Below are 72,089 nucleotides of genomic sequence, written 5' to 3' on the forward strand. Positions count from 1 at the left end.
GAAATCTTTTGTAAAACTAGATTATTTTTCTCTTGTTCTCTTCTTCATGAAAGTTACATAGAACAATAGGGAAACACAACTCCCAATACAACTAATTAGAAGAAGTAAAATCCTAAAATATTAGACAAGAATGAACTATATACAAAATAATTCTCTATAATGTTGTAAATACAAGACATGTTCTTCAATGATTAGGATTGTATTTGCAACCTTTATTTAAACAATGATCACAAAAGATTTTTTTCACCATTGAGGGAAGCCCATCCACTTTTGCATATGTGTTAGGCATAAATTTTGTAACATATTCCATATGCATTATTTCCATTTCCTCAACATAGTCAATTGACAATGTTGTATTCTCCACAAATTTAGTTATAGTTGTGCATGAATTTTTAATTATTTATATGCAATTGTCAAACTCAGTCTCAAAGAAATCATATAATATTTGATTATTTCTTACAGACATCCATAGGTCAAATAGTAACCTGCAAACTTATAAACAAACATCAATATATAGAAATAATCATCATAGAAAAGTATTAGTAATTAACATTTTTTTAAAGAATAATGCTCAAAATAAGATAATAGAAATCAAAACTATTTTAAATGGAATATTTTGGTTGTAATGTTTGAAATATGGTGGCATTGCCTTCTATTTTTCAAACAATACAAATGTAATATTATATATATATATATATATATATATATATATATATATATATATATATAAAGCACATACCTAGTCTAATTAAATAATGATAAAATCTAAACTAAATATATGGTTAGTTTTTTTTTTTTTTTTAAATCATTAACTATAATAAAATACAAATTTCATTAACATGGTAGGATTTCCATCTACATTAATGATAAAACTTAATTATCAAACATGCAAATATAAATCTTTTCAAACATGAAAATGTAAAACTATCACAAAAAAAGAAATCTAGAACATGCAAAGCAAAACTAATTGAAAATATTGAAATCTATAACTAAGATGAATCATGTAAATCTAAAACTAATTTGAAATGTGCACATTAAATATATGGAAATAAAAACTATTACCAAATATATAAATCAAATGGGTTTTGAATGCAATTCTAAATCTAATCGAAACTTGCAAGACTAAACTATTACATGCAAATCTAAATTTTTTTGAATATAACTCTAAATCTAAATGAAACTAATTGAAAAAGAAATCTAAATGAAAGTAGAATATTCCAACTAAATTTGAAACTAAATGTAGTGCCTACCCCTAGTTTACATTTTGCTATCATTGCCAAACTTTTTTAGGCCATTTTTATGTTTGATGATTAGTAGTATTGTTTTGAGATTATCAAATATTGTTTTAGATTTATTTTATTATATGATGAGATTACTTGGTACTCTATATTTCATGTATGCATAATGATTATTCAATGATTTCAGTTATTGATGATGATTAGTTAGATGGTTTATTGTCATATGAGTTTTCCTATGGATACTTACCCCATACTGCATGTGTATGGTGTGCATGTTTGTTTTCTTTATGATGTGGTTAAGGAAGGGAGTTGTAGTCACCTGCTAGTTAGGATCTACACGATGCACCACTTCCTGCCATTTCCTATTTAGCTTAGAATATTGTGTCTATAGATGCGTGGATTTTATGCAGGTTGCAGGTACTGGGTATCAACTTCCTTGAATTGCTAGGATGAGCATACCCTATCACATTATCTCAATGGTAAGAGAAGGGAGATAAATTCTTAAGTCCAAATCCTAAACCTTTAAGCCATTTGTCCTAGAAAATTAGGACAAGTATCTAAGTTGACTACCTTTTGAATGCATCAAATTATGTTAATTCGTGATTATAACCCTTTAGTTTGATTTTGTATGTGTTTTTCTTTGATCGGTTTTCGTATGTTGTTTTATGAGTCTTTGGTGAATTTTCTATTAATTAAGTCTAATTAAAAGATTAAATTAATGATTTAATTTAATGGAAAATTAATTAAATAAAAAGAATCAAATTTGAAGATAAAAGTTATAAGGATAATTTTGGAATGTGATAATATTTATTTAATTTAATAATAGTATATTTAGAATTCATTTTTAAATAAATACTAAATATTATTATTATTTAAGTTAATAAATAATTTATCAATTAAACGTTCGAAAATAAATTTAAAAATTGAAAAGAATTTTTTTATTAAAAGTTGTTAGATTGCATGATGTATGTATGAGATGAAAATATAGGAAATTAATTAAAAAGATAAAACAAGTGAATTTAATAAAGATATTTTAATTGCATAAAGTGCGTATGAGATTAAAATTTATTAAATCAATTAAAATAGAAGTCAAGTAAAAATTAAATAAAGTAATTTAATAATTCATTTGAAGTGCATAGAAAAGATAAAGAAAGATTAAGGAAAGTTAATTTAGAGTTGAAGTCTGGTGAGCAAGGAGTTCTCTAGGGTGAACGCGCAACTAGTGCCCCAATTTTTGGGAGAGAACTCTATATCACAACTTGGGGGTTCATTTTCAAATCACCACAAATTTTGGAGAAGGAAGGAATTTTTAGAAAGGAGAAGGTTCTGAGAGGAGGAATTTTCTCTATAGTTTTTTGGAGTGTAGCAGTGTCCAGGTAGATGCTTGTGATTTTTGTATATTTTAATATGCTTTTTTCTTTCCTATCTTCATTGTGTCTATTAAATGTATATCTAAAGAATTCTTGTGATGAAAGTTTAGTAGCATGTGTTTCTTGTATGTATGAAATCTTCTGTATATGGGAAAATCAAGGGATTGGTATAACCCTCTTGCCATAGATTTTAAGAAAAGAAAATAAGTTGGGAAGGATTGAACATTTAAAGAGAAAATATTCTTTAAAATTTGGTGGGTTCACTGTATTTGCTCCATTAGATTAATGCTGGGTTCGATTTTTTATAATTAAAACAATAAAAAAAATATATATATATATATATAAAATTTGAAAAGGGGGAATTTTTTTAAAAGTTTTTTATTTAAAATAAATAATAATATTAAAAAAATAATAATTAGTATTGGGGAGGGGGTTTTACCCTACCCTCCCACTTACTTTAGACCATCGGACCTGCTACAACAGGGCTAGGCTGCACAACCTTTATTTAAGCTGACAACTTTTTGAAGTTATGTTAAGCTTTTTTTTTATAATTTTTAAAATTATTATTTTAATTAATAATATTTGTTAATAAGTTTTTATATTAATTATTATTTTAATTAATAATATCTATTAATAAGTATAATATTATTGTTAATAATTATTTTAATTAATAATATTTATTAATAATATTTTAGTATTACTTATTATTATTTATTAATAAGTTTAATTATTATTTATTAATTTAAATATTAATGCATTTAAATATAGTAAATTTTTAATTAATGAAATTATTGTTAATTTTATTAATTATTAATGACTGATAATTATTGAGATATTAATATAGTTATTTATGTAATTATAAATTAATTTAATTAATTATAAATTAATTAAGTTTAATTGATAGTTAGGTCATTCAATGGAGTTTTAATTTATTTAATTATCAATGATACCGATTTTAATAAAATTGTAAATTATTTTATTTGAAAATCAATATGTATTATTTAATTATTTAAATAAATAATTACCTTTGATTATATTTAAAAATGATTTAAAATCAAATAGGGGTAATTATGTAATCATTTAAATATAAGAATGGGTTAATTGTAAGGGTTACCTGTGAAACTTATTTACTCGAAACATATATTAATCTAGAAACTTAAACCTTACTTTTAACTCAACTATGTGTTTCAAACTCAAACCAAACTATAAGACTGCTCTATTTTTTGTGTACTGTCTATGTTTTTGGGTTCTGGGATTGACCTAGGGTTGACCAATTTTAGGATGTTACCAGAGGCTTGGGAGTTATGTGATTGTGATGTTATGATGTTTGATCTCGATTCTTTAAACCCAACCATGGTAATGTGCTTGATATGCTCTATGATGTGTGCTAATCTATTGATTGTTGTTGCTTTCCAGTATTCTTATGTGACACTAAGGTGGATATATGACCTTCTTGACTTAACCATTTTTGAGTCCTCGATTAGTTATAATTGAATTTCTTTCTAGTCGCTTTGATAGGATTGAGGTGTTTATTTGCTTTGCTCTTGGTGATGTCATGTGATGACATGTTTGACTTAACCATTATGAGTCTTTGATCAGTATTTTTGAGGATGCTTTCCAGTTGCTCATAGAGAACTGATGTGATTATTGTGGATTATCTTTTGATGCTTTCCACTCACTTGTTAAGGATTGAGGTGATATATTATGGTTCTTTGATTTGTTATTTTATGAGCCTAGGGTAGGTAATCTATATGTAGTGTAGGGAAGTGGCTTGCAATGGGGGCCGGGGCTCTAAGTGGTTCCTAGGGTAACCCATTGTATGTTGTTTAATAAGTGAAAACATTACACTAAATGGGAATAAAATGAACCTAATAAGAGTTTTTATATGTTCTCACCCATGCTTCAAGTGCTAGTATAGACTAGGATGGGAGTAGAGAGAATGCTTGGTTGCAACCTTGCATCCGTAGTATGCCTTGTTAGTATGAGAGGATACTAGTGGCCGCATGGATCACTAGGGGCCTAGGGAGGTGAGTGACTACCAAGGTAACTCTAGCATGATTTGTGCGATGAAACTTGCCCGCTTACATAGTAGGTTTCCTACGTGTCTTGTGTGCCTCTGGGAATTAGATGTCGATCTATCTTAGAACTTTTGAGTTAGTATACTTTTATGATTTCCTGGACTTAGAGAGTACTTTTGATATTTGGTTTGATATCCTATTTGAGACTTGAGACTATCTCCTCAGTGTGGTGGGAGTGGGCCATTTAGGTTCCATGTGGTCAGGTGGTAGTGCTTTTTCACTCTTACCATTGAGATCTGTTCATAGTCACCATGGCTGGAGCTTCCTTGTCTCCATTTCTTTTCATTCTATGTATGCATCTTTATGATGGATGGTTGTATTTCATGATGGATGTTTATATCTTTTATGATGGATGGATGTATCATGTATGGTGGACGGTTTCATTTATTTTATTGTACTTGTATCATGGATCCAAAGATGATGATGTATTTCTATTTCTACATATGTATATTCCTTTAGCCTTTCATACCCTGTGACATGTATAGTGGATGATTGAGCATTCCAAATTTCATTTGCCAAGAGGCATTTGGAACAAATGTATATTATTTCAATGGACATTGGACTTTTAATTATTCTTTCATGTGGATGTGGTATTTTTTAAACTTAGTATTAATTAAATTTAAATGTGACTCAACATCTTGGGATCCTTAAGGAATGTAACATGTTATGTATGCTTTTAGTTGATTGTATGTTATTGCTTCCGCTACTATGTGTTTTATGTGTATGTTATTCTTCTTGTTCTAAAAAATAAAAATGTTTGGAAAACTTAGTAAAACTTTAGGTTAATTCTTTTGGATCCCTTGGCGAGGCATTACACTAAGTCAATGTCTAAATCAAAATAAAAAACTAAATCAAAATTAAAATAAATAACTAAATCAAAATTAAAATAATCAATTAATTCTACATCAAATAAACAACTAAATCTAAATGCAAAACTAAATTAGAAATCTCACTTGCAAATAACTTGCTCAAAAACTTCAATCTACTCCTCTAAAACTCTCCACCACTTCCTCCATGCAAAACCATGAAATGAAAATAAATTGAGGGGCCTATGTTTTATAATTTGGGAGAGGCTACTCATATCCTTAAGTGAATTTCTCTTGAGATTCCACAAATTCTTTTCAAATTCCCCAACTCCCAAAAAAAAATTTAAAAATGCAATAATATATTCAATTCCAAAAAAGATTTCTTATTTTATATTATGCATGTTATAATTAATTTAAATAAAAAACATTGCATCTTTAACAATGTTTTCATTAAAAAAAAATTAACAAAAATAAACCTTTTAAATGGGGGCACACACCATCAACCCCCATCTCACATGTGTTATCGTAGGAACCATGGGCAAAGCCCACATGGGTTGCACCTATGTCAGGCATAATGCCTATAGGGGTTAAACCTGCATGGGCTGCCCCTATGCACGATTCCCCCACACAAGACCCATTTTGAATGTTGTTTTAAATTTAAAAAATAAATTTAAAAAAATCAAAATTTTAATTTTTAAATTAAAAAAATCATTTTTTTATTATTTCCATTTTTTTCCAACTTTTTTTTACTTAATCATATAAAGTTTATGTTATATTATATTTAAATATTATTATATATATTATTATAAATTATTATATATAATCATATTTATATATTTTATGGTGTGTGTGTGATTGATAAAAGGCAGATGCCCATTTTTATTAAATTTATTAAAATTTTACATAAATATTTTTTGTCCATGTTCAAGTGCATGCATTGGGGGAAAATAATGGGAAAAAAGAATGGGGAAGAAAACCCTTGGTCTAGCTAAGGATGCATTTGTCATGCTTACAAAATATATTTGCCCCTATATACTTGTGGGACTTTGAGAAGGCATTTACAACTTTCTCCTCTTGAAGGATAAAAATTTATATTTATATATAGTTTATATTTTAAAAAACTTTGGCTTCGTATCTCATCATTTCTAGGGTGTATAATAGAAAGTATTGTTCCTTGTGTAATGTCCCCATTTTAGCATTTGACCAAGTGTGTGTGCGTTAGCCTTGTTCTACATGGTCCCGAGGGCTAACGAAGGGTTTAATGGGATCTTGGAGTGTTTTGGCCTAGTCATTTCTAGTTTGGGCCAAAACAAAGTTGATTTACTCAGTTTCAGGCATACTTACTATTTTTAGTAAGTCGACATGACACAATGCAGGTCAATTTTGGTGATTAGATTCGATACTCCTCAGTGAGAGCTTTCCGATGAGCTATCACTCGCATTATTCGGAGTCCGATTGCTAATACATTTTAATGCCTGAAGTTTTATTAAAGTAACGTATAATTTAATTGTAAAATATTAAAGTGTTACTTTAATATTTATTTTATGGTGATGTGTACCCAAGGGAGACATAAGGGGTATTTTAATATATGTTTTATATTACACATCTTTATCCCACATTGCCCATATGAGTTGAGCGGACCCATGGGAATAGAATAAAAGGAAGCATTTGTAGCTTCATTAGACAGGTTGAATATGAGAAGAAATTGGTGTGTGAGTTGCAGCTTTGTTCTTGGCATTTGAGGACGTCTATCCTCTCTTGTAACATTCTAGACGTCATTCCCTTAGGGTTTGGCCTTTGGAATTCTTTCTTATTGGCTTCATTATCAGGCAATTTAGTTGCATTTCCGGCTACAGGCAAATTTGATATTTTGCTCATATCTTCTTCACTACTTGTCCGATGCTTATGCCGCTTGGAGGGAATGGTATTATGAAGGTAGTGGATTGATTGGAGGACAAAATATTGTAGCAGCAAGTTCGTAAGCATGGGCTGGAGTATTATGACAATATTGCTGAAGTAATTAGTGAGTTGATAAATTTGCCATGTATTTGGTTTTATGAATTCTGAAAATAACATTTTATTAGCAGCAGTTCATTTCCACTTTGCATATTATTGTAGTTTCTTTCTTGTTTATGTTGTATGATACCAATTCCATGCACGAAACACAACAAACAAATAAACGTTTGATTTCCAGAGTTATAAGGGGTTTTAAGAAGTTGAATGCAAACTGTTTGACATAATTCCTTTCAGCAATTTGGTTTAGTTTTTTGGGACATCCAAGGGTGTCCATTACAGTGGTATCAGAGCTATAAGTCCTGCCATCCTGTGGAGGTCTTATAGGGAATTTGGAATAGCTGGATAGAGGGAAAAAATAAGTAAAAAACACAGGCTAAGCATTTATGTTTGAGCATGCGACAGGGGTCTTATAATTTCCGCGATACCAGAGCAAGACAAAATAGGATTTCAGACTTGCAAAGCAAACAGTCTAGTACATCCGTGCAGGGGGACATTGAATTCAACCATACAAACACAGAGGAGATATTCTGTGATCAAGACAATAATATGGGTGATCGAGATGACAGGAATACAGGATTAGGCGGAGGCAAAAATGCTGGTCCAGATTAGGAGGAGGTACTATTTCGACAGTTACTAGATACATTAGAGCAGGGGCAGCGTATGCAGTAGGAGCAGAATAGGCGAATGGACATGATGTTGCAGCTCATGGCTAGACAGATGGGTGTCAATATTAATCCAGGTGATGCCAACAACAAAAACAATAACAATGAGAGAAACAATAACAACGGGGGAAACAATAACCATGAAGGCCAAGGCAACAATAGTGGTCCTGAGAATAACATTAATGGTAATAATGGACACGGCAACAATGGGAATGAGGCTGATAACTTTAGACACGTTGCACGCCCAACAAGGATTGTGAGCTCGAGACCTCTTTTACCCACTTTTCCACCCAGAGATCCGGTTCAACCAGTAAACGAACCGCAGATTACCGAGTTACAGGATTAGTTCAGGAGGGACTGGGAGGCTAGTGGACCAGAGTTTCAGGCGGATATTTCTCTTAGAGATTATATGGACTTGAGGATGAGACACATGCCTAAAGTAGGAGGGAGGAATCAAAACTTTGAGCTGAGGAAGAAAGTTGGAAAAATTTCTTTACCTTATTATGATGCTTCAGGGAAGATGACTGCACGAGCTTGGGTGCAGAAGGTAGATACATACTTGCAGCTAAATCCTATGCCTGAGGAGGAGGTTATCAAGTATGCGGCTATGCACTTGGATGGTGTTGCACATGAATGGTGGCATTATGGCATGGTGACTTTGGGGCATAATCAGATTACATCCTATGAGGAATTCATTGAAACATTGATTGGGAGATTTGACACTAAGGATCCCGAGTTACATTTCAAGGAGCTAGCACAGTTAAAACAGTCAAGTTCTGTGGATGCTTACATTGCTGAGTTTCAGCGCTTGTCTATACTTGTTACTGATATCTCTCCTAGGAGATTGGTGGTGTTATTTTGTGATGGTCTTGCTGATCCATTATGAGGTTGGGTGAAGGGACATGATCCACTCACGTTAGCTGAAGCAACTAAAAAGGCACGAGATTTAGCCCATTTGGTATACAAAGGAAAAAACCATTCAACAGATTCTTCCTACCGCAAGGACAAAGACAAAAAATCATTTCAGAAAGAGTATAGCAAACCCAAAGAAGGATCAAAAGGACTAGACAATGAAACCTTGAATGAACTTCGAAAGAAGAAGCTGTGCTTCCATTGTAGAGAGCCTTGGGACTTATCTCATAAGTGTTCTCTCAAGGCTAAGGCAAATCAAATGGAGTATTTTTCAGTAGAAGAGTCAGAGTCAGAAGGGGAGGATCAGCACTCTGAATCAGATGAGGGTAACACTATAGAGGAAAGCAACATTCCTAAGGATGATAGATCATTGGCACGCTTGACAGGGGCCCAAAAGGCAATCACATTTAAGGTCAGGGGTACTATCCAGGGGCAGAAAGTGATATCTCTTATTGACACTGGGGCTACACATAACTTCATAGATGCACAGTTGGTAGCCAGGAGAGGGTTATAGACAGAGGAGCATGATGGGTTTAGAGTCATGGTGGCTAACGGTGATAAGTTATTATGCACTCGGAAGATATCTAATCTTCGCATCAAGTTTGGAGATGGCTACGAGTTGGAGGATGAGTTCTATGTTGTGGACATGGGAGATTATGATGTCATCCTCGGCATGACATGGATGGCTTCACTAGTTGAGTTCACACTCAATCTAGCAAAATTGGAGATGAGATTCCAGCATGAGGGCAGAACTATGGTACTTAGAGGGCTTTCAGATGGAGGTTTCAGAGTAGTGTCCTTCAGGAGAATGCAGAGACTTTTTTGTCATGATGACATAGAGTGGGCGGCAGAGTGCCACATTATGCCAACTTCACCAGAGCCACAAGAAAAGAGTCATCCACTAGATGTCTAGAAGATACTTGATAGACACGCTAAAGTATTTAGCGATATTCCTCATGGGGTTCCTCCTGACAGAGGGATGGAACATGTTATTGAGCTTGAGGAGGGAGCCAAACCAGTTATGATTACTCCCTATCGTCATCCTAAGAAACACAAGGATGAGATAGAGAAGGCGATTAAGGATTTGTTGGAGATGGGGCATATCAGGCCTAGTAAGAGCCCTTTTGCTTCAGCAGTAGTATTGGTAAAGAAGAAGGATGGGACGATGCACATGTGCATCGATTACAGGGCACTAAATAAGAAAACAATTAAAAACAGGTATCCCATTACTAGGATTGATGAGCTGATTGATGAGTTGCATGGGGCATGCTTCTTCACCAAAATTGATTTGCAATCTGGATACCATCAGATCAGGATGAGAGCAAAGGGCATTGAGAAAATAGCGTTCTGATGTCACTATGGCCACTTTGAGTTCATGGTTATGCCATTTGGTCTAACCAATGCACCTGCTACATTTCAAAGTTGTATGAACCAGGTATTTAGGAAGCAGCTGAGGAGATTTTTCTTAATCTTCTTTGATGACATCTTGGTCTTCAGTAAGACCTGGGAGGAGCACTTACATCATCTAGAGGAGGTGTTATCTATTCTGGAGAGAGATTCATTGTATGCCAAGGAATCTAAATGTGATTTTGGCATGACTGAGCTCCTTTACCTGGGGCATATCATTAGTATAGATGGCGTTTGGGTTGATCTCGAAAAGATTAGAGCTATTGTAGAATGGCCTACTCCCACAAACCTTACACAGCTTAAGGGATTCTTTGGTTTATGTGGTTTTTATAGGAGGTTTTTTAAGGGATTCTCACAGATTGCTACACCCTTGACAGATCTTACCAGGAAAGGAGCCTTCGTGTGGACAGGGGCAGCACAGAGGTGTTTTGAGCATTTCAAGCAGGTAATGTCTTCATGTCTAGTTCTAGCTCTATCAGATTTCACGAAGCCTTTTGAGCTTCATTGTGATGCATCAGGTGATGTGATTGGAGCAGTATTGATGTAGAAGAAGCATCCCATTGCATTCAAGAGTAGGAAGGTCCGAGGAGTTGAGAAAATTTATTCTGTCTATGACCAGGAGATGTTGGCCATAATGCATGCATTGGCCAAATTTCGATCATATTTGGTAGGTGGACGTTTTGTGATCAAGACTGATCACAACAGTATTAAATACTTCATGAGCCAGCGTGATCTTAATGACCGACAACAAAAATGGGTGACTAAATTGTAGGCTTATGACTTTGACATAGAGTTTGTCAAAGGTAAGAAAAATGTGGTGGCTGATGCCTTATCTCGGAGACCTCACTTATGTGCTCTGGCAAAGATTTTAGGAGATTGGAGAGATCAGATTATAGAAGAGTATGTCGGAGATGCTTGGGCTTCTGGATTGATTTCAGGTACCATAAAAGATGATCGCTATGAGGTGATAGATGGATTGATCAGAGTTTAGGACAGGGTTTATTTGATTTCGTCATCACATTTGAGAGAGGCGATACTGAAGGCATTTCATGATGCACCCATAGCTGGACATCCGGGGGTCTTCAAGACCTACAAGCAGATCCGAGAGCAGTTTTCATGGAAAGGGCTCAAGGATGATGTTCAGAGGTATGTCAGGGAGTGTGTGGTTTGTCAACAGAATAAGGGAGAACACACATTTCCTGTAGGTTTATTAGAGCCCTTGCCCATTCCTGATAGGAAATGGGAAAGTATTTTGATGGACTTCATCACTAGTTTACCACAAGTGCAGGGAAGGGATTGCATCTATGTGGTGGTGGACCGCTTGAAGAAGTTTTCTCACTTCATTGCTATTCCGTCCACTTACACAGCAGCACAGGTGGTAGATCTTTTCTTTAAAGAGATATTCAGGTTACATGGGTTGCCCAGATTCATTGTCAGTGACCGGGATAGTAAGTTTATGAGTGTTTTTTGGCAAGAGTTGTTTAGGTTGTGTGGTACAGATCTTACACCTAGCACTAGTTATCATCCACAAACAGATGGGAAAACAGAGATTGTGAATAAATGGGTGGAAGGATATTTGAGGAACTATGTAACTACACAACAAAAGGCTTGGATCAGATGGTTGCATATGGGAGAGTATTGTTATAACACCACTTATCATATGTCCATCAAGATGACTCCTTTCATGGCACTCTATGGTTATGAAGCACCTAGCTTCATGGATTTAGTTTTGGGGGACAGTAGAGTGCCCAAAGCCAAAAACTTATTGTAGGATAGTCAGGACATCCTGAAAGTGCTCAAAGAGAATATACAACAGGCCCAGAATCAACAGAAATTGTATGCTGATCAGCACCGAATAGAGCGCAGTTTCGAGTAGGAGATATGGTTTACTTGAGGCTACAACCATATAGATAGTCATCGCTCAAGAAGAGCAGAGCTGAAAAGTTGAAACCTAGATTTTATGGTCCCTACAGGGTGATTCTCAAAGTGGGCAAAGTCGCCTATGAGCTTGAGCTTCCAGAGGGCAATCGAGTGCACAATGTGTTTCATGTGTCTAGGCTTAAGAAAGCCATTGGTCAGAGTGTAGTGCCTTCTGCAAATTTACCCCCTTTGGATGAGGAGGGGAAGCTTGTGTTAGTACCTGAGGCTATTCTGGATACCAGAGAGAGGAAGCTTAGAAATAGGATAGTGAAGGAGTATTTGGTCAGATGGAAAGATCTGCCGGAGGAAGATTCTACATGGGAGAGTGAGCAAGTTATTCAACAGGATGGACTGAGATTGCTTGAGGACAAGCAATTTCAAGGGGGGTGGACTGTAATGTCCCCATTTTAGCAGTTGACCAAGTGTGTGTGTGTGTTAGCCTTGTTCTACATGGTCCTGAGGGATAACGAAGGGTTTAATGGGATCTTGGAGTGTTTTGGCCTAGTCATTTCCAGTTTGGGCCAAAACGAAGTTGATTTACTCAGTTTCAGGCATACTTACTATTTTTAGTAAGTCGACAGGACACAGTGCAGGTCAATTTTGGTGATTGGATTCGATACTCCTCGGTGAGAGCTTTCCGATGAGCTATCACTCGCATTATTTGGAGTCCGATTACTAATACATTTTAATGCCTGAAGTTTTATTAAAGTAACGTATAATTTAATTGTAAAATATTAAAGTGTTACTTTAATATTTATTTTATGGTGATGTGTACCCAAGGGAGACATAAGGGGTATTTTAATATATGTTTTATATTACACATCTTTATCCCACATTGCCCATATGAGTTGAGCGGACCCGTGGGAATAGAATAAAAGGAAACATTTGTAGCTTCATTAGACAGGTTGAATATGAGAAGAAATTGGTGTGTGAGTTGCAGCTTTGTTCTTGGAATTTGAGGACGTCTATCCTCTCTTGTAACATTCTAGACATCATTCCCTTGGGGTTTGGCCTTTGGAATTCTTTCTTATTGGCTTCATTATCAAGCAATTTAGTTGCATTTCCGGCTACAGGCAGATTTGATATTTTGCTCATATCTTCTTCACTACTTGTCCGATGCTTATGCCGCTTGGAGGGAATGGTATTATGAAAGTAGTGGACTGCTTGGAGGACAAAGTATTGTAGCAGTAAGTTCATAAGCATGGGCTGGAGTATTATGACAATATTGCTGAAGTAATTAGTGAGTTGATAAATCTGCCATGTATTTGGTTTTATGAATTCTGAAAATAACATTTTATTAGCAGCAGTTCATTTCCACTTTGCATATTATTGTAGTTTCTTTCTTGTTTATGTTGTATGATACCAATTCCATGCACGAAACACAACAAACAAATAAACGTTTGATTTCCAGAGTTATAAGGGGTTTTAAGAAGTTGAATGCAAACTGTTTGACATAATTCCTTTCAGCAATTTGGTTTAGTTTTTTGGGACATCCAAGGGTGTCCATTACACCTTGTGACCTCTAACCTGCATTTCTTTCATTTTGGCTAAGATCATTCATTAGTTTCCATAAGAACATAAAATCAATTTATTAAAACATATAAGATTACATCTAAATGTTAAAATTTTGTAAAAGTAATATCCATATTATCCTAGTAGTTAAATTTAAAAGAGTTTGTGATTATCCTTATTCAAGTGCTCTGAATTTTAGATTTTATCTTTACATAGTCCTCAATTATCCTTTTCATTAAAAAATTCACGTAATGTCATAAATGTTCTCTCACATTGAAAATTATATATCTTGTAGTTTGAAAAGTTGCATCTTTTCATTCTCAAAAGACATTTTACTTTATATAAGAGTATTAACCAATATCATTTCACTATAGGAGGATGTTCAATATTGTTTAATATCCCATTTACTATTTTAAATAGGATATATCTCATATATCTCATTTTATTTTATTTTTTATTAATTTGTAATACTTATATATATATATATATATATATATATATATATATATATATATATATATATATATATATATATATATATATATATATATATATATATATAACATACCAAAGCCAAGGTTAATTTTTATTTTTTGTGATTAATTATTATGATTATTAGTTAAGCTCGAGTAGATTCAAACCCAAGACCTCCCAAATAAGAGGCTCACAATTTACCATTGTGTTGTAGGCTCTTACCTAATTTATAATAATTATATTATGATTTATATTATATCATGTTATAATATAGTTAATTTCATAACAATATTTTTTTAATAATTTATTTTATTATTATTTATAGAGTAAACTTAATTATTACCTTTATTAATATCATTTATTAATTAATAATATTAATAAGGTGTTTTAATATCATATTTCTATTTTAAATTATATTTGTATTGTATACACTAATTAGGGCTCATGAGAAGAAATTGATTTCATCTTAATTAAATTCATTGTTTTTCTTGCATATATGTTAGTATGATGGCCTCTATAGGAACATATGAATGATGATACAAAGCATATACAAAGTAGACATATTAATGCATGAAAATATATTGCAAACATGAGGTAGACACATGAATGCATGAAAGCATGAAGAAGACACAATGCAAACACATTGATGCATCAAGACACGGTGTAGACACAAAGTATACATATTACAATTTGAAATAAGAAAACGTTAAGGAAATATTTACCAACTTCAATCACAAATGTTGTGTTTCTTTCTTCCATTTGGAAATCAAAATTTCTTAAAGATGTGTTGGTCTCAGATTGGTTTTGACAATTGAGTGTCAACACACTTAAGAAAATTCTAAAGTTGATGCCGAGTATAATATAGATGTTGAGCTCTGGTATGTGCTGAGCGAGAAATTCAATAGGTGCTGAGTTATTCAAGTGCCAAGTGATAATTGATGCCAATCTAGTATATGTGTCGAGCAAAGTATAGGAGCCAATTAAGATAGAATTCTTATATGTGCCAAGCATCAACAATCAATAAGTGCCAAGTAACATAGAATCAACATAAGAGTTTTTTCCCTCACAATCCCTATGTAATTAGCATGCAACCAATTAGAAAAATGGAGAGAGCATGCAACCAATTAGGAATATGAAAAAAATTGAGCAGGAAAAGATGGATGAATCTTGATTGAAGATCCATACCTAACCCTAAGTCTTGAAACCTTTATAAGGAGGTCGAAACCCCACAATTCATGTGAGAAAAAGGGGTCATGTGGGAATGCTTGAGTGAATGCTAGTGAAGTTTTGGAAGGGGTGAGAAGACTTAGAGGAAGAACAAAATTGTAGACTTAGTTGGTCAAGAACAGAGTATTAGCACTTTAAACAGAGATATATAAGATCAGGAAGGATCAGATTAGATTGAACAGAAAAAGGATATGGAATCAGCAATTGAAGATTGTAAGTCATCAGATCAATACATTCTATTATACTTTCTAGCCATTCTATTAAGAGAATGAAAATCCTATGATAATAGGTTGGTTTAACAGCCATGTTGTAAATCCTTTAATAGGGTGACATTTCAAGTGAATGTTTGTAAATCCTTTAGATAGGTCACTTTTAACAAGGTGTAAAGCCTTTAACAGGGTAGGCCTTTCATAGGATAGACCATTGATGGTGGTCAAACTTTGTAACCTTAACTAGTTACATATTGTTGTTGTGATAAGTTGTGGGTGTCGTCCCCACCCCAATTTTACCTTCTCATTTTGGAAGGTTTTTGGGTGATCAAATCTTGTATTAACTATTTTCATGTTAATTAGATGTGTTAGATGCATATGAATAATCTTAGTTAAAATTTGTTACTTCTGATTCGAACCCCCCCCCCCCCCCCCCACCCCTCCCACCTCTCTTAGAAGTAAATCTTCCCAACTATAAATTCCAACAATTGATATTAGAGCCTATTCTCACAAGGAGAAGCCTTACAACTTGGAGAAAAAGATCTAGAAATGGAAGTCTACAAACTTGGGAAGATCATAGAGAACTAGAAAATTGAGGTACAACTCATTCTACATTCTTTGGAAGAAGCAAGGGAAGAATTGACGAAATCCTTAAAGAGAAGAAGAGAGATTGCCATAGCTAAGAATGATATACAATACAAGGATATTGACACCTCAAAAGTGTTTGCAAATGGAGATTCCAAGGATTTTGATTCAACAATAGCAGACCTGATGGAGAAGAATAGAGCTCAAGTAGAAGAGATCAAAACTTTCAAGATTGAACTAGAATCCCAAGCCATGATGCTTTGTGAAGTGACTGAACAAAAGAAAAGAGCTATTGAAGATAAGGCTATGATAGAAGATGACAAGAGAAACCTTGCTAATAGATTGGAGGAAACGTCAATTGAGCTTGCAAGAATTTCCAACATGTAGCTAGACACCTTAAGCTAGATGATGAATGCACATCATGAGCTGAATGTCAAGGAAATTGAGATCTCCACACTAAAAATGCAAAATGAATAGTGAAAAAATGACTTGAGAAGAGAGAAGGAGATTGCAAAGAGTTTCAACAAACCTAATGAAGCTATCAAGTATTTTGAACAACTACTGAAATCACCAAGATCCAGTAATGACACTTCAGGACTAGGATACACCAAACTAAAGAAGGAGAGTCATCCAAGATAGCAGAAGAAAGAAATAACAAAGGTAAGAACACAAAACCCACTTGTCATTTTTATGGTAAAAAGGGACATACCTCTAATGTGTGTAGGAGCAAGAACACCAATCAGCATGACAAACCTAAAAATATGGGTCACTATCATAAGTGCAACAAGAAAGGTCATCAAGCACATGACTGTAGGACTAGAACCATTAGGACACCAAGATTTGAAGGTCTCTACTACAATTGCAAGAAGTATGGACATAGAGATTTTGAGTGCAGATCAAAGCCTATGTAGAAACCTAATCATCTAAAAAGATCAAATAATCATGGACATCATTACAATTGGGACTACAACACTAGGCATAGCTATCACTACTATCAAAAGTATGGATACATCCCTAAAAATTACATAAGAACACATTTTAGAGGAAGCTACAATAGATGGTTGAGCCAAACTACATGCTTCAATTATTTGAGGACTAGTCACATCAGCAAGGACTACCCAAAAAGGTCAAAAGCACCCAACTCAAAGTTCAACAAGGGAAAAGGGAAGGTAGATGTTGAACACATCAAAGGAGAAATGAATAAAACCTAGAAAAAGAAAGATGGAGGCAGCACATCCAATGGAGGGATCACTTCACCCAAAAGGTCAAGTGGTCACACTTCATCCAACTAAGTGAAAGAAGGTATGCGGAACTAATATAATAAAACTTTACCATACATCAGTTCCAAGACAAGTAAGAACTATCAGTAGGAAATAAGATGCAAAGTTGAAACTTCAAATTTTTACAAGTGTTTCCAAGTAAGTTTCCTTCAGATGCTGAGTGAAGATGTAATGCATGTCGAGCTATCTACCAAAGTTAGTAGGAGCCAAATGATTAGTTGAAGTCGAGTTTAGTAGTAGAAGCCGAGTAAAGCAAAAATTCTTAAGGAGTCGAGTGGATAGCTATAAATGCACTAAGCATTAAATGCTATGAAACAAAGGGTATATGATCACATTTTGAATCATTTTTCACCATCGCAACAAAAGAGCATAAACAAGAAGAGCACAGAAAGGATTTTGAAGCAGAGAATCAAGAAATTGAGTAGATTTCAACTAAGATTCAACATAGTTTTGATGATTCAAGGTATTTATACCTGTGTCGAGCTACACAGTTTCAAAATTTCTTTGTGTTGAAACCCTAGATTGTATAAATGACCTCCAGTTCTAGAAAACCCTACGAAATAGAGTCATTTAAAATTTAGTTAGTGTAAAATGAAGTTAAGAAACCCAATTTTTTACCTATCGGTGAAGTTTCCTATAAAAATGACCCTGTTAGAGCCTTGTGCATAATTCCTCCTAAGGTTGTAATGGTCTAATATGTTAGGAGATGCTACAACTACAAAATATGTGCTATTGGAGACATGGAAATTAGGGAGGCATATGACAAGTTGTGTGAGAATGGGGTCTTGAAAGAAGAGTTTCAAATTGTTGAGAAGAAGGGCTTAACTCGTGCCCTAGATTTCCCTATTGTTTTTAAGACTGAATGGATTATAACTCTACTCAATAGGATACATGATGGTAGCTTATGGTTAGAATATGGGCCAATCAAAATATCAAAAAGGATTATTCATAGGGTAATGGGGTATCCAACCCTAGATCAGCCTAAAACCCTAAGGAGTGACTCCAAAGAATCTATTGAGAAGAATACTAGAGCCAAGCAGAACAAGAGAGGCATGACCATTGATACTATTAAGGATCCTCTTGTTGATTTTGCTATCAGAGTCATATCCCACAAGTTTTACCAATCTAACAAACTCAACAATGTTCCTTGTATTACAGTGGATGTTGGTTATAAACTTGTTAAAAAGGATCATACTTATGATCTAGCTAAATTGCAACTACAACAGATCAATGAGAATTCGGGAGCTATAAGAAGAACAAAGAGAGATCAATGTAAGTTCGAAGTAATTTTGATATGTATATTCTTCTATGTACAGAAGGAATTCCCCTCTTTTGGAAAGGTTAGCTGGAAGACAAACATGTCCATTGTAGCCCAAGTGAATGAATACATTGAACAAATGGGAGCCAATTTTGAGACACTAATGACCAACTATTTTGAAGATTTCAAGAAATCAATGAAATAGAGACTTAGGATTCCAATCTCACTTGTGGAAAACCATATAAATGATATTTTTTTTTCTTGTTGATATTGACTATACCTACATCCAAATAGCCATACCAAGGGTAAGATGGCTTAGACCACTTGGGTATGAGATAAATATTGATAAAGCATCTACAACAATAACAACTCTACTTGTAGAAGAAGTACATAAAAGTGCCCAAAATTTTGGTACATATGATTTGGTAAGATTTAAAGTAGATATGGAATTGAAGACTTCTTCTACCACTCAAGGAAAAGGAAAAATTAGTCAAAAAGCTCAAGGCTAAAGGTGAAGATGAAGAGAAATAGGGGCAGGAGCCACTAGAATTAAACCAAGGCATGGGTGAAGATGTTGAAGAAGCAAAAGGTGCCAAGGAGGAGCAAACCAAGGAAGCACCTAAGGCAGAGGCAAAGAAGAGGAAAGCACAGAAACAACCCGTTGATCAGCCCAAAGGTAAGAAGAAAGAAAAACCAAGCCCAAAAAAACCTACCAGAAGGGTAGATACAAGGGCTACAAAAAAGGTGGAAAAGGAACAAGAAAAGAAGAAATCCATAGAGCAAGGAGGACTAGTAGAGAAGAAGTAGAGGAGAAAATATGTGGCACCTCCAAAGTCAAATGAAGAAAGGACAGAGTCTGATGACAATGGACAGTTTAGATTGGTAAGTCACACCAATAAATCTGATTTGGAAAACATTTGTGACAACATTAGGGACACTGCAGACTTGTTAGTGCTTAAAGGCATTTATTTCAATAAGTTGACAAGAGAAGAACAAAACATAGTGGAAGAATCAGTATACACTATGATGAAAAAGTTCAAGAATACTCCACATGAACTTGATCAAAACTATGTCTAAGGAGTTATATTCCATTATAGAAAATAAATAGCATTATTGTCTAAACATGGAAAAAGAAATAAGAGAGTCAACATTGGCTCATGTGATGCCTAAACTCACAAAAGGTCAAATAAGTAAGGCAATTAAGAAGCATGGGAGAAAATTTGCACCCAAATACAGAGCATTCAGTATTTTGCAAAATAAAATTGAAGATGTTGTGAAGAAGTCCACTCTCATGTGGAAAGTAATTTATGGTCTCTAGAAAGTTAAGGAAGGACAAGAAGATCCTTTTGAGGGAAGGAATGATGAAGATAATGAAGAAGAAAATGACAAGGAAAAAGGAGAGAAAGAAAAGACAGATGTTGCAGTGGAGAGGGAAAGACAAAAGGATGACATGATATAGTAGCAAATAGATTGAAGTGTGCAAGACACACAAATACCACCTCCTAGCCCTCCACATGTAACACCTACACCTGCAGAGATAGTAATTGTAAAGGATGTTCCTAGCACCTCTGGTCAGAACATCAACCCATTGACTCTAAAGGACCTTAGAAAGATTCTTCACTAGACTACTTTGCAATCACAACTATGTACTAATCCAATCTTGGTGAGTGTAGAGGAACTTTAGAAAGTTGTAGCTAAGATTACAAAGGAGAAGGTGAATCCACAAGAACCACCTCCACATACTCCAATAGCTACAAGTGGTCAACCATAAGAGCAAGCAACACAAGATGCATCTATAGTGACTTCAACTATCGAGGAGCAAGCAAAGGAGAAAACAAGACATAAGGATATCTCTATTCCTACAACACAAAGTCAAGGTGCACTTCCTCAGATCACTATAATTGATCAAGGCAAAACTAAAGAGGACAAGGAACAGATCCCTAAGGAAAAGGAACAAGAGGTAATTCAAATATTGATAAATTTACCTACTACAGGGACTCCCACTAGAAAAACACAATAGCTGAGCACTGATGCAATACCTCTGCAAATATCAGCACCAGGCTCGAGCTCTACCAAGGTAGCAAGGGTACTTCACTATGGAGATCTTGCACTTGATGAGGAAATAGTCATTCCAAAATATGACTATAAAACTATGAGTATTGATAAGATTAATGAAGTTCAAGAGGCACTAGAAAAGAAGAAGAAACAAGAGATACTAAGGAATGAGTATAGACAAAGGCAAGCTCTAATTGAAATCAAAGACATCTTTCTTGATGCATTCAGCTTGCAAGTACCTGATGAGACAAAGCCCATAATGGAGAAATTATCCAAGATAGTGGACCAAGTATAGAATGAAGACCTAGACACCAATGCTAAATTGCTTGAATGGTTTGAAAAGAATTTATAGATGAAGGCAAATGAGAAAATATCTAGTGAGATAGCACTTTCTAAAGTAGAGCTGGAAAAGAAGGTAGAAAAGGTGAAAGTAGTACTTGAGAATATATTCTCACTATACTCCAAACTGTGTGATTCTTCATACTTCACACAAGAGATCAACTAGAGGATATTGAGCTGAGAGGAATCTTAAAGTATCTAGCATGTAGCTACCAAAGGATCCAGATCAAGGTGAGAAGCATTTTGCTACAATACTTCACACATAAAAGGAATTAGCTGTACTCACAATAGATGAGACAAACACCAAGGCCAAGCTAATACAAATCCAGGCTACCATAACCCCTCATATGGAAGTTTTGCACAAAGAAATGGCCTATGTAGAGAATGTATTGAAGAAAGATCCCAATCTCTCTACATTGGAAGGCCTAGTACACTTTGTAGTAGAGATAGCCATCTAGCTTAAAGCATTGGAAATTGCATTAGACAATTGGGATGATGCTCTGAAAATCATTATGGAGGTAAACAAATCTTTTTTGGCTAAGTATTAAATTCATTCATAGAACCCTTTGACATAAGTGTCAAAAAGGGGGAGATAATACATTATGGAGATAATACATTTTGAGGGAGATAATAATTTAAGAGACCCAAAGGGAGAGATACCCAAAAGGGGGAGATATAATAAATTGGAGGAGATAATAAAGTTTTCAATTTTGAGAAGATAAGTTTATAAAGCCAAAAGGATATGAAAACTGCAAGGGAAGATGTGTGAAAGGGGGAGTAAAGACAAAGGAGATAGAAATAGGGCAAACAAGGAAAGGAGTGACAAGGCAGAGATAAAGAGTATCAGAATAATCAACATGAGACAAATTCAAGATAAGGAGTTTTGGATATAGAAATGACACATCAGCTCAAGGGGAGTTACAAGTTTTTGAGGTATATAGTCTTCTACAAAATTTTGAACAATTTTTTTGAAGTTTTGTACATATGTTGAACAAGATGTATATTGTACTAATAGAGATCTAATTCATAATGCTTAGTTAAGTTTTTTTGACACTCATGTCAAAGGGAGAGATTGTGGGTCTTAGATTAGTTTTGACAATTGAGTGTCAACACACTTAAGACAGTTCTAATGTTGATGCCAAGTATAATATAGATGCTGAGCTACAGTATGTGCCGAGCCAAAAATTCAATAGGTGTTGAGTTATTCAAGTGGCAAGTGACAATTGATGCCGAGCAAAGTATAGGAGCTGAGCAAGATAGAATTCCTATATGTGTCGAGCATCAACAATTAGTAATTGTCAAGTAACTCAGAATCAGCATAAGAGTTTGTGCCCAACAAACTCATACATAAACCATTTTTGAGCCAACTCAAGATGAATCTCTAAGAATCTAAAAGATAAAATCAAATCTATTATATTCCCTATGTAATCAGCATGCAACCAATCAGAAAAATGGAGAGAGCATGCAACCAATCAAGAAATATGGAAAGAATTGAGCAGGAAAAGATGGATGAATCTTGATCAAAGATTCATACCTAACCCTAAGTCTCGAAACCTTTATAAGGAGGTCAAAACCCCATAATTTATGTTAGAAAAAGGGGTCATGTGGGAATGCATGAGTGAATGCTAGCAAATTTTTGGAAGGGGTGAGAAGACTTAGAGGAAGAACATCATTGTAGAATCAGTTGGTCAAGAATAGAGTATCCGAACATCGAACAAAGATATATTAGATCAAGAAGGATAAGATTAGATTGAATAGAATAAAGATTTGGAATCAACAATTGAAGATTGTAAGTCATCAAATCAATACATTCTATTATACTTTCTAGCCATTGTATTAGGAGAATGAAAATTCTATGATGATAGGTCAGTTTAATAGCCATGTTGTAAATCCTTTAATAGGGTGACATTCCAAGAAATTTTTTGTAAATCCTTTAGATAGGTCACATTTAACAGAGTGTAAAGCTTTTAACAGGATAGGCCTTTCACAAGGTAGACCATTAACGGCGGTCAAACTTTGTAACCTTAACTAGTTACATATTGTTGCAGTGATAAGTTGTGGGTGTCATCCCCACCCTAGTTTTACCTTCTCATTTTGGAGGGTTTATGGGTGATCAAATCTTGTGTTATCTATTTTCATGCATGTCTTTATTTTCATGTTAATTAGATGTGTTAGATGCATGTGAATAATCTTAGTTAAATGTTTTAGAGGGTAAAGTTTGTTACTTTTGATTCACCCCCCCTCTTAGAAGTAAATCTTCCCAACTATAAATTCCAACAAGATGCAGGTAATTCCATAGTGGATGGTAGATTTATAGTTGTTTGAGTTTGGACACGATCTACATAGGGTTCCCATATTGAGATTATGTTTCCCCAATATGAGTGATGTACTTTGCCCCCTATGCACACTCCCTATACACTTGGTATGTGCTAATTCTATAGTGAATAGTGTTAGAATAATTTAGAATAACTGGGAGGGGTTTGAATTAGTTATCTAAGGTCCATATGTACAAATTAAACTTTTAAATCACTTCAAATATTTCAGGTCTAAACATTCAATAGCTCGATCTCTATGGCAGATAATCAATAACATAAACTTGCAGTCCATTGTCCTAATAGTTACAGACTTGCATAATATAAAAAATTAATAGTAAAACATATCAAATAACATCCACAAAAGTTTGACACTAGGATTTAATGTGGAAATTCAATTTGGGAGAATCACTGGTAACATTTCACCAAATTTTCACTCTTCTAAAGTAAGCTCTATTAGGAGCCAATCCTATTAAAGGCTACAAAACACATTGTTAATTGTGACATTATTAAAGCATTTAATCTATTGGAAGTCTTATTAGGAAGTAAGATACAAAGAGGGGGGTGAATTAGGATCTTCAAAAGCTTTTAACTTCTTAAAAAATAACAAGTGCATTCATCATTTCCCATCTCATATCTTAGATCATATACCATATAATCATAAACTATAAAATTGAAATAAATTTAAGTATTCATCACATCCATAAATGTGAAAATAAATGTAAATACATAAAAAAAAGATTTGGTTACCCAAATACCCTCCAAGGTGAAGATAAAATTGGGGTGTGGATGACACCCACAAATCTTTAGTACTAAAGCAATAAAGTGTGCCTATTAAGGCTACAATGTTTGATCACTTTTGCTGATCTACCTTGTCAGGGATCTTCCCTATTAGGAGCTTACAAGACTTATTCTATCTACCTTGTGTTGGATTTCTTTCCTGTAAAGAACATATTAGGTGGATTTAAACCTGATACCAAGAAAAAAAGACCAAGGAAAAACCTAAGGATGAGCTAAATCCTATGTTTAGTAGGGCTAAATCTTAGTTTTGGACCAATTAACAGAGTCAACAAGACTCACTTCACTTTAGGCTCTGCTAAGCCAAGGCAAGAAAACCTAAGGGATACATCTCAATAACTTGATTTTCTTCTCTACAAGACTATCCCCTATAGCAAAAATGGCCAATTATCTTCTATGATTTACTGACAAGTTTCCTAATTGCAGTAGCTAATTACAACCAAAGAAAGTAACAAAAAAAAAGCCATGTTCCATATTTTATCTTTTCAATACATAAAAAGGGAAATTGATGTTCATTTTAAGTTTTGATTTCTTAGCATAACCTGAGTATGCAACAACAGAGGACATGCACTCTCCAAGCTGACCAATCCCTTGTCCATTGGGCATCAACTAAACCTTAACATGCAGATGGATACCTAAAGTATACTCATATATTTAGGCATATGATCTATCTATTTGAAATGCAAATAGACATCAATCTTCATGACAACTCTCATACTTATGGTAATATCCTCCTAGTGTAACCCACAATCCTATCAGTATAATCAAGCATTTACATGGATCTTTGTTCCACTAGCAAGTTTATCCAGACATATAACCTTTTAGGACTGCAATTGAGTTTAAGCTCTTCATTTTCAAACACAAAAGATTGCAAATAATAGAAGTAGGAGATGGGAATCAGAATGAAACTAAGGAAAAGTGAAGATTTTGCATTAATTTCCTTGGAAAAAATACATCATTTGCATATTAAAACTCAAAAAATATACAAAGAATGACTATGTAATATAACAAATACCTCAAAAGGAATACAATATGATGTTCATAACTGAAGAACACTGAGAAAATTGGTATTACAACTATGAGAAAACTCAAGAAATTGGAACCAAACTAGTCTCTCAATCCTCCTAAAATCTTCAAAGAATTGGAACCCTTACAATCAGCAGAGAGGGAAGATATATAAGAGAGAAGATATTTTAGAATCTAGAAGGTGAATTTGACATGTGTCCCCTTTGAAATAATCTTCAATCTGAAGTTGTTGAAACTGAACTTCCTTCAACTACCCCCAGCTAAGATCATTAATGATACACAATATATTAGATATATCTCTCCTACATAATCTGCAAATATCTCATGGATAAAATATTAGAAATTCATCAAAAATTGTACTGAAGCTTCAAAATCTGATCTTTGCTTGTCACATCTGCTTTGCCAGGCAATTGAACGTGTTCTTGTTGAAAACATTATTGCTTCAACCACCTCCAAAACCATTCAATTCATCCTTTAAATTTTTGGAGAAGTCAAATCAAATAAAATTATATCTATATTTGATTGCAATTTCATCTGCAACATTAAATTTGCACATTTCACTATGAAACCCTCAAAATTAGAAAACCTCTTGTAGCTGCTACTGGCTAACACTTGCTCAAAATCTGATTACAAAAATGGAAAATTCACTCTTTTTTGATTCCGATGGTATATTACACTATACTTTTCAGACAAAAATTTCCCCCCTAAGAGCATTCTAAAAATCTGGCCTCCATGACTAAACAAAACATGTTAAAATTGAAAATTTTAAAAAGTTCATATAGTCAAACTATATAAACATTAAAAATAATTCAAATATTTTAAAATTCAAAACTCTCTATGTTGGATCACTTAAAGTTTAATTTTTAAATCATTTTACATTTCTCTTTCCTCCCCCCTTTGCCACATTTCGATCTTTCATTAAACTATCATATCTGGCGGGTCCCACACATCTTTCCATTTGAAAAACTTTTATTTTAATTTTTAATTCCTGTTGCACTTTATTTCTCAACATTTCCATCATAGCACCTTAAATGTTTTAAATGAACCTTTAGATATTACGAATTCTCGTAATATCGTACCCCTTATAATCCCATTTCCCGATCACATGATGAGCATTTGATAAACATTCAATTAATTAAAACTTTAATTAATTTACAAATTTTGTAATATCACAAACCATTTATAAATCAATTCTTGACCACTTGAGAACCTCATTTCGTAATATCTCAAAGCTCAAACTCAACCCCTCCCGATCCTATGGCAGTCGGAGCATCGCGAGACACCAAAAATTATACCCCAATCCCATGACAATCATAAGATTGGGGCCCTTGTTTTTCCACCCACGACTCAACAAAACTGTCATAACATCACATATCATGTGAAACCACCCCCACAATCATATGACTAGTCAAAACTCTGTTGACCATGCGGAAGGGTAGGCCCCTTCACATACTTAGTGGCTTCCACAAAGAGGCGTATCCTCAAGAGACCTTACATTGGACTGCCCATGTATTTAAACATTAGAAATTTTCACCTTGGACGCATGTGGGATAAAGCTGGTAGGCTTATCCCCATTTTCATTGTCTTTTACGTGAGTTGCACATTCAAACTATGATTTTCTTCATTCACGTGACTATGGATCAGACATGGGTGTGTTATTTGCAGCAGTGGGAAGCCCCTCTTCCTTAACATGGGCTCTAATCTTTGCTGGTCAACGTCTTCTCAACCTCCTCTATGGTGGTATTGCCTCCATCTTCTTGTTGTGCACGTGGGCTCTACCTACTCCTTGATGGCATGCCTTTTCAAAAATTTGAGACTGCCCCTAGAGAAAGTCATGGGCTTCAAAAATGTGGATTGTTGCTTCCTCTATGAATACTTGCTATTGTGGTCTTTGTAGATGCTTAAAATCATCCCTAAACACTATATTAATTAATTTTAATATTGCCCGTGACATTGTAATTAATTATAAATTAATTAATTATATTGCTCACATTCCTCTACTTATTTAATTAAACTAATTAATTAAATGAGTTTATCCTCTTAAGTATTTAAATCTAATTTAAATACTCCTAGCCTTAATGTGTTAAATTAATTTAACAAATGATCTTCCATCTTCCCCTTTTTTAAAATAATTTTTTTAAATTTAAATCCTCACATCCTATTAATTCCTCTAAACCCATGATTAAATTAAATATCATATAATTTAATCTTAAGTCTAACCTAGAGCCTAGCCCATAACCATCATTTTCATCCTCTTAAGCCTACTTCTTCTCTAATCCCACTTAATCATTCCTAATCATCTCCCTAATCCCCCTCATTAGCCTAAGAGTGTGCTCACACATGTGTGAGATGGCATGCCTACACACTCTTGTCTTCTACTCTTCTTCTCAAGTTTTCTCACACATGTGTGAGAAAACTTTGAATTCTTGACCATTTGCATGGCTTGCATGTCACCTTATGTGGCATCTACATGGATGCCACCTCACCAAGCCCTCCCTTAAGCCTATAAATAGAGGGCTTGTCTCAAGCATTTGCATCTCCCATTATTGCATTGTTACCATGCCATTTTGAGTTTTGAGTTTTCATGCTTAGAGTTTTGCATTGTAGTTTGATTTGCATAGAGATTTCTAAAATCATACTAACAATTTGGTAGCTGATTTAGTTTGCTTCATGCATTGTTAATTTAGTTTCTTCATGCATTAGCATCTCCATCTTAGTTTAGCTTGCACATTTCATTAGTTTCTTGATTTCATTTCACATTTCATCATTGAATACCCTCAAGTATGGCTTTTTCCATAGCCATTTCTTGAGGTATTCCTCATCTCATTTAGCCTAGGTTCATATTGCATTTGCACTCACATTTGCATAATCATTCAAGAGACATACTTTTGTTATGTTTGGAAGAGCATAGCAAACATACCCCCCCATCTTAACACACCAACAAGGCCTCTTATGGGTGCCTTTGTTGAGCTGTAGAGGTGGTTGGAAGGTTGGATTTGTTATTTGCTTAGGGTTGCAAAATCTAAGCAAGCATTAGTTGATATTTATTCTTTGTGTTTTGATGAATGTTTGATGCATTTTGAAAGTTTTAAACTAGTGTTTGTTTGTTAACCCATGCTTCTTGTAGGTCACATTTTTTAGCACACATTTTGGCACACCTGGTGGAACTCACGTCCCTAGTTTCATTTCAAAAATTTGCAAACAACCTTGGTTCAATCGTAAAACTGCGCTTTGTCGTCTGCGCTGAATGTAGTGTCCTCTGCCTTCTCTCATCTTCATAGATCAACATCTTCGCATACTGGTGTTTGCACATATTGGCATCTCTGCATATTCTCTAATTTTTTATTTTTTTAAAAAATCTATTCTGTCATCTACGCAAATCGACGTCTGCATAGATTAGCATCTACGCATATTCGCATCTCTGCAAGTTCACGTTTATTTTTAAAGTTAAAAAAAAAATCTATTCTGTCGTCTACAAACTTTGTTTAGTCATCTCCACTTCATAGATTATCGTCTGTGTTGTGGGTGCACTAAACTGTCGTCTCTACCTCTAAATCTATCGTTTGCGCTTTTCGACAACTAGCTACTTTATCGTCTGTGATTTTTTGATGACCTATTCTATCATCTACAATTTTTTGATGACCTTCTAAACTATCGTTTGTGCTATTCTGTAATATTCATTATTCTATTTTCTTTGTGGTTCGTCATCTACATATTTTGTAGTCTCTGCCTACATTCTGTCGTCTGAGTATAAATCAATTTTGACTTTTGGTGGTTCTGTAGAATTGAGGTCATTTTGAGCCTATTCATGTATAGAAAAAATAACAAAAAAAGTTAAAATAAAATTTTCTCATATTTAGCTTTCATTTTTGAGATTTTGTTGAAGCTAATTAACTTGTTTATTGTAGCATTGCACATGAGAGCATTTTAAACACCTAACCATATTTTCTTAATGTTTATTACTCTTGGAAATTATGTTTGAAAGAATTAAAACAAACAATAGTGATTTTTATCACTAAGAGAATTTGTAGTGATTTTTATCACTTGGACTCAAAAGTTAATGAACTTGTATGGCTTAATCACTTTCATTTGAATGGATGAATCTTAGCATAGAAAACATTTGGACTTGGTGTTTAAAATTGACATGAATGTTTAGGCTAACACACATTTGAAATTGGTGCTTAAAATGTACATGTATGCTTAGGTTAGCAAACATTTAAAATTGGTGCTTAAAATGAACTCACACTATCTTGAATGCATTAAGGGACAATTGACATGTATGCCTAGGCTAGATCATATTTGGATTTGGTGCTTAAAATGAAGTTATACACTCTTAAATTTCCTAAAGTAAATTGATTTTATTTTTAGCATATTTCATTTTCAACATTTCATTTACGCACGCTCATTTTACTTTCTTGTTGGAAAATCCACATTTTCACTTACGTTGGTAACATTTCAAATTGAAAAGAACATTGTATGTTATAAACACGTGTGTCTTCAAATAGATTACATAACCTAAAGTTTTGTTGGGAATGAACGCATGTCTTTTTGAACCTCAAGACCACTTACGTATTCTCTCCTCTCGCGCCTTCGGGTGATCTTGGGTGCACAAGAAATAAGTGGTCTTGTTTTTATTTTTTTAGGAGGCCTACTTGGGGATTTCATCACCCCTTAGGATGACCTCAACTCCAGTGTTCTAGAAGAATATAAATAGCGGGAGGTGAATTGAAAGACACCTCTCTTGGAAGCAAAATATTGTCACTCTTGGGTAAGCCCCAAAGAACTTTATACCTTTGGGAAGTGGAGGAGATTTGGGTTACCGTCTCCCCCCAACTGTGTGATAGTATTTTCTTTCATCTATAGATTTGGGCCTCATGTACCTTGCGTATATTGAGGATGCCCTCTAGTTGATCCTTGTACATCCTAGTTGAAACCTTATAAGTTTTTTGGTGTCTTTTACGTGCTTGAATGTTCAAAAACCTCCCCATTCAAAGGGGACAAACACCATCTAAACTTGCCTTGTACATATTTCCTTGTTTGATTTTGCATCTTAAAACACAAAAATCCAAAAATATCATAAAGCATAAAAATCCAAAAAAACCATAAAAGTTCAAAAATCCAAAAAAAAATCAAAACATTTTCAAAAACAACAAAAAGAAGCTCATGTTTTCTCCATCACTTCTTCTATCCATCACAGTCATCACCTTCATACATCTAGTCTTCATCATTCAAACCATTTCCTTGAAGTCTTAATCATCTCTATTTGTCCACATCATTTCCTTATCTTCCTCATCATTCAATCTAATCCGTAATCTTCATCCTAGTCATGCTTCATCATCATCCAAATCTAATTTCCTCCACCACTCTCATAATGCATTCTTAATTCAATCCTCGACATCATCATTCTTCTAATCCAATCCCTTGTTAAATTCATTCTTTTCTGATCAATTCTTAATTCAATCCATTTACATCTTCATCCAAAATCAATCAATCTTTCTTCATCTATCCAAATCTTCTCCTAATTCAATTTTTCTTAAAATCTTCTACTTTGGACATAGGAGCATTTTCATGAATATTGGACTTTCATTCAAATCCCACATTCACTTGTTGGCAATATCATAAGGTTTTTATTATATCATATCAAATCAAATCAAATCAAACCCTAAACCAATCAAATCAAATCATATCCAATCAAATCAAATCCAATATCAAATCAAATTCAATCAAATCCATATCAAGTCAAATCAATTTCAAATCAAATCAAGTCAAAGCCCAAAATAGCTCCTAGTCCTAAGTTCATATTCCATCCATCATCCATCTTTCATCACTCTTCTTCTAACATCTATGGATCTAAATTTTCTTAATCAAATGGTTGACAATCTTCAAAGGCAGTATGGAGTTATACCTCCCGTTCAACCTACATATCAAATTCATCCTCAACACTTCATATCCAACTCTCATCCATCTCATGTTCATTATTCTTCTACCTTTGACAAGGGAAATCCACCTCATTATCCTTCAACTTCATACAATTCCATTCCTAGCCCACACACTTCCTCAAACAAAAATTCCCTTGCCATGGAAATGGAACAATTACAGAATTATCTCTTAACAAGCCAATAGAAAGAGGCCACCTTCCATGCCATGTGTCCTCTTCCTCCATGTTTCAAAGATCCTAGTCCTTATGTCCCATCCAAACCCCACCCTCCATGCAATCCCCTACCCATCATTCCCCCTTCACACAATCCTAATCCTCCAAAAACATCATCCCCACCTTTTAAGGGGTTTTTCTCATCATTATTGGCTAAATGTAAAGAACAACATAAAGTGAGCCAATCACCCAAATTCATACACCCAATTCCATCTCATGACCTTCCTCCAAAGCATGACATTATAGATGCCTCTTCTCCTCTAGATCTAAGCATTTCTCCATCTCATTGTTCCCCTATCCCTCAAGATCTATTTATCCCTCATAGTTCGTCTCACGATCCCCTTCCTAATCAAGATCAAGACATTCCATGTACCACGCACATTAATGATTTTGCTCCATCTCAAGAGTTAGCCTCCATAGCTCCTTTGTTTCATGCTGAAATACCTTCCACTCCATCCACTAATGTTCCTCCATGTCAAGATCAAATTACTCCAACTCATGGTTCCATTCCTTCCATTCCATCTCATGATCCAATCATTCCACTACACGATCTCCTTTTAAGTCAAGATCAAAGCTCCCCTTCATTTTCCTTTCATGATCCCCCTCCATCTCAAGATCCTATTATCCTTCATGATCCCCCTTGTGATCCTGATCCTTTGCATGACCCTATCCCACCTATCCAATTTACTAATGAACCCCATATACCTGGACTCACATCTTGTGTTGAAAATAATAAGTATCCCATTGTAGAAAACATGGCTCAAGATGTTGGTACACCTTCCACTTCTTCCAACCCCACAATTCCTCCATACAAACCTAAAGCTTTCCATCATTCATCTTCCAAGTCCATTTTAGAACCTTATATCCATATTCCCCTTCCTGCCTCACTTCCATCTATTCTAGGTCCTTATATTCCACCGCCAAACCCTTCATCCCTTCCATCCATTTTGGGTCCCTATGTACATCCATCCACTTTATCCCCTCATGGCCCTATTACAAATCAACAAAGGCACACATCCTTGAATTCCTTCCAACGTTCACCATCCATACGCTCTCCTTCATGCACCCCTACCATGGCCAATGGAAGCAAATTGGATGCAAAAGAAAAAGAAAATAAAGCCAAAAATCCACAAAAATCCAAGGATCAACATGTCTCCTATAAAAGACATGTCCAAGAAAAGAAAAATCTGATCCAAAGAAAAATCAAAAGGCCACAAAGGCTGAAAATAAAAAATGCAAAGATTATGTGGATTCCAAAGCTACTTAATGTAGCAATGAATCTCAAAGACATATTCCAAATGGCATCCAATCTTGCTAATCCAAAGGCTTCCCTCATTCATAAATCATCCCAGCTTCCATTTTCTAAATCCATTTTGGTTCCTTATATACCCAAATCCACCATTTCAACTCCATCGTCTCCTTCATCCATTTTGGGTCCCTATATCCCCAAATTCAAACTCTCCCACATATTCTCCACAATTTCCTCCTTTCCATCACCCTTCAAGGTGTGTGCCCATGACGATTTTTCCACTTCCTTCACAAGTCTTCCAACATAGCATCCATCAACCATGTATTTCTCCCACCCCCTCCATCCCCTTAATCCAAACCTTCCCATAGTCCTCCTCCATTTCCCAATCCACTTCATCCTTCTTTTCACTACCCTACCAAAATCTATGAGCAAATAATACAAATTCCTTGAAAATAGAAAAAGAAAAGAAAGGAAAAAAATATCAAGGGATACCATCCATATAAATAGATGCTTGAGTCATCCCTTCATTTTCCTATCATGTATCCATTGCCTTCCCATTCCACTTATCCATCCATTCACTTTTCCTTCTTCCACTTGCACTCTACACTAGGGGCAAGCTCCATCCATACCATTCTTCCATAATTCCATCTACCGTTCATCCATTTCCATCTTTGATCTTGACGTTCACTTTCCTTTCACCCATCCACATGCACTTTACATATCCCTTGTGCATTATCCATACATTTTCCTACCATACTCCCATCATTCTTCCATATCTTGCATCGCATAGTTCTTATCATGTTCATTCATCCATTTTCCATCTATACTCCTACATATTTCCATCCTTTCATATGTCCTTGATCTTGGTTATCCCATACCTTTCCTCCACTTCATATCACACTTTTAATCCATATAATCATCCCCTTTTTTATACCCTCCCTCCCATATCCCTTGTTCATTCTACTTTCATACCCATGCTTGTGATCACTATTAGAGGCACAATACCAAATGTTCATACATGCTTTGGAGAAGCACATGCCTCCTCTTCCTCCATATTCTAGCCTTTGTTCCATCTTTCCATTTTTCATGCATATTTCCTTCCATTTTCTTATCCTTTATATGGGGCATTCGAGCTCCTTTGAAACATGGTCCTTGGCTCCACATTTTTTGCTATATCATTTAGGCCACTCATATCTTTTCACCATTCCTTTCATCCACCAACTCACATTGCTTTTCCTCCATTTTACATTTCTTGGTTATCCCTTGTCATTGGTTCTAATCCATTCCACTTTCCATCAATTTTTACTTCTTCTAGTTCTTTAATCAGTTCATTTCTCCTCTAATCTCATCATATTCTCTTCTTCCAATCATTTCATTCAAATCATTTCCATAATCAATTCCTTCATCTATTTGCATTTACCTTGATCAAATTTTTAGTCTTCCATTCAACACATGCTTTACTCTATTTAACATTTATCACTTGCTCTCTCACATTCCCCTTCCATTATAATTCAATTCATCCATTATCTTATCTTATCCCAATTCTTCTATTTATCTCATGACACTGAGCTTCAACCAATCAAACTGAGCTTATCAAATACTGATTGCAAACAAACTTACAAAAATACACACTTAGACTAAATAATTTAAGAACATTGTTCCTTTCACACTATTGCCAGTGAACAATCACAAACATTTCAATACAATTCAATCCAATAATCAATTTTTTTCTTACAAGATGAATCCTTCCTACACAGGCTTAACAAATTTCACTATCAAAATCAAGTTCATGGCAAGAACTATGGAGTGAATGACTACTTGGTCATAAGGTCTTTTGGTGATTTTATCTTTGTGTGTCAGCAATAGCCTCTCCATGTGTGCCTTGATCTTAAATATCTTGGTATCATTTGAATGGCTTAACTTGATTACACGTGTCATTTTGCAATATGATCTATTTTCATGATTCTTTAGCACATCTCTGTCAATTTTTGAGTTATGCTTATGCATTGCTCACTAGGAGCAACGGGTTAGCACACTTTCTACCAAGATCCCTAACAAGACTTTGGGTGTGCCCAGACCTCTCTAGTGTGTATATGTCATTTGTTCTGTCATGACTCTAAAACTTACATCTATTGTGTTGAGAGTCTAGTCCACGCAAAGAAATCTTGTCATCTATGCTACTATAGCATTTGATGCATAACTCCCTTTGCAAAATAAAAATAAGGTGTGCTCTCCATATGAACACAACTGAATCTTATGCATTCATGTAGTTAAGTTGCATTTAGATTAATCATTATCCACTTCACCCCACTTCATGTCAAGCTTACCAACAAGTCATGCAAGGTCATCTTTTAAGCCTTTCCTCTTTCTCTTTTCCTTCCCGTGTCTATTTTTGAGAAAATGGGGCAAAATATATTCATTTTCACCCCATTTCCTCAAGGGGGCACCCTCCTCCCCTATCGTTGCTTTGACACAATTCCTAGGACTCCCTCCTTCTCTGGGGCAACCTATATTTCTTTGATATGATGTCATTTCAACATCACATCAAAGAGGGGCAAAATGTAGATGCTTAAAATTGTCCCTAAACACTATATTAATTAATTTTAATATTTCCTGTGACATTGTAATTAATTATAAATTAATTAATTATATTGCTCACATTCCTCTACTTGTTTAATTAAACTAATTAATTAAATGAGTTCATTCTCTTAATTATTTAAATCTAATTTAAATACTCCTTGCCTTAATGTGTTAAATTAATTTAACACCTGATCCTCCATCTTCCCCTTTTAAATTTTTTTTTAAATTTATTTAAATCCTCACATCCTATTAATTCCTCTAAACCCATGATGAAATTAAATCTCATTTAATTTAATCTTAAGCCTAACCTAGAGCCTAGCCTATAACCATCATTTTCATCCTCTTAAGCCTACTTCTTCTCTAATCCCACTTAATCATTCCTAATCATCTCTCTAATCCCCCTCATTAGCCTAAGAGTGTGCTCACACATGTGTGAGATGGCATGCCTACACACTCTTGTCTCCCACTCTTCTTCTCAAGATTTCTCACACATGTGTGAGAAATCTTTGAATTCTTGACCATTTACATGGCTTGCATGTCACCTTATGTGGCATCTACATGGATGCCACCTCACCAAGCCCTCCCTCAAGCCTATAAATAGAGGGCTTGTCTCAAGCATTTGCATCTCCCATTATTGCATTGTTACCATGTCATTTTGAGTTTTGATTTTTCATGCTTAGAGTTTTGCATTGTAGCTTGATTTGCATAGAGATTTCTAAAATCATACTAACAATTTGGTAGTTGATTTAGTTTTCTTCATGCATTGTTAATGTAGTTTCTTCATGCATTAACATCTCCATCTTAGTTTAGCTTGCACATTTCATTAGTTTTTTGGTTGCATTTCACATTTCATCATTGAATACCCTCAAGTATGGCTTTTTCCATAGCCATTTCTTGAGGTATTCCTCATCTCATTTGGCCTAGGTTCATATTGCATTTGCACTCACATTTGCATAAACATTCAAGAGATTCATACTTTTGTTGTGTTTAGGAGAGCACACCAAACATACCCCCCCATCTTAACACACCAACAAGGCCTCTCATGGGTGCCTTTGTTGAGTTGTAGAGGTGGTTGGAAGGTTGGATTTGTTAGTTGCTCAGGGTTGCAAAATCCAAGCAAGCATTAGTTAATATTTATTCCTTGTGTTTTGATTAATGTTTCATACATTTTGAAGGTTTTAAACTAGTTTTTGTTTGTTAACCCATGCTTCTTGCAGGTCACATTTTCTAGCACACAATCTTTATTTTCTTCAAACATGGAGCACATCTCCCATGCTGCAAACTCCCTCTCAGCTACAACTTTCAGATTGAGACTACAATGTGGGATAGAGAAACTTTTATGCAATCTTTCCCTTTCGCCAGATGTGGTGCTCCTCTTCAAAATTGTGGACTTCAAAATGATGTAATCCCCTTTTTTACATGGAGATTCTCTAGGTCGTGGGCCTTCCTTTGTAGTGTGTTCTAAGCTCTCCCTTTAAGTCACAAAAATATGTTGCTGGAGTTTAATTTGGGCACCACAAAATGATCCAGAAAGTTATAAGTGTTGGTGTTATATCAAACCAATTATTTCCTCATAGTCTACATATCACATTTATGCATTGACCAATTGCTATGCCTAGCCAATAAACCTTTCATTCCCTTAATTCAATGTTCATATCTCACAACAAAAAAGCTTCATTGTGCTTGTGGATTTTCTCATGTCATTTGCTAGAATGTGGATTGCTTGATGGTGGATGTTTCAAATCATCTGTAGGTTTCCTCTCCATTTGAAAACTATGATCATGTATTCAAATAATTTGAATCATGATAGCATTTATTTGATACTCAAAATCACCCATGCCTAAAGAAATTAGTCGAACCCCAAAGTGGGTCCGGCTAGAAAATTTTGCCTTTCAAACAATTGACATCCTCATATTTATCCCATGACCCCATTGTAATGACTGGAATTAAAAATGATCACTAGAACATCAATTTAAAATTCCATTTTAATCATTTCTATACCATTGTGAAATTTGTGTTTGGAGGGCTACCAGCTAGCCTTAAAAACTGACTCAATCAAGTAACCAGGCCATGAAAATTGGCATGAGTGTTCAATCCTACATGCTCTACCATATTGAAAATTCTTATCCCATGAAGTATTCCTAGTCAAAATATTTTAATTGCCAAACATCCATACTTCAATTATCTTGCAGGCAAACAGTGTTAGAAAACATAAACTGGGCTTGGGTTCGGCATTATAAACTATGTTATTGATCACTTGGGGTTCTCAAAACTAGAGTATAGGTTCTTTGCCATGAGGAGAATATAATTTTGTGGCTTGGGCTCATGACGAATCACAAGACACATTTGGCGAATTTCTCAAAATAGGCACTTGGAAATTTTAACTAGGAAATGTGTCAAAGTAATTTTTGGTAAACAGAAAAACATAAGAAAGTATGTAGATGGATTCGTCATGACTTGAGAATTGGTATAATTCAACAATTTTTAGGACACAATAGGATGGTACAATCTGTTTAGGCTTACCAATTACAGGATCAAAATTATAACATGTCGAACAGGGGTACGGATCAATTTGGATACTTTAGCCATAACAAAACAATGTAAACTGGGTTTTTAATCATGTTAGAAAATTGGTCAAACAGATTCATCATGATCCCAAAATTGGAACATATGAAGTGTCTAACCCCTAAAACAAAATGCAAAAATAATTTATTCATTTGGGTCAATTGGGTCAAAGATATAATTGGTCAAACATGGCTACCCAAAAAAATGAACAGTATGCAAATTTACAATAGATGCAACTAACCAACTTTGAGTGGTTCAAAACCTAGTCAAACGGATTCAAAAAAACTTGAAACTTGGGACATAGGTTCATTGATATGCATACTAAACTTCCTCAAATTTTCAAGTTCTGAATCTTAACTAGGTAAAAGATATTCAAATGCAAACATACCCTCCTATTGCTTTTTGACACTTAGGCAGAAAATGCAGAACTAAAAACAACTCAAAATGGGACTTCGTCGAATGTTTCAAAATGTCAGTTTATCATTACAAAACATATGGACTGGCTGAATGAAGGGTATTAGAAACATCAAACACCATTTAGGCATTAAAACAATAGCCAGGTATATATGCACGAAAAGTGTTCATGGGGGCTCAAAACTTAGAATGGACACTCAAAATAGGAATGCCATTTCGAGCACCAACACCTTGATTAAAGGATTTAAAATTACAACTAAGTAAGAACTCTATTAGGATATTTAAATAGGTCTGTTTAAACCAATCTATTAAGATATTTACCCTAATCCACTTGTTAGAATGTCTTAGTGTCTGATCCTTTAGTTAGCAATCTATTGCTAGATTATGGATCTTATCTTTCCTTGACTGATTTTATCTCCTTATCTGATATACTTTGTTATGTCCTTCACTTCTAGGTTGCTCTATCTAATCTCTGCTTCTGACCATCAAACATATTGTTCCTTCCTTTATCCTTAATCTTCATGTGCATACACAATCACCCTCTTTATTTAGGCCTTGATCCCTTCTTAAATAGATAATTGGAGAAGGTTCTAGGTCATGATCAACAATCTAGAGAGTTCTCCCTTTTTGCCACTTAGTCCTTTGAATTTTTTGATTATTTACTCTTCCTTCCTAAGGATTTATGTCCTTTGACAAAACTCGTAATTACCTCCTTAGTTGTCTCCACAATCCAAAAATCTCATATAGAAGTTGGCCATAATGAAATACATTATGGGAACCTCATCTTACCCTAATATTTTTATATTTAGGTATAAAAATATAGATTATAATCAGTACACATAAATAATGTAAGAAATTTGTGCAGTGATAGTTGGATGTGTTGCTTTAAATATGAACAACGGGTGCAAGGTTTGATATGGCAGATTGGACATAGGCAAATTGACGTTTGAAGAGTGCTCATCATATATTTCAAATGAGAAATCCTCAATATGCAATACCTTAGGTCAATACAACTAAGAGTATATATTGCCACAAAAGTGTTTGTACCATCACAAAAACATATGTTAAAATTGATTTACTCGACACTAGAATATCCTGATACTTTCTCATAACTAATATTCATGTTGTCCCTCAGATTTTATATGGTTGGCAGTAACTAAATCTCTCAACATATATAATCTCTTCTATTTTCAGCATCATTATCCTTTACTCATCATATACTATGACTTGGTCTATACTACGGTGCTTGGTAACCTTAGCCTTTCTCATCTTGAAGTGAAATATAAACAAGTCTATGATACTTGACCTTCATTAGGAAACTCAATCGTAGTGATGACCAACCAACTCTACATAAAAAATGACTAAGTGTTGGATACTAATAGGCAACAAGGCTTAGGGATCAATAATCTCCCCCTTTGACATTAGTGGCAAAAACACTTTGTCATGACTTAACATTCCATTCAAAATTACAAAATAGCACTCCCCCTTAGACCATGATTCGGTCTCCAAAAGACTTCAGTATATACATCATATGTACATGTCTCTCCAAAAATGAATATTCTTACATATGATATATGATATTTGATATTTCGTTTGCATAGCTCATATTTCCCCCTTGTAGTATGTTTCATGATTATTATTTCCCCCTTATTTTATACACTTATTTTTTGGGGCTATAGGGGTCATATTATACATATCCAAAAATGATTTGTGATTCTACAAAATTACCTCCAATCCAATATTTCAACTTGATCAAATAGATTCCATAACTTGAATATGGATTTTTAGCTAAGCTGCTAGATCAACTAAACTATCTACAATAGAGAAATGTGGATCTCTCTTGACTAAGTTCTTTGTAGCTAACAATTATTTTTTCATGATCTCCAAATGAGGTAGCAACATGGTTTGAATAGAAATCAATTTTGTTCTAATTTTTCCATCTTTTTCCATCAACTCAGCTAATCTTCCTCGAGAAAAAGTCAATTTATTGAATATATGAGAGCTTGAACTTGCATCCTTTCTCAAAGAGTGTCCTGATGGCTTCAAATCAGCTTGCAATTTATCAATTGATTGTTGATTCTCCATGGTGAAGAACTCAACATCACAAATCTTTATATACAAATAGAAAATATTTTGCACAAATCCTTCTAAAATATTTACAAGGTTTGAAAGTTCAACCTATTTTATTACAATTTCTATTGAGACTTCTCCAAAACTTTGTGCTCAAACTTTTTCTCAAACCATTTCATTAATTTCACATTAGTCTCTATATCCTCATCATTAACTCTATCAACAATATGAACTAATTGTTCCAAAATAGGCTCCTTCTCATTTACAGTATGAATCTCAAATGCATCTAAAAAATGTCGTTTATATCATACAATACATGTTTTTACTTGAACTCTCTTCTTAGTTTCTCTTTCTTTGTCTTCCTGCTCAACAATGCTTATAGAAATTACATTTGTTCAAGTGTCGTAGTATCAAAGTCATACTTGGAAAATGTAATGACCTCATATAAAGCCACTGTAGTCTCAGGTGTCTCAATTTTATTCTTTATTAACTGTGACCTTGGTGTGTTGACACTTAGTAGTTTAATTTGCAATTGTGTCCCTTCAACACTTAGTCCTAGTGTTTTTTTTCATGTAGACATACTCTCCTTCTGAGTAGGTATAAACTTGTTGAATAGGTGTAACAATTGATGCCTTAGTAGATACATGAACAATACTCAACAACTATATGAGGTCTTGGATAGCCTCTTGGTCTTTTGGCTTTTCAATCTCTGTATACTTTGATTGTTCAACCTCCTTTGTTCCCTCAATATGAGGTTCTAAGGAAATAGTTGTAGATTGATCTTCTTGACCTTTTTTTATCTTTTTCATAATTTTAAATAACAAGATTAGCCACAGAAGGAGGATATTGAATCACTATTATTTTTTTCCCTACTTCTCAACACTTACATCTTGTTGACTCTTATTATCAACTATGATTGATGTAATTTGAAAGTTATCAATTGGGGTGTTCATAGTTGGTGCATGATCAATCCATGGATAGTCCTGGATTTGCATTAATATTGGATTGATTCATGAAAGAAGAAAGTCTAAGATTTGAAATGCTACACTTTTTAGGTCTTCCTCATTGAAAACATTTTTATTCTATTGTGTCTCTCAAAGAATATCTTCTATAGTGACAACATCCTATTTTTCACTCTCCTCTTCCTTTCTACTAATTATTTCTACCATATTGTCTAATGCATCATAATCTTCCTGATTATCTAGCTTTATTGCATCTTTACATTCTTCTTTCTCTTCTACTACTAAGGGAAGTAATAGCCCAAAAGTATTCTTCCATATCAAAACACTTTCCTGTACAACATCATCTACTTTATTCATCAAAGTTTTACAATCTATGGTCTTTGGCACAAATTTCTTTGCAAAATTTCTTAAGGAAATAGACATATGGGTCTTCCCTAAGTCTGGCATTGTTTGGGCTAATGTACCTTCTCTTATTTGTCTTTCTATGATAATTACCACTTCCATTTTCCATCTAGTTTATTGTACAAGTCTTCAAGAATGCCTTTTCCTAATTCTATAGGCTTGTATTTAAATTTTTTCATCATATCTATCATATCTTTTTCAAATTTCTCTTGATTTTACTTTTCTAAAAATCATAATGAATATATTTGAAGCTTGTGAGTCCTGCTAAATTTATAATTTTCTCACATAACTAATCAATTTTCATGAGTGGTCATCTAGGAATAATCTAAAGTTTTTTCAAATCATTAGGCTCATTTTTCTCACCTTCATCTTCCTCATCATCAGGCATGACAACTAGCTTTCTTCTCATCTTCTTCTTTGGACTCTTCTTAGTCCCATTTTCAACTTGCTTCCACTTTGATGTATGTTTTCCCTTACTTTTCTTGGATGTCTTTGATATGTTCTTCTTTTTTTTAGCAATTGCAGGTAGTTTTTTTTTGGATCCCTATCATGTGGCTATCCTTCTTTTGAGTTTAGGTGCAGGAGGGGTAACAATTTTCTTCACATTCTTCTTCAAGTCCCTCTTCATATTGGGATCCACTATCATATTTTTTTTTTCCTTGGGCTCAAAAACCACTAGTTCTTTTCCTTTGGATTCTTCCTCTTCTTCTTTTGATTCTTCATCTTCTCCCTTTCCTTCTATTATTTGCAAGGGTCCTTTACTAAGTTTTTCCCTCAAGATCAACAATCATCTTTTTCCTCTTTCTATCCATAATCTTGGGCACTTTAGTCTTCATATATATTTGTATCTTGGTTGACTCATAATTGTTGAAATAAAGGCTTGTCATTCTTGTCAATTTCTTCACATAACAAGGAAGTAATGCCTATAGTGATTTCATCAATTCTCACCTCATACTTCATTGGCTTTAGCCATGCAATCCTTGGTAGTGTATCTTGTGCATATGTGAAATTAGTATCCACCATGAAAAAAGTATCTTCATAATAGTGGACAACAATTGATTATGGAATCCTCAATCTATTTTTCATCTTCCCTTCAAATTCTTCAACATAACCATCTATAATGGTTTCAAAATTTTCACCCTATTGATCAATAGAAAATTTTATTTTCTTGGTCATGGGTCTAGTCTTATCCCACACTACAATTCCAATAGTTGGAAAAAAAAATTGTACATATTAAAATATACAAATCAGTAGTGCCCCAAACTTACATGATGTTTTCTTGGTCTTCCTTATCACTCCAAGATTCTCCTCCAGTTGTGTCAACTATAGCTCAACAAGGTCATAACTATGGTCTTTCTTCACAATATTGTAACCTAAGTTCACTACTATACATGGAATATTATTCAGTCATCTCAATTGATAGAGCTTGTGTGCTATCACACGTAAAAAAAATTCAATCAAATGATATTTAATTCCATCTAGTGACATTTCTTAGTTATTCCACTTGGCCTTCATTTTATCTTCAATAACATTTTTCATTGCACACCTCATTGTCTTCACCTAATCTAGGGTTGGATATGTTGTAACTTGGTGGATTATTGCGTTATTGATCTTTATTGGTCCACCGTCTAGCCACAATTTCATGTCATGCACTATGCTTAAGACAATCTTGATCTATTCCAATTTCAAAACATTTGGAAAGGATAGAGCATGAGTATGACTTTTCTCAATAATGAAAAGGCATGAGTAAGACTTTTCTTGGAAATGACCCTTTTTTCATTGTTCATAACTGCATTTGCACACAATTTATCATAAGCATTTCTCAATTCATGGTCTCAAATCTCTCCAACCTTACACATGTAACATGAATGAGTTTCATGTACCATAATAACTTTTGGTAGGATTGAGGACAAAGTTCCTAATGCATATCTAGTCATCACAATGTCAGAGTATGCCTTGAACTTTGATTGAGGACATTAATCATTCCTCACAATTTGTGCATTTCTTTCCTTCAACATTTCCTTACTAGATGTAGATGTAGAAGATGCCATTTTTGAAATAGGATTTTAAAATAACTTCAACAACTTCTCAAAAAAAATGAAATTGGTTCCAACATCTTACTTATTTCATTCTATAATTTGTCAATGACATGTAGATTTGCACAAAGTTTTGTTGAAATATCTCTTTGATCACCTTTGAATCATTCTGAAGGTGTCAAATTGCCTAGTGAATGAAAATAATCTTCAAAAATTTGATATAAACCCTAAAATTATTGAATTAGGTATTCAATAAATGCTTCATATTATGTTAAGTGCATTGCACATCTTTCTTAGAAAATTGTGTTCACAAAACCTTCTTTCCATTACTCGGTCTTCATTAACATTACATACTTAGCTCAATCAACATATCAACTTTGCTATGTATGTGAACTTAGTTCATTTAGCAATACTTGGTTGCTAGAGACATAAATACTGATACTCAATATCTTCTACGCATATAGTTTCTTTTTCTTAATTATTTCTTTAGATATATCCTAGTGTATCATGATATAGAGATATGGAATATTAAAATTTCTCTTGTTAGGAATTGGAATGTAATTTATCATTCAAGTGTGAAATTCCTTACATACCTTGTTTTCTTAGTTAGAAGTGGTGTGATCACCTAATCCATTAGATTGGGTGATCTCAGCTTCACTTGATCCACTACTTCTCACTTATACATTTTTTCTCTAGGTTTGATTCAACTCATTCCTTGTTTTCTCCACATCAACTTTATTTTTTTACCCTGATCTGTGCATTTCTTGGTACTAGTACTCAAGTCTTGCAATTCTTACTGACATGTACAACCTTGGGAACTAAGATTCGATTTAACCATTTAACCTTGGGAATTAAAGGAAACTAAGATTCCATTTAACCATTTTTTGTAATTGCCTCTAAAATGTGTCCTAATGTAATTTTGTTGAATGTGACCATATTCTCCACAATAATGACAATTATACCATGTGTTATAGTCCCAATTATGAGAATTACCTTTCTTAGGTGCATGCTCTTGCTTCTTGGATGTCCACATAGATTTTCCCTTGGATATGCATTCTTGAACCTTGTGTCCATACTTTTGGAAATCGTAGAAATGTCCTTCAAATATAGGTGCAATAGGTGTATCACTTGCCTTGTCCTATATTCATTTGCTTGGTGTCCTCATCTCTTGTAGTTAAAACAATGTCCATTCAATTTTGGTTTAGAATTGTTGGAAATATAAGAAGAGTAACTAAGAGGGGAGGGCTGAATTAGTTACTACAAAAAAAAAATCCCAAATCCCTTAGATGTCAGTACAAAATGCAAACAGATAATTGAATATTGCTAAAGCTTGGTAAACACACAAAATGACGTAACTCAGTAATAACTGGATGAGCTCGGTAATTGATTAACAAATAAACCTTCAGATGTCATCTATGATTACCATTACTTTAACTTAGTTGCAAACACATAAAATAAAATAGCATGAACACATTTGACACCATGATTTAACGTGGAAACCCAATATGGGAAAAATCACCAATTGCAACTAGTTACTATTTTTCACTCTTCTAAAGTGAGCCTTGTTAGGAGCCAAGGTTACAAAACACACTGGTAGGTGTAACCCTATTAGAGGATTTAATCACCTTGTTAGAAGTGGACTTGTTAGAGGTCTTGAGAACAATTCAATGGAATTGTCACCTTGTTAGAGGATTTGCAAATAGTTGTTAAGCCAGCTCTGTTAGGAGATTTAGATCACTGCTACAATGGTTAGAGAGTAACATTGAGATGACCTAATTTGAATGCAATTGAATTGCTGAATATATCTTTATTCTGGCTTGTACTTGATCCTTCTTGATCAAATATGTCTTTGCTACTCCACAAGGATATTCTACTTATCCTTCAAATTTGCTTCCTCTACTCATTATTAGATCTTCAATCACATCATCATCTCTTACACTTACACACACATTGAAATCACAACTTGACCTTATACTTATATCTTCCACTTTGTCAAGTTAGCTAAAAAACAACTTAGAATAATCAATATTCATCACCTTAGTTGGATGGAATCAATAGATAAATAAATTAAGCTTAATACAACAAAATAAGAAAATCCTTCGTTAGCTAACCTAGCTCAGTAGAAACTAACTCAGAAATGATATCTTGTGTTAACCAACTAAATCTTAGTCAACACTACAAACTTATGAAAATCCTTTAGCAACCGAGTGAGCTTGGTTAGAACTAGCTCCATCCAAATTTCCTTCATTAACCGAGTGAGCTTGGTTAACACTAAATTTCTACAACTTTTCCTTTGATGCCCAAGTGAATTCGGTAGACACTACCTTCTAAACTAGGTAAACACAAGAACACTCGATAGACACTGAGAACTGTCTTCACTGCCTGAGTGAGCTTGACATATATTGATTGATAATGATATGACATTTGTGTAATATCAAAGACAACACACAATTAACCAATTATATCCAACAATCTCCCTCTTTGGCATTGATGGCAACACAACATGTCATAGCACAATAAAATTTTGAATTTGGCCTTAAGATCCTCCTTTGTCAGTATGAGCTCTTCCTTTCACTAGATTCTGTCTACAATAGCTATTACCAAGTTCATTCAAAACATTCTCTCTCTTTCAACAAACTTCTTCTTTGGAAAAATTCTCCATTTATGGTTCATTACTTTGTTCTAGTTCCAAAAATTTCTCAGAGATATGACAATAAACTTCTCCCTCTTTGACAACACATGCCAAAGACAATAATTCTATAAATACCAATGTACCTTAAGTACTAATTCATCTATAATATGTCCTTGCCAATTTTGCACAAACTTATTGATCTTTGATAGGTTCTAGTTGATGCATTCACTAAACTTCATTTAGTGAATTTCAGATAGGGGAATGACCCCCTATCTTACCTCTTAGATACAAAAATGCATTTTTAGGTAATGGTTTGGTGAATATTCCTACAATTTATTTTTTTGTATTCACATATTCCAATCTAACTTCTTTATTCTACACTAACTCTCTTAAGAAATGATATTTTATAATAATATGCTTTGTTTTGGAATGTATTACTGGATTCTTTGATATGTTGATTGCACTGGTGTTATCACAATATATGGCAAGTAGATCTTTTATTTTGATCTGATGGATAATTTTAGTGAAAATTGAAGTGTCTTCAAATCTCTAGATTTTTGCACCATCAAAAAGATCTCAGTGTCCTGATTCCAATGCAACTTGAACGGAGCAAAAAGGAGTCCGTTCGTGCAAGTTATGCTCGGTCAAAGTTTTGGTCAATAGGTAGACTAGAGGGCTAGATAAGGGGAAAAATCAATCCATCTCAAAATTGGTCAACAATGGATTTCAAAATGAAGAGCCTGATGAGAGCTTTCCAATGGTGTTTGTTTCATCAGAAACGAACTTCATATGTGAAAGTTATGGCCGTTTGAATTTGGAGGCAAAATGTAATAGTGATGACATCATCATGATATCAGCAGCTCAAGTGATGACACATGTCAAAAATATGAGCAAATAAAATAGTGCCACATGACACCTCAAGCTCGAATTTGGTGGTTTAAAAATTCATTGAGGAGGTTTGATCCCTCAATCTCTCATTCTCTACTTTCCCTCCTTGCCACTAGACCACATGGAGCATTTAGCAACTTTGTAACAAATTTTCTATTTAAACTATGAATGCTGCCAAAGCCGTTTGAAAAGATGCATAGGTGGGAGTTGAGCCCTCAACCTGGCTGCCCCTAAAATAACTATGTGCCAATACACCACTAATGTGGCTTGTTAAATGCATGGCAGATGTGTTATTTAACCTGTATCAAACAATGAAGCCCCCTTAAAATAGATTTATTTGTTATTTTTAACAACATTAACCCCTAAAATTGTATAAATGCCAAAATGTAAAAATGACAAAGGAGATTTTCGAGGGGGGTTGTTTTGTTTTATTCCCTATTATTAAATTAATTGGTTTTGAGCCAATTTAAGCAAATTATTTTGTATAAAAAGGGGGGGTAGGATGTCATTTGGGGGCAACAAGAAATTAAGGGAGACTTGAGAGAAATTGCTCTTAATGGAATTTTTAAAGGAATAGGGAGATTTTTCTAGGAAATTTTTTGGAGCCATTTTCGTACTTCAGAGTATTGTTATGCTATTGAAGTGCTAGAAGAAATCATCTTCTTTAGTGCATATTTGTAATTGATTTTTGGAGATTAATCGGATCGATCGTACTCTATTCAAGCCAACCCGGAGACGTAGTCACATTTGTGGTGAACTTTGAAATCAAACTTTGTTTGCACTTTATATCTTCTTCTCTCTCTCAATTCAGTTTATTTCACCTCAAGCTTTTGAGTTTGTGATGCTTAATTTCATTTATGTTAAATGTATTAAGACTTCTGCTAATTTGATTTTATTTAAGCATTCAATACTGCAATTAGTCTAGATCCGTCCATCAGATCAGATTTTTATCTTAATTCCTTCCAACAATTGTTTGAACCAAAGAATGTTAGAATAGTTGACTACTTCTACTACATATTTTGCTTCTACTATGGATTGAGATGTACAATTTTTCTTCTTGCTTGTCCAAGATACTAGTCTTTTACTAAGAAAGAATTATCCACCACTAGTGCTTTTTCTATCATCAATACTTCTTGCCCAATCAGCATCAATAAATGCTTTCAAGTCCAAATTGGCTCCAATTTTGTACCATTAACCATAGTCTTTAGTACCTTTCAGATATCTCATGATTCTTTTGATTGCCATCATGTGGGTTTCCTTGGGATTTGCTAAGAATCTTGCCACCATGCCCACTGCTAAAACAATATCAGGCCTTGTATGCACTACATACTGCAATTTTTCACTCGTTGATCTATATGTGGTCTTATCTACTTCTTTGGATTCATCATTTTTGGAAAGCTTATATCCAATAGACATAGGCGTTCCAACACATTTTCAATCTTCCATTCCAAATTTCTTCAGTATCTCCTTGAATACTTGGATTGAATGATGTAGATACCATCCTTGTTCTATTGTATGTACAATCCAAGAAAGAATTTTATTTCACCAAACATGGACATCTCAAATTCTTTACTCAATTCTTTTGAGAATGCTTTGCACAAGTCATCATTTCTTATAAATAGAGTATCATTAATAGATATTTCTACCAACACAATCTTTTTATCTGATCCTTCTTTGATATATAGACTACTGTTGTCATTTGTCTTTTGAAAAACAATATGTACTAAGTAATTATGTAGTCATTCATACCAAGCTCTGGGAGCTTTTTTGAGACCATATAATGCTTTGTGTAGTTTTCAAACCATGTCTCTTTTGCTAGGATCCAAAAAACCTTCTGGTTGCTCAATGTAGACTTCCTCATCAAGAATTCCATTCAAGAATTTAGATTTGACATCCATTTGATATACTTTAAATCCTCTATGTACTGCATATGCTAGTAAAGTTCTAACACCTTCTAGTCTTGCCATAGGAGCAAAAGTCTCACCATAGTCAATACCTTCTTCTTGAGAATAACCTTTGTACACTAGTCTTGCTTTGTTTCTTGATACTTTTCCATCTTCATTCAACTTATTTCTAAGAACCCATTTTGTACCAATTACATTTTTATCTTTGGGTCTAGGAACAAGAGTCCAAGTTTTGTTCTTTTCTATTTGTTCTATTTCTTCATTCATTGCTTCAATCTAACTTTCATTTTCTAGAGCATCCTTAACACTTCTAGGTTCAAATTCAGCAAATAAACATGTACCTTTTAATTTTCTTCTTGTCATTGTTTCATCTGATTTGTCTCTAATGATATGATTAGGTGCATGATGCCTTCTAATATATCTTTCTAACACAAGCTCCTTGGTCTTTGAATGAGTTTCACCATCTTCTTCTTGAATTTCTTAGGTTCTTCTATCTGTGACTCAGGTCCATCAGGCTTAGTTTGAACTATCTTAATAGCCTCTGATTGTGACTCAGGTACTTGTAGCTTGGGTTGCATTGTCTGCAACTCGGTAACTATTGGAGTTATTGGGAACTCTAGAGATGAGGCTTATTTTCTCTTAGATAGATTTGGTAGGGTAGAAGGTTCATAGTTAACAAATCTTCTGTAATCTTTAGGTTCCTTGTTGCTTTCTTCTTCACTCTTTTCTACAAATTCATCAATTCTGACATGTGCACTTTCTATAATTTTGTGAGTAGGAAAATTCAAACATCTGTATGCTTTAGTTTTGCAAGAGTATCCTAGAAATATGCCTTCATCACCTTGTACAACAAACTTTCCTTTTCTAGATTCTTTCAATATATAACATTTGTTGCCAAATACTTTCAAGTAACTTACATTAGGTTTGTAGCCATACCATAGCTGATAAGGTGTTTTGTTTGAATCTTTCTTCAACTAAACTTTGTTCAAGGTATGAACTGTAGTGCTAATAGCTTCCTTCCAATATTTGAGAGTAACATTCTTTTCAATCATTAGGGTTCTTACACAATCCATGATAGATTTGTTTCTTCTTTCAGCTATCTCATTCTGCTATGGTGTACTAGGGGTTGATACCTATCTTTTGATTCCTCTTTCAATGCATAAATTATTGAATTCATGTGAGATGAATTCACCATCTCTATCTAATCATAAGTATTTCAACTTCTTTCCAGTTTCTTTTTCTACTCTTGCTAGATACCACTTGAATTTTTGAAAAGCCTCTTATTTTTCTTTTAGGTACATTATTGTCATCATTCTAGAATAGTCATCAACAAAAAGAATGAAAAAATTTTCTCCACTGTAACTTTCTATTCCAATAGTCCACATAAGTTCATATGAACAATTTCCAAGACTTCTTCTAACTGATAGTCTTTGCTCTTGAAGCAAGTCTTTCTCATCTTACCAATTTGGCAATTCTTGCATAGACCCATGTCAAGTTTCTTTAAACTAGGAATACCTATTACTCTTCTATATTTACTTATTTTAACTAGGTTATCAATGTTCACATGACATAGCCTTTTGTACCATAGCCAACCTTCCTCTACTTGAGCAATAAAATATGAACAATCACTGAGATCAAGATAAAATTGATTAGCTTTTATTTTCTTGCTAGATCCAATGAGATTTCCTTTCCCATCTAGTAGTTTGGCCTATCCATTCATGAATTCTAGCTTGAATCCAATTTTGTTCAATTGTTCCACACTTAGTAGATTATGCTTTAGTCCTTCAACCCAATAGGCATTGTCAAATACAAGTTCTTTAATCAACAAGATACATCCTTTTCCTTTTATGTTACAAGATTCATTGTTTCCAAATCTTACACTACCTTCATCATAATATTATATATGCTCAAATTTTTTTTTGTCATGAGTCATATGATGTGAGGGACCACTATCAATAATCCATATATCATTTTTTCTAACATGAGAGATAAGTGCCATCTTATCCCCTTCATCATTAGATTCATCTTTCACAACAATATATGCCATTTCATCTTCAATGTTATCTGAATCTTTAGCTATAAAACAAGATTTATTACCTTTGTCTTTGGAGCTCTTGTAGTTCTTGGAGTCCTTCTTGCCTTTACACTTGTTGTTAGAGTAATTATTTGTTACACTTATTAATTAGATCATCTTGATTTAGTTAATTAAGTTGTTTATTATTCTAGTTACTTAAGCTTTCTCTTAGGTGCATATAATTAATATTTTATATTAATTATAATGTGGAAACCTAGTTTTCTTACCCTTTAGGGTTTGGTTCACCTTTAAGGTTGAACTTTTGTAGTTTTTGTTTTCATAACTTGGAATACATTTTTGGATCTCATACCACTGAGATTTTCCAAGCTCTGCTTTTTCCTCTTTTAGTTTTTCTTCAGTACAAGTTATTTGCATGCAAGTGTTCTTGGCAATCTATGAAATTGGTTTTCACAACTTCTACATGGTATCAAAGCCACCCTATTGCTTCCTGGTTTGAAGAGTTTGAAGCCACAATATGGAGTTAGAAACCCCAACTTTTTCAAGGTTTTTTTCTTCAATCAGGAGGAGGAATTTTTTTGGCTCACTTTGGGCCAAAACAAATATTTCCATTGCACTCAAAAGGCTCATTATAGTTAGAATCCATATTATTTTTTTGATTTTTGGCTACTATAGCATCAGGCAATTATTTTTGCCCCCTGACAAGCCATACAAATGTATTTATTGGATAAAAACTTAAAAAAGGGTGCAGAGTGGCCACTGCCCAGTGACCACCACTCTGCCATCATGGCACTACCAACACATGGCCATCACATAGCCAAGGTACTGCCTTCGCCAGTAGCACTATCGCAGTATAGCTACCACTCCACAACCACCACCACATCGCCGACCAACCATCCACTACCGCAATGCCACCTCCTTCCTTTGCCCAGATGTAACCTCCACCAGTGGCACTACCAACAACCCAACATAGGTGTGATGCTAGGCATGACATCATTCTCTAACCTGCACATGTTAGCTTCCTAGTGACACATGTTAGCACTCCATACAGTGATGTCATTTTTTAGTAGGCTTACATCATATAATCGAGCCCCCTATTGATGTCACTTTTGGTATGATGACATCATTTTTTGATTGCTAACATCAGCATTCTGGTAGCTAGATTTTTTTTAGTGACGTCCAGTTGACAGCTGTATTACTGTGACTATAATTTTCCATTGAGCTTGTCTTTTGGAGTAGCAGTTGGTTTTTTGGACATATCTTGAGCATATGGAGGTCTTTTTCCTATCTAAAAGAAATGCCAAAAAGCTAGTTCCAAGATGGAGATGATGATGATGCTGGTTTCATTTTTTTCTAAATCCATTTGAACTCCCATTTTAGATGTTGAGGTAGAGGCTTCAGTTTCCTACCTCTCTGCATTTGGCGTCCAAGTTCTTTTCTCAGTTTTTGTGCTTTCAATAGTTTTTGTTTTGGTTTTTGAGGGATATATTTATACATTGTGGGGGGGGGGGGAGCATTTTCTTTTCTATAATTTACTTCAAAATTGACCCTTCTACTTTCGTCTTCTTCTACCAATTTCGGACCACTCTGTGGCCTAGCTAACACCGTACAACTATCATAATTGGAAAGCACACATGGCTTGGTTTCTTATATCACATGGCTTATGGTCATGTCTAGATGAAAATCAACCTATCCTATAGCACCCCTTTTAGGTTCTTCAGCACAAGAACAAAATGGATGAAGACATGGGATTGACTACACTAAACATCTTTGATAGTCTACTATTTCATCTGGATGGTTTGACCACTCCTTAGGCTATTTAGACCAAGTTTCACAACTTGTTTGGCATAGTGAACGAGTTTTGGGCACTACAACTTGATGTAGAGTTGACTTCTTTAACGCCTACCAACTTTCCCACCATTGAAGACTTCCTGATGAAGTTCAAATCTCTACATACAATTTTGTAGGGATATGGGAAAAATAAAACAAATGATGATTGTATTTTTTTTATACTCTCAAAGTTGCGAGGACAATATCAAATATTTTCTTCCACTTTCTATTCCACTATGGATGCCTTGGGTAACAGACATTAGATGCCTTCTTTTGAGACATTTTGTGATAAATTGACACAAGAATAGGCAAAGATCCAATAGGTGGATGCCTTTGGCTCTTCCAGCCAAGAATTGGTTGCTTAGACTTCTCAAGGGAAACCAAAATAGAAAGCCAAACTAAAGAAAGATACACCAAAAACTATTACCAAACCTCTAGCTAACCCTTCCAAGGGTAAATTTTCTTTGAAGTCTACTAAGCCTATCTCCAAGACTAAGAAAAAATTAGCTGAGACTTGCAATTTTTTTGAAAAGGATGGACATCTTATTTATAGGTGTTGGAAACATTCAAAGGCTTTAGAGGAAGCCATGCAAAAGCATCACATTTCAGCTCCTAAGTCTTCATCCCCCCTATAGGGAAAGGTCACTCTCTTACTACATGAGCTATGACTTATGGGCCTACTTGGATTCTTGATTCCAATGCTTCTCACCATATGACAAACACTCAGTAGTTGGTCACTTCACTTGCTCCTTTTGCTACTTCATAGATTGCTATTAGAAACTTATCACATCTTTCAGTCATGGGTTCTAGTTCTTTTGCATTAGCTAGGGGTTCTCTTTAGGATGAACTTTTTTTCCCTGACATATTGATGAACCTATTGTCTATTTATCAAATTTTCTACTTTTTCTTTGGTAAGATAGTTGAGTTCTCACCACATGATGTGGTTATTTGGGACTTACTTGATTTTGAGTTGATTGTGGCTACTGGGAGTGTTCACTCTGCATCTCACCTCTACAGATTTGATGGATTTGAGTCTTCTCATGACATAAGTTCTTATCTTGTAGCACATGAAAATTTAGTAAGTAGACTTTGGCATGAGCATTTTTTGCATGTCAATTACAAATATCTTCAATAGATGAGCACACAGGCACTTGTTCTTGGGCTTCCACAATTTCTTGTACAAATGGTGTTTGCCAGGGTTGTACTCTTAGCAAAAAACATAGGGATCCTTTTCCACATGGATGAGCCAATCATGCTTTGGCACCATTGGAGTTGATTCATAGTGACCTCATGTCATTTCCCCTCCTTTTTTTGGTGCCAAATATGTGCTTACTTTCAATGATGACTTCTCTAGACGTACATGGGTGTACTTTTTGAAGTACAAGTCTAATGTCTTTGATTCATTTCGAGTCTTTAAGAAATTTGTTGAGAAGTAGTCTGGTCTTTCTATTCAATAGATACACATAGAAAATGGGGGGAGTATGTGATCCAAGCTTTCAGGTATTTTTTCTTTGAACATGGTCTTCAACATCAGTTTTCAGTGCCCTACACCCCTTAGTAGAATGGTGTGGCCAAGAGAAAGAACATAACCCTTCAGGAGATGGCCAATTATATGATTCAGTCCAGGTCCATGGATTCATTTTTTTGGGAAAAGGTAGCCAATTGTGCCAACTATATTTTGAATCAGATGCCTTACAAGGCAGTTTGACATATGACTCCTAAGGAGGCTTGGTCTCATGTCAAGCCTGATGTCTCTTCATTTTGAGTTTTTGGTAGTGAAGCATGGGCATTTATACTAGATGCTCAGAGGAGAGAAATGGAGCAGAAGAGCTAACACCTCATTTTTGTTGGCTACTGCGAGGATGTTAAGGCCTACAAGTTGTTTGATCATAATTCCAAAGAGGTTCTATTTTGATGGGATGTCCAATTTGATGAGTTCCTTCCTATAGTAGATCATATCCTATCTCTAGAGTCTACTTCACTTACAACTACTCCCTTATCCTTTCCAATATCTTTTCTAGATGATGAGGATGATGATCTTGGTGATCCCCATTTACCTCTGCCACATGATCCTCCCCAAATGCCTAAATGGGCTTGAGCTATAGTTGAGGCTATAATATCTCTAGCTAGTGACCCTTCCACTTCATGTCACACCTATTCTCATACTGTTGGTTCTAGTCTTCTCAATCATGCTATTTGTGATGATCATTAAACATTTGTAGTAGTGATAGGACATTTTGAGTGGGATAGTGCAATGATGGAGGAGTATTCTTCTTTGATGAAGAATCATACTTGGGAACTTTGTTCTCTTCCTAAGGGAAGAAATTTAGTGCAATGCAAATGGCTATATCATACTAAGTTTGTTGTTGATGGTTCCATTGATAAGAAAAAGGCCCATCTTGTTGAAAATTGTTTTTAATAGGTTGAGGGTATTGATTATACTAAGACGTTTTCCTTTGTCGACAAGATGAACTCTATTCGCCTTGTCTTATCCCTCACAGCTTCTCATGGATGGCCCATTTTTCAGATGGATTTGGAGAGTGCATTCTTGCATGGTGATCTTACTGAGGAGATTTACATGGAATAGCCTAAGGGATTTGTGCAAGATTCCTCCTTGGTTTTCATACTTTGACGCTCATTATATGGTCTCAAATAGGCCCCTCGAGCTTGGTATGAGAAGATGGACTATTTTCTACTTTCTACAGGCTTCACATGCTACCATTCTGATCCTACAATTTACATTTAGCATCTTGAGGTTGAGGCTTTTATCCTTGTACTATATGTTGATGATCTTCTTATCACAAGTAGCTTGTCCTCTATAATTATAGATGTTTAGAGAGCATTGATGGAATAGTTTGAGATGATTGATCTTGGTCTATTACACTATTTTCTTGGTCTCCAAATTGTTTAGCCCTCTACTGGGATTTTTGTTTCTCAGTTGAAGTATTCTCTTGACATGCTTGATTGTAAGCTTGCTCCAACACCTTTTCAATTGGGTGTCACCTTGTCTACCTCCTACTCTTCACCTTCAGTGGATCCTACATTGTACCCATAGTTGGTTGGCAGCTTGTTATACCTAACACACACTTGTCCTGATCTCTCCTTTGTAGTGGTTCTTGTCTCTCAATTTTCACATGAGCCTCATGAGAGTCATTAGAAAGCTACCAAGTATATTTTGAGATACATTCGAGGCACATTGATGTATGGAATTCATTACACATCAGGGACTCCTCACATTGTTGGCTACATTGACTTAGATTGGGATGATGATGTTGATGATTAGAAGTCTTCTTCTGGCTTTGTTTTTTGTCTTGGCTTTGGTCCTATCACATGGTCATGAAATAAGAAACATTCTCACACACTTTCACCTATAGAGGTTGAGTATTGAGTAGTAGTACTTGCTAGTCAGGAGATTTTATGGCTTCAAAAGTTGATGATTGCATTTGGTTTTCCTCTTGATCATCCCACTATTATGTGGTGTGATATTCAGAGTGCTATTCATATTTCCCACAACCTGGTGGAGCATCAATGCACTAAACACATTGAGCTTCATATGCATTTCATTCATCATATGATCTAGGATGGCATTCTTTCTTTGGAGTATATTCCCATTGATGCCTAGGTTGCTGACATCTTCACTTATTCATTTGCATCACCTTGCTATCTTCAGTTGCAGTCTATTCATTGGGTTACAGAAGTTGTCCTTAGGGGGTCTTCTTGAGGACTTCCTTCATTTTTTTTCAGCATGTTTGTTCTATCTCTTTTTCAAGAGGGGTTTTTCCCACTAGGTTTTCTCCTTTGTCTCTAGTTTACAGATATTTCCTTATTTGGGTACTTGATTAGGCCTTGTTTTCAGGACCCATTTTCATGCTTTCATAGCTTTGCTAGGTTAGCTTCCTCTTGAGCTTTGCTTAAGGGGGGGTGTTAGAGTAATTATTTGTTATGCTTATTAATTAGATAATCTTGATTTAGTGAATTAAGTTGTTTTTTACTCTAGTTACTTAAGCTTTCTCTTAGGTGCATTTAATTAATATTTTATATTAATTATAATGCACAAACCTAGTTTTCTTACCCTTTAGGGTTTTGTTCACCTTTAAGGTTGAACTTTTGTAGTTTTTGTTTTCATAACTTGGAAGACATTTTTGGCTCTAAACCATTGAGATTTTCCAAGCTCTGCTTTTTCCTCTTCTAATTTTTCTTTAGCACAGGTTATTTTCATGTAGGTGTTCTTGGCAATTTGTGAAGTTGGTTTTCAAAACTTCTACACTTGTTACTTTTCTTCTCAGCCTTGATTTTCTTGTTTGGACACCTAGCAATAGTTTGACCAACTTTTTCACAAGAGAAGTAGATCAGAGAAACTTTACCTTTTTACTTTCCTCTACCTTTGGAATACTTGCAAGTAGGGTTTCAACAAATTCAAGATCACTATCTGAACTTTCTTCTGATGTTCCATCTTCTTCACTTCCTAATTGACTAGATTTTGACTTTTTGCCCTTTTCTTTGAGTGAGAGTTTAGCTTTAAATGTAGATTCAATATTCTTTAAAGGAGAAACATAGTTATCATAGTTATCTAATTCAAAAGCTATCAATCTTCCAACAAGAGCATCCAAGCCTATTTTGTTATTTGGATCACATCTCTTTTCTTGAATAGTAGACACTCTAATTGCATAAATAGGAAGAAGAGTTCTGAGCACTTTACTTACAATAGTTTCCTCCTTAATGTCTCCTCTAGATGCTTTGATTGCACTTACACTATCCTTGATTCTTTCCACATATTTTGCAATGTTTTCATCTTCTCTCATTCTCATTTGATCAAATTTTCCTCTAAGACTTTCTACTTTGTCTCTTCTTACATTGCCATCTCCTTCATAGATATCTTTTAGTTGGTTCCACATTTCAAAAGTAGTTTTGCAATCTTTTACCTCATCAAATTCAACATAATTGAGAGTAGATGCAATGTTAATCATCATGATATTATGATTCTTCTTTTTAGTGATGTCTTCAATTGATAAAGTTCTAGTGGAAGTCTTATATTCAGCATCAAGATAATTGCAACCTAAATCATTGATGATAGCTAGATATAACCTCATAAGTCCTTGCCATGCTGCAAAATTGTCTATGTTCAGCTTGGGAATCTCTCTTTTGTAAGACATCCTGACCTTTAGCTTAGGTCCTTGAAACCTTCTCTACAAGCACCAAAAGCTCTAATACCAATTATTGGAAATATAAGAAGAGTAACTAAGAGGGGAGGGGTGAATCAATTACTACAAAAATAAATCCTAGATCACTTAGATGTTAGTACAAAATTCAAACATTTAACAGAATACTGTTGAAGCTCGATAAACACACAAAATGTTGTAACTCAGTGATAACTAGATTAGCTTAGTGTTTTATTAACAAATAAACCTTTATATGTTATCTATGATTACTATTACTTTAACTTAGTTGCAAACACATGAAAGAAAATAACATGAACACATTTGACACTAGGCTTCAATGTGGAAACCTAATTTGGGAAAAACCACCAATTGCGACTAGTTAATAATTTTCACTCTTTTGAAGTGAGCCCTATTAGGAGCCAAATCTATTAAAGGTTAAAAAACATACTATTAGGTGTGACCTTGTTAGATTATTTAATCACCCTATTAGTAGTTTCCTTGTTAGAGCCCTTGAGAACAATTCAATAGAATTATCACCTTGTTAGAGGATTTACAAATCTTTGTTAGGCCAACTCTATTAGGAGATTTAGACCACAGGTACAATGGTTAGAGAGTAACAATGAGATGACCTAATTTGAATGAAAATGAATTGATGATTATAGATTTCTATTTTAGTTTGTACTTGATTCTTCCTAATAAAATATATCTTTGTTTCTCCACAAGGACATTCTACTTATCCTTCAAATTCACTTTCTCTACTCATCATTAGGTCTTCAATCAAATCATCATCTCTTGCACTTACACACACTTTGAAATCAAAACTTGACCTTATACTTATATCTTCCACTTTGTTAAGTCAGCTAAAACATAACTTAGAATTATCAATATTCATCACCTTAGTTGGCTAGAATCAATAGATAAATCAATTAAGCTTAATACAAAAAATAAGAAAATCCTTCATTAGCCAACCTAGTTTGGTAGAAATTAACTCTAACTGAAGCTTAGTTAACACTAAAAACTTACAAAAATCCTTTGTCAACCAAGTGAGCTTGGTTAGCCCTAGTTCCATCCAACTTTCCTTCATTAACTGAGTGAGCTTGGTTAACACTCACTTTTTGCAACTTTTCCTTCGATTCCTGAGTGAACTTGATAGACATTGCCTTCTAAACTAGGAAAACACAAGAATGCTTGGTAGACACTAAGAACTATCTTCACTTCCCAAGTGAGCTCAGCATATACTGACTAATAATGATATGACATTTGTGTAACATCAAAGACAACATAGAATTAACCAATTGTATCCAACAATTTTAACATTTTTCTTGTTAGGAATTGGAATGTAATTTATCTCAAGTGTACAATTCCTTACATACCTTGTTTTCTTAGTTAGAAGTGGTGTGATCACCTAATCCATTAGATTGGGTGACCTCAACTTCACTTGATCCACTACTTCTCACTTATACATTATTTCTCCATGTTTGATTCAACTCATTTCTTGGTACTAGTACTTGGGTTTTGCAATTCTTATTGACATGTACAACCTTGGGACAACTAAAAAAAACTAAGATTTCATTTAACCATTTTTTGTAACTACCTCTAAAATGTGTCCTAATGCAATTTTGTGGAATGTGACCATATTCTCCATAATAATGACAATTATACCATGTTTTATAGTCCCAGTTATGAGATTTAACTTTCCTAGGTGCATGCTCTTGCTTCTTGGATGTCCACTTAGATTTTCCCTTGGATCTACATTCTTGAGCCTTGTGTCCATACTTTTAGCAATTGTAGAAATGTCCTTCAAATATAGGTGCAATAGGTATATCACTTACCTTTGTCCTATATTCATGTTCTTGGTGTCCTCATTTCTTGCAGTTAAAATAATGTCCTTTCAATTTTGGTTTAGATTTTTGCTTACCAGTCTTGCTTCTACAAATTTTTGTTATGTCTCCCATTTTACCACAATGATAATATCTAGGTTTTCCTTTTGATTTTGCATTTCTTTGCTCTCAACTCTTGGATGATTCTCCTTCTTAGTGGAGGAAGAATGCTTGGTATATCCTACTCTAGAGGTGTCACTGGGTGTTCGTGGCGATCTCATCAATTCTTCAAGGTGTCTTATAGATTCATAAGGGTTTTTCATCCTTTTCATTAGTTCCTTCTCTGATCTTAACTCATTTCTCAATTGATCACATTGTGATCTTAGATTTTTAATCTCTATGTCCTTTCTATTCAGTTCCTAATTTGCAAGTAATAATTGATTCATCATGTCTAGCTAGTTGTTTGTGAGATTTTGCATATTAGATATCCTTCATCAATTCTGGTAGTCATTTGTCTCTTGTCTTCTTCTACCATGATTTTTATCTTCTTCCACTTTATTTTTTGTCTGATCACTTCACGTAGTCTCACTGATTGGATTTCATGTTCTCTCTTCAATCTTCCAACTTATTCATTTAGAATTTTTTTCTTCTCTGATAGGTCTTATGTTTCTCCATCACTTTCACTAGAATTTTTATCTTCAAACATTCCTTTAGTCTCCACATCTTGGTAGAGTGCATCATTTTTTTGAATGACCATATCTTTTCTTTTCTTTAGGGATTTCTTCAACTTCTCTCTAGTTGCTTCAAGCTACTATAGTATGATTTGGATGTCAAGCATATGATTTTCAATTATTTATCCCAGTTTTTAAGCCTTCATCTCCAAGATATTGAATCTCAAGCTATTATACTTCTTCTAAAAGAATGATAGGGTCTCTCCAAGGTGTGTTTTCATCATCGCTATCTAGGCTACACTAGACATAGTCTTCTCTAGACACTAAGCTCACTTCTAGCTACTTACAAGTATTGGAAAACATAACATGAGACTTTCCTAACTCAACACTATGAGTGATTTCCTTTGTTCTTCAACTTAATAGATGACTATCATTAGGATACTTCAAACCTTCACTCTTCCTTGGATGTCCCCAAGGACAACTTCACCAAACTACCTTCACTAGTGTTGTAGAGGGTGCATCCATCAATAAAAAATTGACTTGACTTCCAAGTAACTCCATTTGAATAGGGAATCTATGGTTTTCCTATTGAATTCAATATTTTCTATGGATTTGGCCTAATAAGCCTAATTAGCCAATTATCCCTTGTCAGTGAGTTTTTCCCAATTCTTTCTCAAAACTTCCAAATAACCCCCCTAAAAAAACTTGATATTTAGATACCTTTTCTGAAGACCATGAATATTTTTGAGGTTTTAGGTTCCTAGGTCATTTGTATAGTTGATTCCTAAAATTTAGGGCTAATAGGGCAAAAATTGTGATGGTTGTTGATTTCTACTAGGAAATCTAACTAAATAGATTAATAGTTTCTTGATCTCACTCCTAGGTGTATGTAGGGCTATTAGGCTTACAAAACCATGCTTGGTTCTATGCTCTCTCTCTTTCTCCTACACATGAACATCAATTTTGCACTGTCATGCACTTAGCCAGTCTTGCTGATCTCGCCTAGGGCATGATCTTAAAAATAGCTATCCTACCCGCCAAAGCTCCTCCTTTAACACACACAACCTCCAATGGATTCCCTATCACATTACTCTAGATCATAATTATTTTTATGGTTGAGAACTATGGGGGAGCCATAAAACCAAAAACTAGTCTCTTTACAAAATAATTTTTAAACCAAAACTAATTAAATTAAAAAAAATCAAGTGTTGAATAGAAAATTCTTAAGAATACCTACTCTACATAAATCCAACACTAATTCACACTATTCAATCCATCAAAACACATTTTTACTCAATGCAAGATGACTACCACTCCAAAGCCAAATTTTGAGCTCTATTCCACTTCCAAAATTCCACTACATCACACACTACCTTAGGAAATGGGATACTAGAAGATTAAATATGACCTACCGTTGATTTTAGGTTATTATGGAAACTACCCATAATGATGCCTCGAAGAGAACCCAATCTTGCAATTTTTTGTCATGCAATTTTCCAATATTGCAAAATGTTGTCAAGCAACATTGTGACAACATTTACATCCTTTTGTTAAATTCATGCTAAGGGTCTGCAATCAACCTAGAATGATGTAGAAACATCATAGGATCTATTTAAGACATATTTATACCCTTTCCCAAGCCTTAAATTCTTTAAGATCTACTTTCCCACTTTAGGCCTAATCTAGCACTAACAACTATTAAACCAATAAACACCTAGGTTGGATTGATCCTAGTATAATCCATCTAGGGACACATAAGAAAGGCCTTTTAAGGTCAAAACAAACATTACTAAATTGGTTAGTGCCAATACAAGCCAAAATTGTAACAAGTTAGAGGGTGCTCCTACACCATCCTCCCCAAGACAATACTTCAATCCATCCTTGGATTGAGTAAGTTGACATCTACTCCCAACTTCTTGAATTTAGTCTCCTTTATCCAAGTGGCCTCTACATCTTCTTGTCCATGTCAGTTTACTAGATGCTAATAGTAAGTTCTCTTCCTAGTCTTCTTGTGGGCACTGGAGTCAAGTATCTTCTATACCTTTTCAAATGGTGTAGAAGTTGAATTTAGTTCTACTACCTCCTTTATGACCTCTATAAGACTCTTCTCTAGATTTGGAATAGGACCCTCTTAACAGATCAAATCTACAACATTGAAGATTAGAGACAAACCCATATCTTTAGGGAGCTCAACCTTATATGCATTGTTTTCATATTTGGCTAGGATGGTGCATGGCCCTAATCTTCTCATCTTTAGCTTGTGTGGTACTCCCTTCTATAGTCTAACCTTGTTTAGATGAACCATGACCAGATCTCCTACTTGGAATTGAACATATTTCTCCCTCTCATCTACCTTTTTCTTGATCTTTGTTATGTTTTCTTGTAGAGTTCTTCTTACTATTCCATGAACCTCTTTCATGAAGTCTAAATTTTTTTTAGCATAACCACTACCCTTGGCTCCATGCTTCAGTTATTTGAGCTCAAAAATTCCTCTAGGGTGTAGGCCATAAACTATTTCAAAGGGACTCTTTCTAGTAGTCATGTTCATAATATCATTATAGGCATATTCTACCTATCCTAGGAGTGGATCCCAAGTTTTTATAGACTACCCTTGGCTCCATGCTTCGGTTATTTGAGCTCAAAAATTCCTCTAGGGTGTAGGCCATAAACTATTTCAAAGCGACTCATTCCAGTAGTCATGTTCATAATATCATTATAGCAATATTCTACCTATCCTAGGAGTGAATCCCAAGTTTTTCTATACTCCTTTGTAAGACATCTCAATAGATATCCAAGGCTTCTATTTATCATCTCTATTTGGCCATCTATTTGTACGTGATATGCAAACCCAAAAGATAGATTAGTTCCCATCTTGTGCCAAAATGTTTTCCAAAAGTGACTCATGAATTTAGCATCTTTTTCTAATACTTTACTCAGAGTTACTCCATGTATCCTCACCACTTCTTTGAAGAATAGATGTGTTTTATGGAACTAGATTTCATAATCCTTAAGTACACAAGAATCTCTTACTTTTGCAACCATAGCCTTCCATGTGGCAATGCACTTCTTTCCTTCCTTCTCAAATAAATTTACACCAAGTGAGACTAGACCCTCTTAATCAGAACTTATAAAGTTTAACCTTCTGAGGTTTAGTTATGCCATCACATTCAAAGTGATTTTCTTGTCCTTCTATCCAATCTAGGACTACCTCAAGTTCCATCTTACCACTAAAGATTGGAAAGGCCCTTAATGCCTTAGTTAATGGTTCTTCTTTGAGTATAGGATCTAGTTTAGCAACCTCATTCTCAATTGCAAACTCCTTATTTTTTAATTCTTTATTTTTCCTTCAATCTTATCCTTGACTTCTTCTATCTTCTTATACACTTCATCCACTTTTTTCTCCAATTGAGCTAGCCTAGCTTTAAGCAATCTATTCTCCTCTTCTTTCTCATCTACCTTCTTTGCAAGCTATGCATTTGTCACCATTGTATAATCACCAACTAATTTTTCTTCTTGAAACATTCACCATAAGCTTAATCTTAACCTACTCTGATAGGATCTCTCCAAGGTGTGCTTGCAAAACTGCTATCTAGGCTATACTAGACCTAGTCTTCTCTAGACCCTAAGCTCACTTGTAGAGCCTTAAAAATCTTAGAAAATTAGGCCTAATACTTCCCTAACTCAACTCTATGAGTGAGTTCCTTTGTGCTTCACCTTGAGGGATGACTATCATTACGGTGCTTCAAAGCTTCACTCTTCCTTGGTTATTCCCAAGGAAAACTTCACCAAATTACCTTAATTAGTGTTGCAAGGGGTATATCCATCACTAAAAAATTCACTTGAGTTCCAAGTAACTCCATTTGAATAGGAAATCTAGGGTTTTCCTGTCAAGTTCAAGATTTCCTATGGATTTGGCCTAATGGGCCTAATTAGCCAATTAGTCCTAGTTAGTGGGTTTTTCCCAATTCTTTCTAAAAACTTCCGAATAATCCCAATTTTTTTAAAAAAATGTAGATACCCTTTTTCAATACTGTGAATATTTTTGAGGTCTTAGGTTCCTAGGTCATTCATATAGTGGATTCCTAAAATGTAGGGCTAATAAGGAAGAAATTGTGTTGATTGCTAATTTTTGCTAGGAAATCTAACTAAATAGATTGGCCAATGCCTAATCTCACTCCTAGGTGTTTGTAAGAAAATTAAACCTCCAAAACCTTGCTTTGTTCCATGCCCTCTCTCTTTCCCCTACACATGCACATCAATTTTACACTATCATACACCTAGTTGGACTCACTAATCTCACCTAGGGCATGATGTTAAAAATAACTAACCTACATTCAAGAGCTCCTCCTTTTACACACAAAAAATCCAATGGCTTCCCTACCATATTCCTTTGGGCATTAATTATTTGTATGGTAGAGAACTATGGCGAAGCCATAAAACCAAAAATTGTCTCTTAATACATCAACAACTAGTCTCATTACAAAATAATTTTCAAACTTTAACTAATGAACTCAAATAAAATCAAGTGCTGAAAAAAATGCTTAATACTTCCTAGTCTACCCAAATCCAACACTAACTCAAACTATTCAATCCATCAAAACACATTTTTACTTAATGCAAGATGATTATCACTCCAAAACTGAATTCTGAGCTCTAGTCCACTTTCAAAATTCCACTATATCACACACTACCTCAAGATGTGGGATCCTAGAAGATTAAATAAACCCTACCCTTTATTTTAGGCCATTATAGAAACTACTCATAATGATGCCTTGAAGAGAATCCAATCTTGCAATTTGTTATGCAATTTTCCAAAATTGCAAAATTTTGTCAAGCAACATTGTGACAACTTTTACATCTTTCTGTTAAATTCATGCTAAGGGTCTCTAATCAACCTAGAATGATTTAGAAACATCATAAGATCTATTTTAGGCATATTTCTACCCTTTCTCAAGCCTTAATTCTTTAAGACCAACTTTTCCCACTTTAGGCCTAATCTAGCAGTAACTACTATTAAAGCAATAAACACCTAGGTTGGATTGATCTTGATCCTAGTATAATCCACCTAGGGAGACACAAGAAGGAGCTTCTAAGGTCAAAACCAACACTATTGAATTGGTTAGGATCAGTACAAGCCAAAATTGTAATGGGCTAGAGGGATAATCCTAGGTGCTTGTGCACTAGAGAACCTAGCTCTAATACCAATTATTGGGAGACTTATTAGTAAGTAAGATACTAAGAGAGGGTGAATCAAGATCTTTAAAAAAAATTCACTTCTTGAAACAAAACAAGTAGATTCATCATTTTCCGATCTCATATCTTAGATCATATACCATATAATCATAAACTATAAAACTGAAATAAATCTAAATATTTATCAAATCCATCAACATGAAAATAAATGTAAATGCATAACACAAAGATTTGATTACCAAGAAAATTGCAAAGGTGAAGGTAAAACTTAGGTGGGGATGACATCAAACATCTTCACCACTACAACAATAAAGTATGCCTATTAAGGTTACAATGTTTGATCACTTCTAGTGATCTATCCTATGAGGTCTCTTTCCTGTTAGGAGCTTATATGACTTATTCAGTATACCTTGATTAAAGGATTTAAACTTAAAACTGAGTAGTCACTCTATTAGGAGATTTAAATACATTTTTTAAAACTACTTTGTTAAGAGATTTACCCTAATCGACTTGTTAGAATGTCCCAATACTTGATCCTTCAGTTAGTACTCTATTGCTAGATTATAGATCTTCTCTCTCCTTGACTAATTTAATCTCCTTATTTGATATACTATAATTTTTCCTTCACTACTAGGTTTATTTGTTTGATCTCTTCTTTTGATCATCAAGCTTAGCCTTCCTCACTCTGTCCTTAATCTTCTTGTACATACATGATAATCCTCTTGATTTTATGGCTTGATCCCTTCTTAAATAGATAATTGGAGAAGGTTATAGATCATGATCAATGATCTAGAGTTCTCCCTTTTTTTTCAAGTTCTTCTAATTTTCTAATTGGTTAATCTACCTTCCTAGGGCTCGATGTCCTCTGATAAAATGTATAATTACCTCTTTAGTTATCTACACAATCCAAAAACCTCTCATAGAAGTTGACCAAAATGAATTACATAAGTGTTTGTGTCATTAGAAACACATATGTCAAAACTTGTTTACTCGGCATAGGAATATCGTGATGCTTGTTCATAACTAATATTCATTTTTTCCCTCAAATTTTTTATGCTCATTAGTAACTAACTCTCTCAACATATACCATGTCTACTTTTCTTGATATTGATATTATTTAATCAGCATATACTATGACACAGTCTATACTAGGGTGCTCAAAAACCTTAGACTTGCTTGACTTCAATTAAAATATAAAAGAGTCCATCAATACTTTCCCTTCATTGGGTGGCTCTATCGCAGTGATGACTAACCAACTCTACCTAAAAAATGACTAAGTGGTGGACACTAATAGGCAATAAGTCTTAGGGATCAACATTAATCACCTAGTTAGCTATGGCCTTGTTAGAGGACTTATGAATGTTTCATTAGAATGTCACCTTAATTAAAGGATTTACATGTGACTATTAGATCAACCTTGATTAAATTATTAACATATGGCTATTAGGTCAACCTTGATTAAAGAATTTCAATATTAATACAATGGTTAGAAAGTAATAGCAAGTTTAATCTAACAAATATAACTCACTTTGAAAATATGGAACATAATTTAGTTCACATGCTGGTCCACTAACTATCCTTCATTATCATCTATGTCTCTAGTATTTTTGGTAATCTTTCAAGAAATCACTCTTCACTCTTCACAACACTTCTCAGCCTCATGCTCAAGTTTACCAATCAATAGCATCAATAACTACTCCAACCTTGTTAGATCTTCACCAACTTAGCTAGCCTCTGCCTCATATCTAGATGAACCCTTATGCCTCCTTAAATAGGTAAACCTAATCTTTTTCCACTTAAACATTACTGTATATCTTAGGGTTTTGTTAAATTCATCAAATCTCTCCATCATTTCATGTCCTCATTTCTCTTCTAGAAACTTCTCCATCTCCTTGAACTCTTACATAGAAATTCTCAAAAATGGTTTTTATTGAATTAGATATTCTAGGCCATTCATACTTATCTTCAACACACTTTACATATTCTAAAAAATTAATTGCATTGGCTAGAAATCATGATTTGCTCATGTTTTGTCAAATGACGTCCCTTAGCTAACACTTGGTCGCTACTAACTTTTTTGTTTGTCATATATATTGAGACTTAGTCAATACTGATGGCTAGTTGACATGATATTTTCTTAGCATACTGGCACTTGGTCAAATCTAATATCATAGAGCTTAAAGCTCAAGCTCTTAAATCTTCTTCTCTTTTGCTTAGTCAAGCCTATATATTTGGTCAATCTTTGATCACTTTTTCTAGACTTTAGTATAATTGTCTTCTTCACTTGTAGGATGATTAGAAAATCACTTTATCTTGCCAAAGTCCAACTAATTCAAGTGCCCTTTATAGTTTCTCATAACTTAGCCTTTCCTTTAGGTGCTTTTGTTACGTCCTTCTTCTCAAATCCTCTTCATCAATCATCTTGATATGGTACTTTACTCAGATAGTAAATATCTTACCAATAAGGTTTGACATCAATGACAACATATGAATTTTTTGAATTATAATTTCCAATAATTTCCCTCTTTGGCATTGATCTCAACACCTCTAGTTACCATGTAATCCAAAATATGCATAGCTTTGAGCATCTCCCTCTGTGTTTAGTATCATATCTTCATTAATATCCTTAGTTTCATTCTAATTCACATCCTTGCATCCAACAATATCTCTCATTTAGTTTCATTTTGGATCTCATTCATACAACTTTGATATGAAATACATAAGCTCTTGCTATCATATTAGATCATGAAATCAATCAGCTTCCTTTGTATTGCTGGCAACACCATAATCTCCCTTACTTAATTTCACTTTATCTTTAATGGTAATTAACATATATGCTCCCTCTTTATTATTAGTCCATGGTAATTGTATATTATCTCCCTCTTTGATAACAATGTCAAAGACACTTCATCTATCTCATACATCTTCACCATGTAGATATCTTCATGCCAGTAAAGAATTCACCTCTGTCATATGTTCTTATGACTGATATAACATTATGTTCTTCTTCCTTCTTTACTTTAGGCAACCCATTAAGTATTACTTTCTGTATCAATGTGTAAGATATTCTTATAAACACTTTTGATGTAGAGATCCATCTAAACTTAAGTAGCCTTCTCTAGGGGAATCACCCCTAATTTACCTGTTAGATACTCATGGATATCCCTAGGTAAATTCTTATTGAAAATATGAGCTATTTCCTCCTTATTGTTAACATACTCTAATGTCACTTCTATATATTGAACTAACTCTCTCAAGTAATGATACTTGATAGCAATATGCTTGGTCTTTGTGTGAATTATAGGGTTCTTTGGTATATTTATAGCATGTGTGTTGTCATAATAGATAACAAAAGGATCTATGATCCCTTCCTTCATTCCTTTCAACAATTGTTTGATCCACATAATATTTGAAGAATTTAATGCCACTACCACATATTCAGCTTTGGTTGTTGATTGGGAAATATAATTCTTCTTCTTGTTGGTCCGTGAGACTAGTCTCTTTCGTAGAAAGAAATCTCCACCACTTGTACTCTTTATGTCATCAGTATTTCCTACCCAATCAGCATTTGTGTAAACTTTCAGATTAAACTTGTCATTCTTGTTGTAATATAAGCCATAGTAGTTTTTTCCTTTTAGATATCTTAGTATTCTTTTCACTACCATCATGTGATTCTCCTTAAGACTTGCAAAAACTCTTGCAACATTCCCAACTTCCAATGCAATATCAAGTCTAATGTGAACAACATGTTGTAACTTTCCAATCATTGATCTATAAAATATCTAGTTCACATTAGTAGAATCATCATTCTTAGATAGCTTATTTCCTATAGCCATATATGTGCTAACTAGTCTTGAATCTTCCATTCCAAAATTTTTTTTGTATCTTCTTGATGTATATTGATTGAGTAATGTCGATACCTTGCTTCATTTGATATACTTGTAAACCAAAAAAGAATTTGATCTAACAAAACATAGATATTTAAAATTCCTTTCTCATCTCATCTACAAACAATTTTCATAAAGCATCTTTTCCTCTAAATATGATATTATCAACACAAATTTTAGACAACAATTTCTCATTTTTTCCTCCAATATTCAAGTATAAATTATTGTTATCATTAGTTCTTGCAAATCAAATCTTTACCAAATAATTATGTAGCCTTTCATACCATGCTCTAGGGGCTTATTTCAAATAATATAGATCTTTATGCATTTTACATACCATGATCTACTTGTTGGGATCAAAAAAATTTTTGGTTGTTCTATGTAAACCTCTTCTTCCAAGATTCCATTCAGAAATGCTGATTTGAGATCCATTTGGCACTTTTTAAATCCTTTGTAAGCATAATATGCAAGTAGTATTTTAACTCCTTCCAATATTGCAACTAGGGAATTTTTCCCATAATTAATTCCTTCTTCTTGTGCATATCCTTTGCATACCACTCTAACATTGTTCGTTGTGACTTCACCTTTTTTATTCAACTTATTCCTAAATACCCACTTTGTTCCAATAACATTATTGTCTTTAGGTCTAGGTAACCGTGTCCAAGTTTTTTCTTCTCTATTTGTTTAATTTCTTCATTAATTTCTTGAATCCAATCTTCATTATCCAAAGCATATTTTCATGATTTAGTCTCAAAGTGACTATGTAAACATGTATCACTTCTTAGTCGTTTCCTTGTCCTAACTCTAGATTCTTTGTTATCAATAATTTTTTCAAGTGCATGGTGTCTTCTCACATATTTTACTAGTATATGTTCTCTTCTTCTTTCTTCTTCTTTTGGTTCATCTTGAAAACTAATATCAAGTTCATTTTATATCTATTCTTCTATTTATGGTTCAAGTTCCTCTTGCTCAACATTGTCTTCCTGATGTTTGATATCTACTTCATGAACCTCGATATTATTCTATTGATTCTTGAAGCCTTTAGTATGTTTGTCAATAGATTACTCATGTGACTCAACATTAACATTTTGTTGTTGTTTCATTCACATAAATGAATGTGTTGTAGTCTTTAGTTTTTATCTTCCATTCAACTTCATTCTTTTCTTCATATTCATTAACTTTCACATTTCCACTTTTCACAACTTTGTTAGTGTTAGATTTCAAATACTTATAAGCTTTTCTCTTAGAGGAATATCCCAAGAATATGCCTTCATCACTTTTAGCATCAATTTTTCCATTTCTATTATCCTTCAATATGTAGCATTTTCTTCCAAAAACTTTGAAATACTTTACATTAGGGACATATCCATACCACAACTCAAAGAGTGTAACGTTTTTACCTTTCTTGACTTGTACTTTTTTCAAAGTATAGATTGATGTAGTTAGAGGTTCTCTCTAATATTTGTGTGGTATATTTTTCTCCATCATCAATGATCTTGCACATTCTATGATTCCATTTTGGGGAGGGTTCCTAGGTGTTGACATCTATCTTTTGATTTCTCTATCATTACATAATGTATTGAATTCATTAGAGATAAATTTTCATCCTCTATTAGATCTTATGCACTTCAAAAACTTACCTGTTTCATTTTCAAATCTAGCCAAATACCACTTAAATAACTAAAAAGCATTAAATTTTTCTTTTAAATAATTACAGTCATCATTCTAGAATAGTCATCAACAAATAGAATGAAATATTTGTCACCATAGTATCTTTTCACACCAATAGGTCCACAAAGGTCAGTATGAACCAATTCCAATATGAGTATGTCTTACTCTTGAAACTAGACTATGTCATTTTTTCCAATTGACATCATTTACACATAGCATTATCAGGTTTCTTCAATATTGGCAATCCTCTTACTCTTTTCATCTTACTAATGCTTATCATATTATCAAAGCTCACATGACATAACCTCTTATGTGATAACCATATATTTTCATTTTGTCCATACAAACATGTCTCATTAGATAAATCTAGCTAGAACAAGTTATCTCTTGTATGATCACCATTTCTAATTAGTTCACCAGTAGCATCAAATATCTTGACCTTCTTGTGATGGAATTAAACTCTGTATCCTAATTTGATCAATTATGAAA

Source organism: Cupressus sempervirens, chromosome 6 (assembly GCF_028749045.1).
Source record: "Cupressus sempervirens isolate cs-2001-9-10 chromosome 6, ASM2874904v1, whole genome shotgun sequence".
In the NCBI taxonomy this organism is placed as follows: Eukaryota; Viridiplantae; Streptophyta; class Pinopsida; order Cupressales; family Cupressaceae; genus Cupressus; species Cupressus sempervirens.